Consider the following 72,089-nt stretch of genomic DNA (forward strand, 5'->3'; position numbering starts at 1 on the left):
TCCATTTACCGCTTCTTAATTTATATTTTTATTTTTACTTCGTTCATTTGATAAGTTCTTTTACTATGTTTTAAATATACTTAATTAGTTTAACATATAGCTTACTATTTTTGTTAACTTTTACTTGTAAGTATTCAAATGTTGTATATTTATCTTTTAACACAATTTGCAACTAAATTTGCTTATGCTGAAGTTTTCGCGGAGCAACAGTTTTAAAGCAACTTTGTAGCGTGTGTACTAAAATTTATCTTCTAATTTTCTTAATTTTGCAGCACAATGCGCAAAATTTTTGACCACATAGGTCTTTTATTGTTTGTTTTTTTCTACTTTATTTTAAATTATATATATATATATATATTCTCCCTCCTTCCAGCATGTCTTCAAGTTGTAACGGTAACACACTCGGAGAGTATTCGAGAGGTCAAGGTTCGAGTATCGGCGAGGGCATTGCTCATTTTTCACGGCTCCAGCATAAAAAGAAACCTAATGATTCTACAAAGTCCTCCACGAAAATATCCTCTCCCATAGGTAGATAACCCTATAGTTCCTTTAGTTTTTTCAATTAACCTAACCTTATTTAAATGTAAGGGATTAATATAAACACTAAGCAATTATAAAAAACTGAAAACTATAAGCTATGAGATACTGATTTTTCTGAAGATATTAAATGATTTAAAAGTATTAATAAGTAAATTCAAGTAAATTTTCGTTTTACTTTTGATTAGAAAATTGAGACAAAGCACATGAGAGCAGTCTGGCTAAGGACAAGAACAGCATTGTAGGAAAGTTTTTAAAGAAACCTGTCTTGACATTTATGCTTACAATTGCAAAAGGGGGAAGAAAAGTTCCCATGCAGTACGCCTATTCTCTAAAATTTAAGCCTGTATAAAACTACCAGTGTTCAGTAGAATTAACACCTAGGTTACTTATGCTGTAATAAATGTTTGGTTTCAGTTATTTTTCTAAAACCTTTGGCTGTTGTCAAATATTATCGACCATGTTCGTAATAATTTATATTTTAATAAAATTTGTAATAAAGAAAAACTTATTTTTATTATTTACTCCTATTTTATTTTTCATTATAATAATATTAATAGAATTACGTTTATTTACTAGGTTTATTACTCGTAATAAAGCGCTTTTTAAATCATTATAGACGTCGGCAAATAACGGTGATTTTTAGTATGCGTTGGTTGAAGGAAGAACAATATGGAACAGATTAATCTGAAGTAAAAGAAAAACGTTTAATTTGCGCGATAATAATATTGATGAGCTTTTTTATACTGTAGAATTCTTCTTCTTCCTATGTACTGGTTGACTGAAGCAACAGCAACACGAACAGGCCAGTAATAATAATAATTTTAATTTAAAACAACTCTAATTCACGTAATAATAATAAGGAGCTTTTTTATGTTATAGATTTTCTTCTTCTTTTCACTTAGTGTAAGTTCGTTGAAGCAACGGCAATACGGAACATATCAATAGTATTAATAATTTAAATTAAAAACGACTTTGGTGCTACTTTGGTAGACGGTTGCACGGATTTTGGCGACTTTTTGGCGATTTGCCTTTTGGTGAGTAATACAATTTATGGTAAACCCATTGCTGGATAAGTTATTTATGGTAACCGATACTTTGTTGTCATTTTATTAAAAAAATAATGCGTTTTATTATGCATAACTTCCGTGTTTTAAATATTATTTATGGCTTCTAAATATTAAAAATCAATTTAATTTTACATTTTTATTTGAAATAAAAATTTTGTTGTTTATAATATTTTATGTTGTGGATGATGTAATCAATGACGTCACCTTACTTAAAAAGTAATTGGTTTTATTAATATCTATAAATTTAATCTAATGTTTTAAACATTATTTATGGCTGTTAAATATTAAAATAAAATTTAATTTTGCATTTGTTTTAAAAATGATTTTATTATAAATGGTTATTTAAATAATTTTAATTCTATGCGTGATGTAATCAGCTCCCTGATTGGTTACTGTATATTTGTGCATTACCGCGCCATTTTAAAATTTTATTATTCATCTCTTCGAATTCCTCGGATTTCAAATGGAATGGATATCTCCGTTTCGAAGACGAATGTTGTTATTGGTAATTACCAAGAATTATTGGTATTGGAATAAAAAAATTACCCTTTGAGACTTTATTTTGGCCAACCTGTCTTTCCTAATCAAACATTTATTTATAAATTGTTAATAGCGTTCAGAGGAAATTTTGGAGGAAACCTCGCTAATTGCTTCTTCAATGAAGTGCGAGATATTTGGATAACAGATGAAGATGGTTAAAAGATCCGATTCAATTATGATTTCGATTTTTTTTTGTGGTACTTATCAATAAACAAGAGATTAAATTACTCAAAAAAATTTAAGTACATATTTTTCTTTTATTTTATAATTGTATACTTCAATTTTTGCTAAAAAATTAATACACTATTTTCAAAAATTGCTGAGATAATTATTGTCACATATGTTTTAATGTTAATTATATTTTATATAACGTATTTTAAAGTATCTGAATTTAATAATATTCTAATTCTTTTAAATGTTGGTAGGATGGTTTTTAATTCGATATTCAATTTCAGTAATATTTTAATCTAATTTAACGTTGGCACAATGTTTTTATAGCGGTGTTTTTATTCTCTTTTTTGCTATATGAAAGTAATAATAGCCTTACTTTAGTACTTTATACTCATAGTAAATGTATTTATTTACACTTGCTTGCCATCTTAAAAAACGACATTTTCAACAAAAAATTAATCCATTACTTTTAACGATATTTATTTATTTTTTTTTTTTTTAAGTTTCGAATACTTTACTATACGTAAAAACAGCGTTTTTCAAAATGGCTGACGATTGTAAAAATCACGCCAACAATTGCGCCAACGTAAATCGCCAAAAATCCGTGCAACCGTCTACCAAAGTAGCACCACGACTTTAATTTACGTAATAATATTCATGAGGAACTATTCCATATTGTAGATTTATTGTTTTTCTTCCTAGGTATGAACTAGAAGCAACAGCAATAGGAAACAGGATAAAATAATAATAATTTTAATTTTAAACACCTTTAATTCCTGTACAGTAAAACTCCAATTATCTGAACTCCGATTATCGGAATCGCTGATGAGCCTAACTGCTTTCAGACTTTTTCAGAATCAACTGAAGAAGAAAAGGAAAAGGAGAAAAATGCAAAAGAAGCTCAAGAAAAGTAAAGAGAAGAGAGAGGAAAAGATGAGGATGAAGTGTTGTAGGATGTTCTCGGTTTCTCCACATAAACTAAATTATATCCTACAATGAACCTGGCGAATTCTTGCACAGGCATGAATAAATACCAGCACAGAAGAAAGGTGTAAATAACCATTTATTAATTCAAAATAGTTAACAGAAAGGCACTATCTTCGTGCGCTACAATGGCACCGTCATACTTGCGGTGAAATTAAAAACGTAGACTGAAATTCAAGTCAAAATCTAAAATAAGTAATGCTCGATAGCATACCTAACAAGCGTAATGATAAATCCGAAATGATCAAGAGTCTTACTAGCTAAACAACAACGAAATGTGCACTGGCTAGCGAAAACAAGCTCTGAATAAACTCAGAGATTCACCCGTTTAAATACGTACTTCACTTAACTTTAAATTTACATCCTGGCGAGAAAATGTGAGGGGAAGTTGAGAAGTTCAGTAAAGGTACCAAACATAAAATAAATTTATTATGCAAAGTAAAGGAAACCCTACAGTGTCACTTGAAGAATTAAGAAACGTTCTTTTGAAAATTCCTGGATGTTCAGAAGATAGTACTGAGGATACAACAGAATGGATGGTGTGTGATTCGTCAGGCCCTGGGTTTCAAATTCTAAATGATAATGAACTTATTGAGAGTGTGAGAGAAGATGACCTGGTGACCTTAATGTCGGAGTTGAAGTAGACAACGGGGCCATCAGCTAGTGAAAAGTTTTCCGCCTTCAAATCTGCTTTGAATTGGATGGAGCATCAGTCCGAGATACTTTGACCGAGATATTCAGCAAGCAATGACTTTCAGCACTTGTAAGTACTGAACAGTGTGCTATATAACATGTACGTAAAAGTGTTATCTTTTCATTTTAATTAAGTAAAACCTCTTTTTCTTTAAAAATAGTTTTTTTCTCCCATTTTCATCATACAGTGTATACAGTAGTTAATTAAAGTGTACATAGACCCCTTCTTCGGAAAAAATCCAATTACCCGAATTTTTGATTATCCGAGTGGGGTTCGCTTCCAATTGATTCAGATAATTTGAGTTGCACTGTAATAATAATAATACTAATAATAATGAGCTGTTTTATATTGCAGATTTCTTCTTTTTACTTCCTTGTACGAAGTAAAAAGGAAGTATTGTAATCGCGAAAAGCTTCAGGCAACATATTTCAACGAAAATATCCATTTTGACTGCTATCGAATGCAATTTAACGATGTTTCTGCGTGATATCTGTGCGTAAGGAAAGAATAAAAGACACCTTTCCTCCAAAAATATTATAAAACTGCTTTAAATTCTGAAGAGAATTTTTCGTGTCGTATGTACGTATCTTGCATAACTCAAAAATGAATAGCCTCAGAACGCTGAAATTTTGTATATAGGACCGCTATAACATGTAGATGTGCACATCGTATTTTGGTTGCAATCGGCCGCACCAAACGTATATAAATATATATCCACTCTGTTACCCGGCTCAGTGATCTCAGTATCTTTACTCTTATATATTTGTAAATTGTACATTTTTTCCTTTAAAAATGATTGAATTATGTTGTTTTTATCTTCCGGTTAAGGTTTTTATGCCTTTCGTAATTCTGGAAGAAATATTTGTACAATTATCAACAATTTAAAAGCTGTTTAAGTGCAGTTAAGTTTTAAATAGCATGGCGGACATATTTGTATACATTTGAAACAGCAGAATTGTAGATTTGTTGCCAATCTAGAGAGACTAAGCTTTGCAACAAAAAAATAGCGTCTTCATTTATTATTGCGAATTAAATCATGCTTAATCCTTTCTGGAATTTTTTCGAGGAAATAAGTGTTTAAGATTTACTTCGTAATTTTTAATGCAGATATTTTGAGTTTTTATGTATTTTTGCCTTGTCGCGAAGAGAGAGCTGAATTAATTGAATGAGAAATACTCAATCGTCTGTGAAAAACTGTTTCTTTTCTGTTTTGTTTGCTTAATTTCTTTCATACATCGTTTTAACTTTATTATAGTATTTGAATAGAACATGTGGCAACGATAATTCTTCAAATGATATAAATTTTGTGCATTCAGAGTGTCGTTATAGTAAACAAATATAGTGAATTTTAAAGAGTGCATTTATTCTGTTGTGGTTTATGCGCTGTCGACGAAGTAGATTTAATTCAGTCGAATCAATTTAAATGAAATTCAAGAAAAAATGCATATAATTTAATATTCAGTACAAGGAAGTCATGTGGTGTGCACATCAGATTTTTTTAATTTAGTATGAGCTGGTTGAAGCAAGAGCAATACGGAACACGCCAATAATGATATAATAATTTTAATTTTAAACACCTTTAATTCCCGTAATAATAATAATAATAATGAGATTTTCATATTTCAGATTTCTTCTTCTTCTCTCTTAGTGTGACTGGTTGAAGCAACAGCAATAAAGTACAGATCAGTACAAGTACTTCTTAGCAATAATAATGTAAATAAAAAACGTCTTTAATTTACGTAATAATTACGCATGCTGAACTTTTCCATATTGTGAATTTATTGTTTTTCTTTCTAAGTATTAGCTGGAAACAACAGCAATATCAAAAAGGTCAATAATAATGACAATTTTAATTTTAAACACCTTTAATTCACGCAATAATAATAATAATAATAATGAGCTTTTCATATTGCAGATTTCTTCTTCTTCTGTCTTAGTGTGACTGGTTGAAGCAACAGCAATAAGGTACAGATCAATACAAGTACTTCTTAGCAATAAATAAAAAAGTAATAGTAAATAAAAAAGTTTTTAATTTACGTAATAATTAGGCTTGCTGAACTTTTCCATATTGTAAATTTATTGTTTTTCTTTCTAATTATGAGCTGGAAACAACAGCAATATCGAAAAGGTCAATAATAATGACAATTTTAATTTTAAGTATTCACGTAATAATAATAATGATAGTAGTAAAAATAATGAGCTTTTTTTTATTGCAGATTTCTTCTTCTTCTCTTTTAGTATGAACTGGTTGAAGCAACAGCAATAATAGTAACGTAAATTAAAAACGCCTTTCATTCACGTAATAATAATGATGATGAGCTTTTTTAGATTATAAATTTCTACTTCTTCTCTCTTAGTATGGGTTGGTTGAAGTAACAGCAACACGGAACAGATCAGTACTAATAATAATAATTTAAACTAAAACGCCTTTAATTCATGTAATAATAATTATAGTAAGCATTCTAGTACTTTGCCTCTTGGATCCTCTTTATCTTTATCTCTTTATCTTTGCATTCTTTTTTGTTATTTTTCAATGACAAACAGCACCAGAAGATTTGCGGTTTCTAGCCAAAGTTTAATGACCAAAACCACCTTGTAGCAGTAAATAAATCTCACTATCGTAAATGATTATTTTTACGATACTTTGATTGTTTCTTATTCTACATCGCCTCGGGATTATTAGGTGGTAGCTAGTTAGAATTTTCTTCCTATGACTTCTGCGGTTTGCGATTATGTCTTCATATCTCCTAATCTCCTGACCTCGATCGCTAGATTCTCACCTTCCTAGTAACTGTTATCCGTTTGGAATGCAGTTATCAATCATCTGGAAGGTTTCTCGAGCTCCGATTTTTATGAGCTTCAGATTGAAATACTCTTCGGATGGAATTTATTCCCATGGGAATGAATGGGAATCGCTTATTCGAATGCACTTATGACTCCGTAAAGTGGTTTAGCTTGATAATTCTAAGGATTATTATCTTTGAAAACCTTATGAATATTTTACTAAAAGGGCATTATAGATAATTAGTTCCGTATACTGGTGAGACAAAAACAGGTAAATTTATAAATATTCCTCGCATTTCCTCCTAAACGCAGCTGTGATGTATGTGGATAGCATATTTATCGTACTGAAGTTAACATGGCTCGAATCTCTGCGACAAACACAGCTGATTTTTTTATTTTTCTGGTTCCTAAAAGCTAATAGTTTAAACACTGGTGCTGGAATTAAATCTGGACCATATGTCATCATCACATATGTTTGGTCGGCTGTGTCTCAAGCCTCGGTACTTACGTATTATCGCAACCACCTTAGTAGTAATCTCCAAATTTTCAGAAGTCGCCAAACTCTGGCAACCATGCGCATAGCAGTTCTTTAGGTTACCATTTTCACTGTAAGTAACAGTCCAAATATTCACCGAATCACCTTTTTCTTATCTAAAAAACGCCAAACTGCGCCAAAGTGGTTGCGCTAATACGTTAAGTACACAGGCCTCTTCGCAGCTGTCCATCAAGTAAGGCGAATAAAAGTTGGTTGGTTTATTTGATTATAGCAAAGCACACGAGGACTATCTGCCTAAAGGGAGGGATACATTTGCGGAGGACTTTCTAAGGGGAACTGGCTCGTATATACGTTACACATGGGAAAACTGCAAAAACAACCACCCAGCTAGCTCGTTCTCGGGATTTGAATTGAATCTCGGACCGAATTACCAGCATTCAGCGACTTTACCGCTCGGCCGCTGGTACACCAAAACGAATATAAGGAGTTATCTCATTTTCATACAGTGTAAGTGGTAAGTTACATATTTGTCTATATCTAAAAATTCGTGCGTCATTCCAGGCAAGGACACAATTAATTTCGTGTGCTTTCTAGTTCCAAGACGACTGACAGATAATAAAAAAATTGTGCATTAAAGACTTATAAACTATGTATTTGGATTATTGTGAGTTATTTGGATTATTATGCATAGTATTTGCAATGGTATACTGCGTTTAGCATTTAATAATATGAAAAAATATTAAGAAAAGTTTAAAAGAAGCATCTTCTTGGAATTACATTAATTCAAATATAAATTAATGACAGTACAGGTTTTTCGAAATTAAACGTTGATTCGTTACATCAAAGAGAATTTAAGTTTATCAAAGTTGCATACAGTAAATTCAATTTCTATTTTTTTTAAACATACAGTCTCTCCGTGCACCACAGAGGTACAACACGGTGCTTAAGAAGTAAGTTGACTAAAATATTAAATAAAACGAAGAACAGCAGTCTGGACTTCATGAAAACACATAAGTTCACTGGCCAAGTCACGCCTAACATTTTCAAATATTTATTATTCTCCCATCAATACAATTCCGAGTTCCATACTCAAGGACCCCATTCCTGATATGAATCCTCGGGGTATTTATAGGATTCCTTGCCAGTGTGGTCTTATTTACATTGGCCAAACTAAGAGAGCCTTAAAATTTCGCGTTAAGGAACATGAGGCATATGTTAGAAAAAAGGAAACACAGAAATCTTCTGTTGTCCAACATTGTTGGTCCGAAAATCACACTTTCAATTTTCCTGCTGCCAAAATTATTCAAAACACATCTTCCATTGGTGAATTGGATTTTCTAGAGGCACTTCGCATTCAAAAAAATCTTTCTGTTATAGTTAACGACAATAATTCCAATCCATCTTTGCCTTCAGCCTCTAAAAAATTATGTTTTAGTTCTGGCTTCATCAACAGATGACGCCAGTAGCTTATCTCCTGTTCAGGTTTTCTTATCTTATCTAATTATTATATCTTAGCTCGTTCATTTGCGCTTTTGCAGCTGAGGATGATGGTTCGGTAAAACCATCGAAACTAGTCCGGTGAAAATTTAAAATATAACGCTGATTTTTGTTGCTTGGCTTAAGTTAATATTTGTTCGGCGTGTTATTGTATCTTAATTTTCAAATCGTTCTGCAAGCATAATCTAGTGCCATCAAATGTAGGGCATGAAAAATCAAATATTTCACATCCTGAGGTACTCTTTTTGAATATTCGCATATATTGTTTGATCTTAGATTGAAACGAAACAGGTAACTTACAAATATACCGTGACCAGATAAAAACTGAGAAATTTTAAAATTAATAGAAAGGAAAGATTGGGAAAGCAGTCTATGGTGAATAGAAGGAAAGAACCTTTTGGTGATCTCAGCATCACAAGATGAAATATATTCCTCGTTCCCCTTAACTAAAAGATTCTTATAATGAAAGGACTTCCAATAGCTCTTCGGAATGTTAATATTGGTATCCAAGGGTAAATTTAAGGCATCTTAGCTAAGAAACCAGCTATCCGTAGAATTTCCATAGAATCTATTTGCAGGAATTTTTATTACTGTAATCATTATTTCTTATTGATTTCTCTAGTTCTAAATGTTAAGATGCTATAAAACTGTAAATTTGTAAGGTTTTAATTTAAACTATCCAAATTTCTTTTTATTTTAAGTTACCCTTTCCTGTAAACTCTTATTTCAACTTCCCTTCAGAATGAGCGTGCAATTCAGCTTTATGCTAATTTGTGATGGACCTAAGTTTTTGTATGTAAAGGTTAGTGAGAAACTTCTCAAGTGTGAGAGAGCTTTTAGTCTCAGACCACTTCGGCTCGGTGGATGTTCGCCAGACTAGTTAGTATTTAAATTCTTACGCCTTAGCGCTATTACTCTAATACTTATTGAAGTGATTTAAGTGCGCTAGTACTTAGCTAAGGCTTGCGACGCACCATAGATAAGCCAAATCTCGCGTTTAAGCTCTGAGAACAGCGACTATTTAAATTTCTACTTAAGCTTTACTTTAATTTGTTTGATTGTTCAGTTTAGACCCAAGCGCGGTCGTTATTTCTCGTTATCACTCCCGAGCTGGGAGTTGCTGTAAATAGTGATTTAAATAAAAGGGATATTTTACACTCTTCTTACGTTGTAGTTCTTCTAGCGCTCACAAGAACATAGCTGCCTTCAGTTCAGTGTTCGAGATCAGGACCTCGATACTGTCACCAATATGTTTGCCAAGAGTATGCATAGGACACATAGTCCTGACAAGTTGTTATTTTAAAATACATCAAATACAAAAAAAAAAAAAAAAAAAAAAAGTGTTTAACAAAATTTGGCGTTATTATTGCTTACAGCAAATATGCCAAATTTCGAAACGCGCCAATATATAAATTCATATATATTTTTAGAAATTTTCAATAACGAACTCTAATCTTTTTGGTGGTATGCCTAGAAATGCATGTACTTTAAGGTGGTAGTAAAAATTTTATAGTTTATAATTAAAAAAAAAAAAAAAAAAAAAATCTGAAATGTTTCAGATTTTAAATTACGTCCAAAGGGGCGTTTTTTAACATTTTGTGTGTTGCCTTTCTTTATTAAATATCATGTTCCTCGCACTTAAACCATAAGATCCAGTGCAACAGCAATATCGCAAAATAGTTTTAAAACGAGCATATCTTTAGAATTTCCGATACAGAGACTCACGCGCTGGAGATAAAAATGTTTTTTCTGCACAACGTTGCCATTGCTCGCTTTGAAATCCTTGAGTTTGTTAATCAAAAATTCGTCAAAGTTTTAAAAAATAGGAAATCGATCATAAAACAAATTTCAAATTTCAAATTTGGTCTTCCACATGCTCATATTCGTTGGAGGATTACGTTATTCAAAATTCGATGACTCTATGTACCGTTGTTTTATCACAATACGAGAAATATACATACATTTATGCAGATTTTTCATTATTTAATTTCTTCAAATATAATGCAGGACTCTAACATTTTGTGGCAACAGTTTGAAAAGTGAACCGACATTTATCCGTCCGACGCAAAATGCCAAAACGAAACTAATAGTCCTTCGGGATTCAAATCCCTTTGGACTAAAAATACTTGTTCTATTCCTTTTACTTCTTCATTTTAAAATTTAATGTAAATTTCTTATCTTATCTAATCATTATATCTTAGCTCGTTCATTCGCGCTTTTGCAGCTGAGGATAAGTCGTATTGTAATGGCCATAACCCGAGAAGGAGAAGGAAAAGCCTAGCCAGCGGAATAATTAGTCCGACGGAACAGGTGGTTTGTTGGACGGAAGGAGAAAGGAGGAACAAGAAGACGAAGGGGGTGAAGAGAACTTTGCACCCTGCTTGTCAAACGGGACGATCCGATATTTTTTTGGCGGAAGGGAGTCGCGATTTTCTTTCGTTAGGCAGAGATTGTTTTTTCTCATCCGGCGGTGACAATGCCGGACTTACCTATTCATGCTTGTACCTACAATGTATAATATTCAAGAATTGTTTTCTTATTAAAGTTTATTGTTAAACAAACTAAAAATGGATGTCATCTATGCGTCGATAGACAGAGACATGTGGGAAGCAACTGAACCCCACGCTGCGGTATAATACAACGATGCTTACCTGTCTCGGCACGACTACGACAGTCAACTACACGTATTTGAAAGTTATTGAAGTTAGGTTGAATTAATTCATTTAAGGAAAAGCTATAGTCGCTCAAATGGCACAGTGGTTACGGGTTACCACGGTACTACGGCACCAAAGGGCTCGGATTCGAATCCTCAAAAAGACATGGATGTTTGTAAATGTATAGTGTCGGTGTGGCATGGCGCCAATCCAAATATGCAGCGATCCGAAAGTCCTCTCGTATGGGAGAGGAGAGTGGTGGGAGACCCCCGGATCCCTTCCCGGGATGCTCTTCCTCAAAACTGGGGGTGAAAAATAGAAGTCCAACTTCTCTTCGAGTAGGTTCTGGCAACCATTGCTCCATGCAATATGGACACGACAACAACAAGTTAAAGCTAGGAATGCTTTCATGAAGGATTTCCCAAAAAACAACTGGCTCGCATTTATATTACGCGTAAGAACAATTCATGAAAACCGTACGCACCCAGCCTACTCACCAGAATTTTAATCTGAGTCAAACTACCAGTATTCAGCGGTTTTATTCCCTTGGTCACTGATGGGTATTTAACAGTGTGGAAACAAATTGAAAACAAATTGAACATAAAGAAGCAAAATAACAGCTTTAAAAGTCCGCTTTTAAGGGAAAATATTCTGCAAATTATCTATATCAAGCTCTTCACCATCTCTCAGTGAATTTCTTCTCTTTGTAAGTGTTGGAGTTCAAGTGAAAAATATTAAACATTCTGTAATTAAGAGATGATAACTTAGCCTGATCATCCTTAATCTGGGTCGCTGCAAACTATTTTAAAAATAATATATCATAGCGACATCAGGAATTTTGAAAATTTTTTATATTTTTTTTTCTGTGTCATCTGAAAAGATTGATACGTATTTGTAAAACAACCGACCCCCTGCTTCTACGAGGGCATGGCAAAACCTTGCACTTTGTCTTATATGTATATCAACATTCGTCAACATCCAGAAATAAACACGATTTCTTTCCCGTGATCAATCAGTTAAGTAATGTCCATCTTCTCAACAAGGATACTTTTGCAATGATGATGACTTCATCCTGGTTCTTGATCCGGCCAGAGATCCGGTACCGTGTGTACATCCTTGACACCCATCCCTATTTATTTTTAAATAAAAAAAAAAAAAAAAAAAAAAAAGTTGGAGAATCGAACATACTCAACTCCTATTGAGGAAGAAATTGTACATCCAGTGCTGCGATAAGCATGCTGTCCAGAGAGGCAAATATATTTTGAGATCAAAGGTTTTTGACGTTTGCGGAATCTTAATAGCGTTTACGGTAGCGTTTGCAGTTTTATTTTCTTCTTGCGTTTTGACTGCAGAATTCTCGTAGAAGAGAACTTGATACTATTAAGAAAGCCTTTATGAGGTGGTCTTTGTTTACAACTTTGATGTCATGTGATTCATTTTAATTGGTGGCGCAGATGTGTAATAATTACTGTTAATTGGTGGCGCAGGTGTGTAATAATTACTATTAATTGGTGGCGCAGATGTGTAATAATTACTGTTAATTGGTGGCGCAGGTGTGTAATAATTACTGTTAATTGGTGGCGCAGATGTCTAATAATTACTATTAATTGGTGGCGCAGATGTGTAATAATTACTATTAATTGGTGGCGCAGATGTCTAATAATTACTATTAATTGGTGGCGCAGATGTCTAATAATTACTATTAATTGGTGGCGCAGATGTATAATAATTACTAGTTAATTCAAATGTATTGTTGCGTGGGAATGGGTTCGCAATAGATTGAATGCATAAGTCCGATAAAAAGTTAACAAAATTTATTTTATCAAGAGAAATGTTACAAAACGCTAGAATTTTCCTCAGAGATATTCGTACAGTAACTAAGCAACTAATTAAACAACAACTGAACTGAAATTTTTCTCCCTGGCTTTTTATAGATTTCTACCAGTCACGAGATATTTCTAGCAATTTCTGCTTCTCGAGATTTCTGGAAAGCAATAAAAAGATAGAATTACGGTTACAGGCAGCATAGTGGTCACTTACATTTATTCAATTTCAATACATGTTACCGAGATATTTATTTATGCAATGTTAAATGCACGTGCTCCTATATTTTTACCCTTCTGACATAGTTTTCTATTAAAATATGCCTCCTGCTACATTGCAAGGAGAAATACAACAATTTTTAACCCGCGGGCACACGCGGCGGGTATGTCATACCCATGTGCATTTTTCTTTTTGTATATTTCTCGCCCATTATTTCATAAAAGGACGAAACTTGGTGTAGCTGAGTTCAAGATCACGTACTTAAATGGGGGAAATTCCTGAGGTGGCAAGTTCAACGGTTTTTTAGGAACAGCATTGTTCGGGCATGTCATACCCATGCGTGTACTCGCGTTTCTCAGTGAGTCACTTCTTCTCATTTTCAAGCTTTTAGTATAGGTTTTTCTTGAGTTGTAAGCATGGCGCCGTATATTCCTTACGATGAAGAGATGAAAAGATTGAGAAATCTCCTTGAAACAGTTTCTTCTGATGAGGATTCATTTAGTTAAGAAGAGGAATATGTTGATGACGAAGAATATAATAGTAATCATGATTCGCCCATAGAGAGTAGTGATTCAGATACAGAAACAGAAAATGAAACTCTAGAATGTAGCAATGAGTTTTTATGTTGGAAAAAAATGGAACAAAAATAAATTTCGGACTAATGTTAGAATTGGAGCCAAAAATATTATAACTAAACTCCCTGGAAATACAAAGTATTCTAAAAACTTCTCAACACCTTTAGATTCCTTGTCATTGCTTATCGATGAAGATATGTTAAAACATGTAGTTGACAATAAAAATATTTATATTTATTCAATACGAGAAAATTTCACTGTGAACGGGATGAGTATTTTTCTCAAAGCCTTAGGGATGCAGCTAATAGAAAATGTTTAAAATGAACGACGGCGAGCATCTGTGGTTCCTGATTCTGGACAAACACTGACCACCGATGAACATGTTAACAATGAACTGTCCCCCAAAAAACCTAAAATGATTTACAAGAGGTGTACAGAGTGCCCCAAGAAAAAGGATAGAAAGACTACTTCACAACTTCATTTGTGAAAATTGTACCAAAATATATGTATGGAACATATGACCTCATTTTGTAAACAATGTTCAAAAAATTGTAAGTAAATAATTTTTCCTCGACTTATTGTTTCCTATTTTGTCTAAAATGAAGTATTAACTTGGTTTTACATTTAATTTCTTTTAAAAAAACGATTAATTTTTTTGACAAATTTTTAATTAAAATTTTTTTTATTCGGGTATGACATACCCGGCGCGTGTTCTCGTTTTCGTCGGATCGGTGCGTGTGCTCGCGCGTTAATTGTAATTTTACTAAATTTAGCTATCTAAATACAAAATTCGTAAGAATATTAAAAGGATTTAACTCTGTCAAAAATTTAACCACAGGTTTTCAAAACTACATCAAAAAACCTTGTTTTCGAGTGAAATTGAAAGTAAACTAGCAGCATGATAAATAACAGATCACAATAAGTAAAATATTAAAAATTTGAAAAAAATAAGTAAAAGCATAAATAATTTGGAAGCAGAAAAGATCCCTTTAATTTTAAAAGTTAAGTGATTTCTCATAATACTAGCGAAACGGGATTTCATTCTAGCAACTAAAGTATTAACTTAAGTTTGGGATAGTCATTTCCACGTTTCGATTAAATCAGTTTTTAAGTTACCCTGCTCCTAGGAGGATTTGATGTCTAGCAATGTCTAGCAAGGATTTGATGTCTTATCCCAAAGATTTATAATAGAAAATTCCTTTACGTTGTAAGAGCTTTCAAAGCAGAAAACAGCAGACATCAACTACCCGCCCAGACAGTATATAGTGGCTAGGGGAAGTAAACTTCTGAGTTGGCTTCCGACACAGGTATACTTGATATATCCATGCAGAATTGGTTACCGACCAGCGGGAGTTAATGACTAGCTGCCAGGTCGCAGCCCCGGGCCGCCCCGGCAGAGCAGACGACATTTATTAAATGCAAAAAAGAAATATACATCTGCATACAAGGCACTTGAAGAAGAGTACAATCAATATATATATATATATATATATATAATTTATATATATATGTATATATATATATACCCACTACCATAAATTACTTCACCCAAGTCTTACGACTGATATTATTCAAAGCCCCCGCTGCCGCTAAGAATTTTTCGGAAACACTACACTTCTGAGTCAAACGCGAAGAAAACACTTTGCCGACTCATCAGTAGAAAGAACGTAAGTTAATTAATACTTTTTCTGGCCTTTATATCTTCATGTACATTCACTTTTCTAATTATATTTTTTATTTTTATATTATTTTTGATTTGTTTTTACAAAGTTTGTATTATTTATCTTATATTTTGTAATCTTCTAATGTTTATTTCAACTTTATACTTTGAATTCTATTTCATAATGACAATTTCCAATGTTTAATTTTTACAAATAATATTGAACTCAAATGCATAAACACGAGGGTGTCGGGGGACGGTTACTCGAGTTTTTTCGAAATTCACTGCAGAAATTGCTTTTCTCTCAAAATTGAATTGACTAAAATGCTTCATAGGAATAAGTTCTTTGACTATCAGCATTGGTTCATAATCCCTTCTATTAACGGAAGTATTTGTCCTGACTTGAATTGCCGGTTTGGCTTAGCCTTTAATGCTCGAGTAAAGACGAAACACCTTCGTATTTATTTCTTAATTATTGTTCATTGAACGGGAGTTGGTTTGTTCCCCTTGAAAAGTCAACTAATTTCCGATCAATGACAGTGATTACATGCATTTAATTTAATTCTTGCCTTTAATTTATTCCTTTTACAATTGAAATGTTGTTCTTCATGATGATTTAATTCCAGTCCCCGTTAAAACATTATTAACATTTTACTTTCAAGTTACTTCAAAACATCTTTCAAAATATAACTTACTATGGATTCACTCTTTTAAGATAATTCTACTTTTATTAAACTTAGGAGATAATATAAGCAATTAATCAATATTATTTAGTAAATAAATTATTATTAACTTACTTTGCAGCAATTGCGCAAGTAGTAGTAACTTGTTTTCGCACTAAATGAATTTAAGATCATACAACATATGTATATATATATATATATATATATATATATATATATATATATATACATATATATATATACTAAAGAAATATTGATTATATTATCTCCTAATATAAATTTAGTAGAAGTATAAAAAAACAGGGAACTCATACGTAGGAAGTTTAATTACAAAACTTGTGTTTTAAAGTAACTTGGATGTAAATTATGAAAAAACGTCTTACGAGGACTTGAATTTAAATCATGAATAACAAAATTTCAAACTTTGAAAAAGAAATTAATAATTAAAAACAAGTAATTATCGCTACTGATCGGAAATTAGTTAATTAGTTGACTTTTCATTCAGTTTCAAAGGGACATTTACTCAAGTATCTTGTAAATTTTACTACATAAATTGCTTTTCCTTCAAAATTTATAAAGAACCTTGTATTAGCGAAAATGCTTCATTCAGAATGAGTTTAGTACTCTACTTTGGTTACAAATCCCATCACTTCATGGAACTAAAATTTTGACCTAATTTAACGCTGATTTTTGTTGTTTGACTTCTAAATTAATATTTGTTGGTGAATTATTACACGCCTAATGGTGGTTCAGTGGCATCGGAAAAGAACTTGGGAATAGTTCATCGCTTTGGATTTATAGATTAAAATCTATTTGCGTGGGGGGGGGCTAACGTTGCTCCTATTCCATATGCTACTGAAGCTAATTTACAAAGTGGTAATTTGAAATTAGTGATGGAATTTTAAAAGAATTGAATATATCTACACCTCTATTCCTTTCTTCAAAGAAATCATACCTAAGAATTCTGCTTTACTTGCATAGTCTTAGAAAAGACATAGGAATAAAAATAAGCAATTATTTCTTACTCATATCCGTTGATTTATCAATCCGAAGGGAAACAAAACATGTATCTGTTAATGTCGTTATATATCTATTCTCTTATATTTTCCTTCTTTTGTTTAATCTGCGGTATTACGATGTTTCGAGATAGACGTGGATTTTTAATTGAAGAAATAATTTCAGTCTTGTTCTTAAAATTATTAAAAAATGAATTTTGCATTATCAAGTACGTTTCTTTCATAAATTCTAGATCATAAAAAGTACTTTCGTCGTTGTTGTTATTAAAATATGGCTTGTTTTGAATAATGCAGTACTCTCTGCATGTAATTTCAACATATTAAAAACATTTTTTGAGCTCTTATTGGAGTCTTAAGACCTGTAATATTTTCCCTTGTGGTGGATAATCTGGTATTTATTATGTGAAGTTAAAAACTGCCTGTCGAGATTACCCTTTTTAGGTTACCTTTTTTTAGGCTACGGAGATACTGCATATTAGCTAACAACGTTTTTCATTCATCACCAGCGGCCGAGCGGTAAAGTCGCTGAACACTGGTAGTTCGGTCCGAGGTTCGAATCCCGCGAACGGGCTGGCTTCATGGGCATTTTCGTGGTTTTCCCCATGTGTAACGTGTATACGAGCCAGTTTCCCTTAGAAAGTCCTCCACGAAGGCATCCCTCCCCTTAGGCAGATAGCCTTCGAGGCTTTGCCATAATCACACACACACACATTCATCATTGTGATATAACAATCAAGTTTCTATTCTTAGTGAAAATGATATACCTTTTTACTTCCTTGTACGAAGTAATAGAAATATTGTAATCACGAAAAATTCCGGGTACGATATTTCAACGAAAATATCCATTTTGACTGTTATCGAATGCAATTTAATGATGGTTTTGCATGACATATGTAAGTAAGGCTATAATAAAGAACTCTTTTCCACCAAACGAATAATAAAAATGATTTAAAATGGATTCAAAAGAGATTTTTTCGCAACGTCTATACGTACGTACGTACATACGTGTGTATGTATCTACCTCGCATAACTCAAAAGCGAGTAGCCTCAGAACATTGAAATTTTGTATATAGGACAGCTATATGACATAGTTGTGCACCTACCTTTTTGGTGGCAATCGGCAGCACCAAAAGTAAATAAATATACGTATATATATGTACCCATTCTGTTACTCGACTCCGGGAGCTCTTCTTTAATCTTGCACGTTGGTAGATTGCGTTTGTTGCTTCAAAAATGATTGAATTATGTTGTTTTTATCTTCTGGTTAAAGTTTTTATGCCTTTAGTTAACCTGCAATCAATATTTGTAGAATTATCAACAATTTAAGTGCGGCTAAGCCTAATTTTTTTACCATAGCAGCCGTATTTTTTTTACATTTGAAACTAAGCGGAATAGTGGATTTGTTGCCAATTTAAAGAAACTAAGCAACAACTGCTTCTTTTTTGTTTAATTTCTTTTATGCATCATTTTAGATTTATTATTTGAATAGAGGATGTGGCAACGATTAGATAATTCTTCAGATGATATAATTTTTGTGCATTCTGAGTTATAAAATGAATGAGATGTAACGCTGTTAAGTGAACCTAGCGCCAGAGTGTCGCTATGGTAAATAAATATAGTGGATTTTAAAGAGTGTATTTATTCTGTTGTGGTTTATGCGCTATCGACGAAGTAGATTTAATTCAGTTCAATAAGTTCAAGTTAAATGCATGAAAAAATACATGTAAGTTAATATTCCGTTGAAGGAAGTCATGTGATGTACAGATCAGATTTTTTTTTATTTTGTTCACTGTTGATTTTAACTGGTAATGTAGAAAAAGTATACAAGTAGTCAATTTTAATTTAAAATATAGAAAGAAGGCACTTGAACTTTGCACATTAATACCATTAAGGAAAATTAACCTTTTTTACAGAAACATTAACATGATGTAACTTCTATGATGAATATTAAACAAGGAACGTAGAAATACCAACTTATGCATTGTTACACCAAGGATTAAACGAGGATACTGTATGAAGCCAGCTAAGCAGCAAACAGGTGATAAATAAATAAAAGTTTTCTCCTCTTATTTTCTTTTGTGTTGCCTTTACCTGGGAAATTTTTGGCATATATGTGTCGTTTCAATTACGTTTATGGCTATCTAGTGCTTTTACCAATTTGTGCAGGAATGAAGTAAATGCTGCCATTCAAAAATTTCGAAACGTTTTCACTGTAACCGTAACCATGAGAGCTCTATTCCTTTAAATCATCACAATCTCGAGGCATACTTTCAAATAGCAATATCTGAAATTTCATTCCGATTTATTAAGATAGACCTCTAGGGGTTCATATATCGGAGAAGACTTTTATAACCACCCTGTATATTAGGTCGAAAACGTTTGGATGCTAACTATTTGAAATAGTGGTTTGTTCATTCACAGCCATCTACATCTGGTGTGTGATCTCTCGTGTGCTTAGGAGTCAACGTTGTTGAAATCTAATATGTCACTGATCTCGGCTCTCAATTCTGAACACCGATGACAGGTTAAGAAAATCAGCCAGTAATCTTACTTCTGTAAATCTTCCTCCAATCAAAATCTGATACTTGATCTATCGTTGTCCTGTCTTTGCTGCAGAGCGTATTAGAACTTCCCTCAAGCTAAAGCCATGACTGAATATTATTCCACTGCTTTCAGACAACTCTGCGTTAAGCCTTTTTACAACACTCGTGGATGACGCCTTACCATCGCTAATCTTGTATTAATTAACCATACTGACATTTGTGACAAATATATATTTAGGTATATTTCTTTCAAATATTTTCTCTTGCAAATAATTTGATGTCTTGAGCACTCATTTGTTGATTTACTGTTCTTCTCAATAACGCTCAAGAAAATTCTTTCAATTTGATTCAAAAAGCAATCAACTGTAAGTTTTCACTGTTGTTCGCTTTTTTGAATGCATGAACTTTAACTCAGTATAAGAATGATTAACGCTTTAATTATCACCTTTATTCAATTCTTTTATTACTTTTTATCTTATGATATCTTTATTACATTTATCTTATTCTTTTATTACTCTTTATCTTATGTTGGCTTATTCTTATTACATTTACTTATTGTTTATCTTATTCTTTTATTACTTTTATCTTGCGTTACATTATCTTTATTATATTTATCTTATTGTTTATCTTGTACTTTTATTACTTTTTAACTTAGTTAAAATAAAAAGTGATGGCAAGTGGGAAGCACTATCCTGCGTTTCTGATAGACAAATTCAAGTGGCTTTGAGATATGATTGACTTCGAGCAATCCAGTTGACTTTGAGACATTTGGTAAAGATATACAAAATTAAATTAGATTCACAAAACTTCAAAGGTTTATATGCATGCTGTTAATCTATGAAATACGTTAAGATTTTAATTAAATAGCTTTACTAGATTTCAGTTGCTGAATCAGATTAAAGTCTAGTTTTTCGAATGCACGGAATATTTTAGCATTCAATTTTGAAAATTATTGCTGGTTATAAATTTTAAAGGTATGACTATATTAACTAATAACTGAATTCATTCAAATGTATTTTGTATTTCGTATCCAAACTGCACTAAACTAATGTTGCTTTTATTTCATTCTTATCAAAGAATTCTTCTTACTTTTTTGGTTAAAATGTGTATACAAAGTTTTTATCTACAAAATATATAAACTGTTATTACAGCCAGGTCTAATGTTAACAATACCTCGCTTTTAATAACAAATTTTAAAATGAATTTATTTGCCCTGAACCATGAAAGACGTTGCTCAGTTGTAAATTATAGACTCAGGAAATTATAACGACAAATAAAAGAAGTTATTTTATTCAAATTATATTACAAAAGATAAAATATTCATAAGTAACGTTTGTTTCAAATTTAAGACATTTTTAAGACATATTTGTAACACGTGTCTCTAATATGCCTGAGATTCATTTACAAAATGATAGCTATAGACAAGAAATGAAAAAATGTTGCTTATGTTAATAAGAAGAAAATGAATACACTTTTCTTGTAAGAAACATAAAATATAAGATTGTTTTCAGAACAGAAAATGAACAAATATTCTGAAACGCAAGAAATAAAAGAACTAACATTACTATAGTTATTAAAAGAAGAACAAGTTTTGTTGGCAACAAATAAAAGACTGATCGAAAGATGTGCAGGACTTGGTACGTACTTCTTAATAATATAATTTAACATAGCACTACTAGTTAGTGATACACTACTAACCAAAATATCTTAACTATTTGAGCTCAGATTTAATTGAAAGGTGCTTGCAGAAAGTAAACATTAAATTTTTGTTCATGATCAATGTAAGTGCTTTACAAAACGTCCTGTAACTATTTACATTTCCTGTAAAAAGAACAAAGCAATCAAATTGGGAAATAAATACTTAGTAACTAAAGAGCGGTTGAATATGTACATAAAAATGTCAACTACGCTACAAAAATATGACGCTTAACAAGATGAACAAACAAGCAACAAATACAGTAACTATATACATATTACAAGTAATCCCAAAGTATTGGAAGATATTTACATTATAAAACTTATTTAACAACTGAAAAATCGAGCTTCTCCATTTGTATGTGAGAAAAAGATGGCGAAATTAATTAATAAAATCTCGTCTCATATTTGCTGGATTTAAATTCAATCGTTAAAAATTACGAAATATTAATAGACTAGAACTGAAAGAGTAATTTAAAAAGTCCTGAAGGAAGATAGTTAAAAATGGAAATTTAAAAAAATAATTATAATAAAAAATAGCTAATTTAGCAGTTATCGATTTCTTATTAAAACATTCACTTGATTTTCAAGTGAAGATACTTAAAAAATAATGTGAAATTAACGAAACCAATGCAATAACGAATTTCTTCAGCAAAAATGCACTGTAAAAAATAAGAATTAGGTACTCGAGAAATGTGAGATAGACAGAAACCATGCTTTCTCACTGCATTAAATGAGAAAGTAATTCATTTCGCTCATTATTCTCACGCACTTAAGATCTTCATAAAATTCTCTTGATGGAATATTGTCTCATTTATTAGCCCAAAGGGACAATTCGCTCAGAAGGGCTATTAACTTCGTTTTGGCGTTTTACGTTGGTTCACTATGCTATTAAAAATTTCGCTTGATTTTTCAAGTGAAGATACTTAAAAAATAATGTGAAATTAACAAAAGCAATGCAATAACTGTTTTCTTCAGCAAAAATGCACTGTAAAAGATAAGAATTAGGTACTCGAGAAATGTAAGATAGACAGAAACCATGCTATCTCATTGCATTAAATGAGAAAGTAATTCATTTCGCTCTTTATTCTCACGCACTTAAGATCTCCATAAAATTCTCTTGATGGAATATTGTCTCATTTATTAGCCCAAAGGGACAATTTGCTCAGAAGGGCTATTAACTTCGTTTTGGCGTTTTACGTTGGTTCACTATGTTGCGTTGGTCACTTTTCAAATGGTTGCTACCAAATGTTAGAGTTCTTCATTACATTTAAGTAAATTAAATAATGAAGAATTTACATAAATGTACGCATGTTTCTCCCACTATGAAAACGAACGGTACCCTCAGACATCAAATTCTGAATAACGTAGGCCTCCGCTTGAATATGGACATCTGAAAGCCCAGATTTGGAATTTGAAATTTGCATTATTATCTCTTTCATATTTTGTGAAACTCTTTTTTTTTTTTTTTTTTTTTTTTTTTTTTTTGTGTGTGTGTGTGTGTTAAGAACGAATTTTTGGTTAAGACGAATTTTTGGTTAAGAAACTCAAAGATTTCAAAGCGAGGAATGGCAACCTGTACAGAACAAAAAAAAAATTTTATCTCCAGTGGACGAGACACTGTATCGGAAACTTCAAAGATATGCTCTTTGTAAATTATTTTCTGATATTGCTGTTGAATTGAGTTTTATGATTTAAGTGCGAAGAACATGATATTTAATAAATAAAAGTAACACACAAAACGTTAAAAAAAGAAAAACAAAATCTGAAATGTTTCAGATTTTAAATTACGTCCAAAGGGGCGTTTTTTAACATTTTGTGTGTTACCTTTCTTTATTAAATATCATGTTCCTCGCACTTAAACCATAAGATTCAGTGCAACAGCAATATCGCAAAATAGTTTTAAAACGAGCATATCTTTAGAATTTCCGATACAGAGACTCAGGCGCTGGAGATAAAAATGTTTTTTCTGCACAACGTTGCCATTGCTCGCTTTGAAATCCTTGAGTTTGTTAATCAAAAATTCGTCAAAGTTTTAAAAAATAGGAAATCGATCATAAAACAAATTTCAAATTTCAAATTTGGTTTTCCACATGCTCATATTCGTTGGAGGATTACGTTATTCAAAATTCGATGACTCTATGTACCGTTGTTTTATCACAATACGAGAAATATACATACATTTATGCAGATTTTTCATTATTTAATTTCTTCAAATGTAATGCAGGACTCTAACATTTTGTGGCAACAGTTTGAAAAGTGAACCGACATTTATGAGTTCGACGCAAAATGCCAAAACGAAACTAATAGTCCTTCGGGATTCAAATCCCTTTGGACTAAAAAGTCCCTTTGCGCGTAATAAAAAATCTGAAAGCTTTCCGATTTTTTTTTTTTATTCTATTAATTTAAAATTGTTCTAATATTACTTTTTAAACCTTGTATTTTCTAAATTGGTGGTATAATTTGATTAAAGTTAGATTTATTAATTTAGTATAGCAAAGGTTTTAAACTTTTTGAAATATTTATGACTATATTATTTAAAAAATATATTATTTCATAAGCTAATCGATATTAAAGTTAAGAATTGTGTGAATGGAAATTTCAATAAGTTTATCTAAATTGAAAAAAAAATGTATTTTTGTCTTATAACATTATAAGAAAAATTAAATTTACTCAGTTTTTGAAGAAAACTTCAAAAGTTGAAATATTCACAAATTTCAAATTCGTTGTTTTTTGGCTGTTTGTATACTTTTAAAAGATTTTTTTTAACTTTCTTAATTAACCTATAAAACGCATTGTAAATCATTAGAAATATTTATAAATTGAATCTTTTCTGAAGTGAGTGGAAACGATGAAAATTTTTACTTGATTTATATATTTTATTCTAAAGATTTACTTGTTTGAATTCATAATGCCAAAGATATAAATGCTGAACAGCGTAACAATACTTAATAAAAACTTAATGCAGAATTATTAATTTCTAACGTATTTTAAATTTTCTAAGAATGGTTACGTAAGAATCTTACTTAAGTACTTTTCTAAGAATGCTGTACTATTTTAATAGCTTGAAGATCTCCAGTATTTGGAAATGAATTTCTTTGCTTCATTTCTGAATTCTCATATATAATCACTTCAAACAGAAACAAAATTTTAAGTAAATTTAGAATTAGAATAATTCGTTAAATTGTGTTGGTATCACAGACATTAATTACTTAATTACTAATTACTAATTAAGTTTCGTCAGGTCTCACTTATAAATAATAAACATTATTTTTTTAAGATTTAATAAGTGAATGCAATGTAAATCGTTGCATACAGATAGAGTTAATTAAGATTATAATTAGATTAATTCTTTGCTACATTTTGTTTGCTTCAGATACAAAATTTTAAAATATTTTTGAAATGACGTTACAGAATTAAATCAATCTATAAGCATTTAAGAGGCCCGGTGGCGCAGTGGCTAGCGCATCGCGCAGCAGCACCCCAAGTCCGGGGTTCGATTCCCGGGCTGGGCAAGGTCGACTCAGCCTTCATTCCTTGATTTCTATCACTTGGGACGATAAAATGAGTACCAAGTTCGCTTGGGGACTAAACACTGGTGGTCCTGCGACCCAAGCTGACCACTTGCTCAGGGCATATGCTTACGCACCCCGGGGGCCACGGTCAAGAAAGCAGATTTCGGGCACTGCAGGCCTTCGCCCATTAGGGCTGTTACGCCACTGAGTTTAGTTTTTATAAGTATTTAAACACCTTAAAAGATACAAATCAGTACTTAAGTTTTAAAAAGTAGTAATAGAAGCAAAACCAAAATTATTTCTGAACATTAGTGAACTTTAATACTAATATCGGGTTTTAACGAAAGTTTCCCACCACCGCCAAATATCGTCTGCGCAAGAAGAAAGAGACTTGCTGTAGAACACTGTATTGTGATACTTATAAAAGCATGTCGTTATCATTAAGGTGCCTGAAATGGAACCATTACGTTACCAAATTAGGACCCTCATTTTACTTCTAGATCTGCTGCAAAAAGTCAGCTACAGAATGTCCCCAAATCATGCTTACGGGTTAAGGTACGAATGTTGTATCACATGACCTTGTGAATGTTTGGTAGCGAAAGTTCAAAAACCAGAACTTATTCAGTAAGCATAGCGCTCAGGCCGGCCTATTGATGTTGATGAGGCCCGCCTGCGAGAACTTGTAAGAGAAGGTCAGTACGCAACCACTCAAGAGCTTGCTAAGGAGTCCATGGCCATTAATCGTGCTATGCATCGCATAAAACTTGAAGTACAAGTTCAATCGCTGGGTGCCGCATGAGCTGAGTCCAGCAGATAAGGACAAAAGTGTTCGTGCCTGCACTAATCTGCTGGAAAGCAACGCAAGGAAAAATTTCTGAACCGGATCGTCACGTGTGATGAAACGTGAATTTTCTTTCACAACACCGGCCGAAATAAGGGTTGGTCAGCCCCCGGTGAGCCCGTCGGTAGCGTCGTAAAGCGCAAGTTCACTAACAAAGAAACATGCTTTTTATCTGGTGAGATAGCCGTGGTGTTATCCACAAAGCGAAGCTAGAAAAAGGTAAAAACCATCGGCAGTAAGAGACGTTGCTATCAAGGAAAAGCGTCGAACTGAGTTCCGTCTCAAAAAGGTTATGTTCCATCAGGATAATGCAAGACTAAATGGATCTGCACTCACCGGCTGAGTTCTGTACGGAATCGAATGGGATCTTTTGCCACACCCACCATACAATCGCGACATCGCTCCTTCGGACTTCTATCTTTCTTTCACACCTGCAGCTACGTCTTGCTGGTGCTATCTTCCATTCTGCGCAGGCCACCCGAAATGAGGTTGATCTGTTTCGGGACTCGCGGCCCGAAACATATCCGCACTAAAGGTACTTCTTTCACATTTTTTTTTCTAACTTTAAAAACATTTTTTGGCGGATAACTTTCGTTGCAACCAGATATTTATATGTATACTCAAAAAAGAATAGTTTGAAGTATTTTATATAACTAAATAAAAACTGAGATAAATTGCACATAAAAGCATTTTAAAATACAATATTCCTAAATTTTGGATTAAACATTATTCTTAATCCTCTTTCTTTTTCCTAAACATATGAAAGTAATAATCAGATATTCTTCAGTATATTGTTGCAGTTTATAAATACGTAAGTGTTTATAAACTATAAACTTCATAAGTGTTTTGAATGCTTCATCGATGTTTACAAAATTCTTTGTTTGCAATATACAGCTTTTGTTCAGCAGATTTTAAACTCAGAGTTTAAGGAACACGCAATCCGTTTCGGAAGACAGGGAAAACACTTCTCGCTTCTCAGCCAGTTTTATTTAAAATTCACCAGTTTTCTTTACTCATATACCTTCCATGCAATAGTCAGCTGCAGCATGCTGCAATAATTTTTATCATTTGATTCAAAAGTGTTTTTGATAAACACAATCTTTCCTTTCAACTTTTTAACACACTACAGTAAAAGCTGGCATTGACTGGCGAGAATGGTATGAAAGTCCAGTAAGATATGAGTTAGGAATCGGCAGTAGCAAAATGACGTAGAATTGAAACCGGTGGGAATGCAATTGTTGACTAAATATCAGAAATTATAATCGACCTCAAAGTCATCCAGCCAAATTAACCACGTAACTGGTTGGGATGAAAGGCGGAAGGGGTCCGACGAAAGGTGTTCTAACTTTCATTGCAGCTTTTGGCTTCATATCCGGCACCATAGTCCGTGTCTTGATTATGTGAAATCCTGAAGAATCTGCCATGTATTCAACAACGCGCAAGGCTCCAGAAGGTTCAACGTAACCGTACCTGCCCTTCACTTTACCATCCGGACCTCGCTCCTCCTGCCGGAAAGACTGATTAGGGCCTGATCCGGTGTCATAACCGAATTTGTATGTCCCAGGTCCGGCAAAGTTCTGGATATTGTAATGGGCTTTTGTACCAGCTGGTATTGGTACAACCCGGCCATATACACCGGCGGTTGCGCTTCGTCTGGTGACAGGAGAACAGCTGGCGGACAACACAACGCACAGTACACACAACAGGAAAAAACCCTGTAAAAGAAAACAAAATAAAGTTAATAATGTCAAAAAATGTAATATAATATACATGTAACATGTGTAAATGTCTGCAGTGATATGCATGGGAATCATACACATTAAGACCCTTAAGATCTTCGAATATGTGACTTTTGCAAGAATTGGGATATTTTATTTGTTTTAAAAGCAATTACTTCCAACTTCTTACAGATGACTACATAATATAGCTGCTTTGGGAACTAATAACCAGAAAATTTGTGTTGCTATAAATATTTTTACAATTTAATCTGGTTTGTGACAAAATATTTTATGCGTTTACGTCACGTTTTCACCTTGCGCAGTCAGTTAAAAACATTCTGTTGTATAATTTAATTCCATATTTAATATATAGCTTTTATAACATTTCTAAACTACTGTGAACTAAAAATCCTAAGAATTGCATGTTAAATTTTTATTTTATTTAGAGTTGAGTTTATAAAATGAATTTTACTAAAAAAAATCTGTAATGTTTTCGTGCCTAACATTTTTTAATATTAAAATATTCATTAGATTTTTAATTCAGTTAGAAGATAATGCCCATATAAAGAATTCCATCAAATTACAAGTATGTGTCATTAGCCATTTTTAAAATATCATGCGCGCAATGTGGAAACAAGCCGTGAACGCATCAAAATTTTGTCACAAAGCAGATTAAATTATAAAAATATTTGTGGCAACACAAAATTTCTGGTTACTAGTACCCAAAGCAGCAATAGTATGTAGTCAGCTGTGAAAAGTTGGAAGTAATTGCTTTTAAAATAAATAAAATATCCCAATTCTTGCAATAGCCACATATTCGAAGATCTTAGTGATCTTAGTGTGATCTTAGTAGTAGTGATTCGAAGATCTTAGTAGAGTCCGCTTAAGCTTCATATGAAAACAGTAATAGTTATAAAATCCTCCAAAACTGTACAAAATTATACTGGAATTTCTGTTTTCTTGAGAATGTCATCGAATATATGGAAAGCAATGTATACCAGGAGAGGTCTGGAAAATGAAACTGAAAGAAAATGTAATATTTTTTAACAAGGCTTAGGTCTTTTTTGGAGTTCAGAGATAAAGTGATTCTTCTTGGAAATGACAGTTACAAGCTTTGTTCACTCATTAAATGCACTTCTACACATTTGTTTTTCTTTAAAAAATGGTCATGTCACTTCATTATGACAGAGGAAGAAATCATTTTTCGACACTGTTTTCAAACATACTCCAGGTGGACTTAAGCATTTTGAGATCAGGGCACTGAACATTTACCATATAACTGGTTGGGATGACTGGTCCTAGAAAATAAAAGGTGTTCTAATTTTTATAAAGTAAGTGAAAAGTGATAATAATTTTATCTTAATGCTGCCTCAGTGTCTTACTTTATTTCAAGGGATTGTTTTCAAATATACTCCAGGTGAACTTAAGTATTTTGAGATCAGGGCACTGAACATTTACCATATAACTGGTTGGGATGACTGGTCCTAGAAAATAAAAGGTGTTCTAATTTTTACAAAGTAAGTGAAAAGCGATAATAACTTTATCTTAATGCTGCCTATCAGTGTCTTACTTTATTTCAAGGGATTGTTTTCAAATATACTCCAGGTGAACTTAAGCATTTTGAGATCAGGGCACTGAACATTTATCACATAATTGGTTGGGATGAATGGTCCTCTAAAATAAAAAGTGTCCTAACTTTCACAAAGTAAGTGAAAAGCGATAATAACTTTATCTTAATGCTGCCTATCAGTGTCTTACTTTATTTCAAGGGATTGTTTTCAAATATACTCCAGGTGAACTTAAGCATTTTGAGATCAGGGCACTGAACATTTATCACATAATTGGTTGGGATGAATGGTCCTCTAAAATAAAAAGTGTCCTAACTTTCACAAAGTAAGTGAAAAGCGATAATAACTTTATCTTAATGCTGCCTATCAGTGTCTTACTTTATTTCAAGGGATTGTTTTCAAATATACTCCAGGTGAACTTAAGCATTTTGAGATCAGGGCACTGAACATTTATCACATAATTGGTTGGGATGAATGGTCCTCTAAAATAAAAAGTGTCCTAACTTTCACAAAGTAAGTGAAAAGTGATAATAACTTTATCTTAATGCTGCCTCAGTGTCTTACTTTATTTCAAGGGATTGTTTTCAAATATACTCCAGGTGAACTTAAGCATTTTGAGATCAGGGCACTGAACATTTATCACATAATTGGTTGGGATGAATGGTCCTCTAAATTAAAAGGTGTCCTAACTTTCACAAAGTAAGTGAAAAGTGATAATAATTTATCTTAATGCTGCCTCAGTGTCTTACTTTATTTGAAGGGATTTTACTTAGAGTATGGTGTAAAGTACTCGAGGGCTTGCTGCTTAAGGCAAATATGCTTTTGTGGAAGACCTTTTAATTGTAAATGGCTCATACTCACATTACACATGTGGAAAATTTTGAAATCTCCTATACAGCCAACCCGTTTGCCAGGAATTCAGGCTAGGTCGAACTACCATTGCTCGATATTTTTAACGCTCGGCCACTGGTAGGCCTGTGGAAAGGGACATTTTTAAAAGGAGATAAATTAACATTAATTGGGGTATGGTAATGGCAGTGCTGAATGAGACTGAGTAAGTTTTAAAGTAACAGAATTTGATTCACTCTGAAAAATGGCCTTAAGAGACTTGCAAAAGAAAGCTTAAGCCCTCTGACCAGCAAGGCCGTATATATATACGGCCTAGAATATTTTTTGTGATGTCTGCAAGAACGTACATATACGTGCATCTTAAAATATATCCAAGAAATTACGTCAGTGTAGTATTAAAAGTGTATAAATCCACGTATAAAGTATCAGAGACATTTTGAAGTTAAAATTAAGAAAACAATTCTTTCTCGTGTTAGTTTTGTGTGTTTTCTTAACGTGTTAGTTTGTGTGTGTGTTTTCTGGATGTTTGTGTTTTTTTAACGAAAACACGCGACAGTCAGAGGGTTAAGATGTATCTGATGCTGTGCGTAAACGACTCTATGAGTAGACAGCTCTACATTAGTTTCTAGCGTAAAGATCCAACATCAAAACGAAATGCTTAAGCGATGCAATGATGCAAGTTTACTTACACGTAAGGGAAAACATTACTAGATCCAGAGTTCTTAATTTAACTATATTCATATGAGTGAATCCTGGGAACGGACAGAAACGGAATTGCAGACGGCCCGATTACAGGTTTCCGTACTTAAGAACTATTAAGTACGGAATCCTATAATCGGGTCGTCTGCTATTCGTGGTCTTTTTGTATGTAAAAATGTCTGCCAAAATTTTTTAAGAATAGGAAATTTAATTCCTTTCTCTTCAATGCGTTTATGATAGGCAGTATTATCAGGAATTGAAATTATTTATTTTTATGAAAGGAAAGCAGACTATCTGTTAAAAATTCTGCAAAAGATTAATTTTGAAAAGAATGTTATAAAATTACTTTAAAAGTATGGCAACGAAAATCATATGCGTATTTTGAAAAGTATTGGAACTTTACTCATAATGTTGAGCTAGAAACTCAAAAGATTTTCTGACATTATTGAAAAAATACGAAAAACTATCTTAAAAAATTTGTCTTCGTTGCAAAATATTTTAATATGCATTCCAAAGACTTACTGAATTTTGTTTTTGTTATTTTATTATGAGATATAATTATAAATTTACCATTAATGCCTTGTTTCGAAAAATGTAAGGATATTAATTGTATTAAAAATAGATAAGTATGTGTTGTACTTCACTTTAAAACACATTCCTTCACAGCAGTGAAATATTTACTATTCCCTCAAGTTATAATTTTAATTTCATACAAACATTCATATATTTGATGAAAGCTATTTAAAATTTGAGAAATACAAATACGATATTAATTTCAAATCAAATGTCTTAGTGCATTTAGAGAGATGATATATATACAGCAGTTTTACATCTTCAAAAACTAATTTCATCATTAGCTGCAAATCTCTTTCTACTGCCTTAGTCAGAGCGTTGGGACAGCTTTGTTCTATAGATTTTAAATTAAGAAAAGCTAAAATCCACTACATTACTGTGATGCGAAAGCTCACTTGCAGTTATATCTTGTGGCAGATATTTTGATCGAGTTCGCAGAGCTGAGAAATACAGTGTTGTTGGTTAAAAAATTTTAATGCGAATACATTTCAATTTTCGTTATTTTTTTACGCCTCTATACATGATCTAAAACAGTGCTATAAATTAAAAACACTGAGATGATCACATATAGTTATATTTTTAAAAAACTAAACTAACTTTCAACAAACTAACTTTTATATGGTTTATATTTTTCTATATTTTTCTTCTTTTTATATGGTTTACAAACCATATAAAGCTTCGTGGTTTTAGTTACAGTTTCTGAAACTCAAGCACTCGTTGTGCATAGAATTTTAACCTTACTTATAGGGTAGTGATTTTGGAACTGCACTCCATGAAACCTAAGAGTTCCATGGAATTTCTATAGAAGTTCCGATTTGCTAATCGGAACGAATTCGAGGGCCAAAAAATTAATCATTCAAAATAATTAAATGAAAAAAATAATTTAAAAAAAAATCCGAAAGTTTTCAGATTTTATATTACGCCCAAAGGTTCATTTTTTTAAAACTTTTTGTGTGTTAACTTTGTTCAGTAAATATCGTATTCTTCACACTTAAACCACAAAATTCAACAGCAATATCACAAAATATTTAAAAGAGCATATCTTTTGAATTTCCTATCACAGTCTCGCGCGCTGGAGATAAAAACGTTTTTTTATTTTCCGTAAAAAGTTTGTTAATCAATAATTCATTAAAGTTTTACAAAATATGAAATCGATAATAAAACAAATTCCAAATTTCAAATTTGGGCTTTCAGACGCCCATATTCGCAGTAGGATTACCTCATTCAAAATGTGATGGCTCTATGTACCGTTGTTTTATCACAATGCGAGAAACATACATACATTTATGCAGATTCGCAGATTCTTCATTATTTAATTTCTTTAAATATAATACAGGACTCTAAAATTTGGTGGCAACAATTTAAAAAGTGATTCGCCGTTTATAATGAATCGAAGCAAAATGCCAAAACGAAATTAATAGCCCTTCTGGAAAAATTGCCCCTTTGAACTAAAAATTCTTTAAACATAGCAATCAAATTATTTTTGATGCAGAAATTATCGCATTTTTTTTTTTTTTTTTTTCTTAATTTTTATTCCTGGAGGCCTAGCACATTTACTAATTGATTCCTAAATTGAACTGTTCCTTTATCTTTAACAGTCTGTTCTTTTATTGAATCAATGGAAGAATTTAGTTATAAATTTTAGGCTTTTTAATAAACTTGCTCGATTGTATTTTCTATTTTTACTCCATATACGTCTTTAATATACTTATTTCATTATTTCAGAGCTTCAATGCACTCGGAAGCAGAAATTTTTTTCTGGATTGTCTCTGCAACGTTGTATCAATTGGCATGCAGAACCAATATTTTGCATTTTTGCACTTAACAAAACAAGCATATCTTAAGAATTTCCGATACATAGTCTCGCGCGCTGGAGATAATTTTTTTTTTTTTTTCTGCACAAAGTTGCCATTTCTCGCTTTGATATCATTACGCTTGTCAATCAAAAAATCGTTAAAGTTTTACAGAATATAAAATAGATAATAAAACAAATTCCAATTTCCAAATCTGGGCTTCCAGATGCCCATATTCGAATGGAGAACTAAAATTCGGTCATTCAAAATTTGGTGTCTCTAGGTAGCGTTGTTTTCTTACAGTACGAGAAATATACATACATTCATGCAGATTCTTCATTATTTAATTTCTGTTAATATAATGAATTTCTCTCTCTTTTCAAATTGTTGGCAACAATTTGAAAAGTGAAACACCGTTTTATAGTGGACGAAACAAAATGCCAAAACGAAATAAATAGCCCTTCGGGCTAATAATACTTTTATTTCGATTCATACGAAAAGATGAAGTAGATATTTTTTAATGAAAATAAAACAATTTTTTTTTTTTTTTTACTTTTTCCTTGTAACGTGTATGAAACATTACTGTATTTCCAATGTTTTTTAACATTTATTTACTAAAGATGAATGAGCTTCACAACAAATAATATTATTTTAAGAATTTCAACCTGAAGAAAGAAAGCTTTTTGTTTGTTGCCAGAATCAATAAAGTTTTATAAAAGCTGTCATAGGTAAAAAAACGAATTTATAGTTTTGAAATGCATTCTAAAATTTTTTAGTGCTAGAAATCAACTATTTAGTAATACGTAGTCTTAGTTATAAATAGCCTCAAAAGGATTATTATTTTAAATATTAAACAGTCTTTACAATGCTTAACTAAGGTTCCGAATTTATTGTTAAACAGGTTCCGAATTTATTGTTAAATTTAGTATTGTTAAATTTATTGTTTTATAGTCAGTTATTACGTTTTTTAAAAATAAAATACAATATTTTTTTTTAATTTTGTAGAGACATTAGATATTTTATGGAAACAGGCAAGATAAAAAATTAGCACGCTAGGAAGGCGGGAGAAATACCTTAGAATTTAATTAGGAAATTTTTACTAAGCTCTAATAAATACATAGCAGCACTTGTTGATAAATTTTATTTGTAAATAAGAGCCATTCGTGCTAAAATTATCACAGTCCTTTCTGCATTCACAGGAAATGAAAGTATTGTTTCATAATTAAAAGCTTCCAGTTAAAATTTATTAGAAGAAAATTTTTATTTAAATTTATTAAAATGTCTCGTCTATTTTTATAAATTAATTTCAATGATCAAAATTATTTCTTTTAAAATTAATTTGAGTCGTTTTCTCCCTTTCTGTTGACAGTTTTCTCAGATTTTGAGAAGGGCTAACAGGAAGGAATAACTTTAATGTAATGACGGAATATTACATGAATCACATATATTTCCTAATCTGGTTTTTGAACAAGTCTTACTTGGAGTGAGATATTTATCTGCACTCTTTATCAAATTAAAAAAATAAAATTAAAATGCCTGTTAAATTAAAAATATATATTTCCAAATAATATCACTTAAAATAAAATAGCTGCGAAACACTGCCTTTATCAATTTTTTGAGTTGTAAAGCTTGAGAGAATTTTTAACGCAAACGATTTGTACGTACATTTTTTAGGCGATTTTCATTGTAATTATAGAAATATTTTACCTCAAATTTTTGTATTTTAAATATTAGATTTGGTAACTCTTATTCGTCATTATCTTTCTACAGCGTTATTTCGAAGATAATAAAGCCTTTTTAGTACCAGAACAGGTATTTTATACCATTCCTTTTGCTTTCTAAAGTCCAAGGAGTGTTGTTGTAGGTTGAAATTAGGACAGTCCACTTTTTGAAAGTTCCAAAAGAGCAAAAATCCATGAGGCAATTATGAGGTGAATTAGTAGGAATATAAGCGAAAGGTACGGATCTTGATACCCGTTTCTTGCACCATTTTTCCAGAAAATAAACATTGAATTTTGACGTGTGGCTGCTTCTTTTGTCTTGACCTGTTGAACTGATTGATGGAATTGCGGATAAACAGAAATAATTTCATATTTGAAACTTCTGTATAAAATATGTTACTGATAACATATGCAATTGATTTTAGCATTTCTATCCACTATTTTTAATTTTCCTTTATATACCGGCAACAATCATAAATTCCATTGAGAAGCAATCACTTCAAATTAATTGCTCTTTTGTCAGAACAAATGATATTTTATATTCTGAATAGAATTTTTCTTTAATGTTTCTGCATTTATGTATTGTTTTTCGTATTGTATAGTAGTTTGCAAGCTCACCACTTTTCGGATTCTACAAACCTCTTCAAGCGTCAGTACTCTCAGCTAAGTGCATCCGAAAAATCTAAAGAAAAACCAGCCGGAAATCTTTTCAGCGAAAAAGTACAATCAGGAAAGAACACAGACCCAGAAGAATTTAATGAAGCAGTCGCCTGGCTCCGTGATGCAAAAGTTCAAAAATTCCACCGAACTATCATTCAACACATCGATAAAATTAAAAAAGCGAAGTGAACCTTTGAAAAATTAACTGCAGGATTTCAAGCAGCTATGTACCCTGTACAGATCGCAGAAAATGAAGATTAGATCTTATTCCCCCTTCCCAATTCACGCAGAAAATTGCTGGACTTTTATTTTCTAAAATTCCTTCAATCCTCGCTTAAAACAGCTCCTGCTTTCAAGCAGCTTCTCGAAGGGTTAGTTCTTGGGAGGGTGACCTCTCACGTCACTGGCCCTGACCAATCACTTTCAACTGAGGACTACTGCAACTACTTTCTACATTTCACTTTCTACTACTACTGCAACTACAGAGAGGACTTTCTTATTTTTACATTGCAGTATCAGAATGCTCGACCTCGTGACTTCGTTTTTTCGCCTTCGGGTGAGGTGCTCATGCACCGCTGATCTAAGAAACTACAAGCGAATGGCCTACGCCGCATGTAGCTTAAAACTACCGCAAATGTAGATTAAAACCCGTGGTGATTGTCACCTACAGTGAGAACGATGACTCTGATTCTTCCACCTCCTTATACTTCTGAAGCTGTCCTGATCACCGAAGCTCAGGACTTCACTTCTCTTTTTCTTTTACAAAGCTATCTCAACTGAAGAAGCTTCATTTTTGGACTTTTTGCACCCTAAGGGGACTGAATCAGGAATCTAGGAAGAGCAGGAGTAGTGCATCTTCCGCTGGTGTAATAGCAAACCGCACATTGAGTTGATCAATGTTAACGAATTTCGCTTAGTGCGCATGCTCATTGGCGTGGTAGGAAATAAATACTGGCGACTAAGCATAAGCATAAGCAACCCTGCACAAGTCTGTTCGTCATGTAGAACTTATCGACTGTTTACAATACTATGGAAATTTGTTTCTGTTTATTTCATTTGCTTCTGTTTCATTTCAGTTTGGTTTATTTTGTGCATAAACATTACATTTAATATCAGTTATTTATAATAATTTCTTTGACTTTAATTTAGTGATTTAAACTGGATTTATTCCTTAATTTGTTAAAATATATACGAATGAAACGTATGTCAAATACTCTATCGCTTTTATTCACCAAAAGTATAATCAATAAATATTCAGCTAATTATATTTTGCAATGTTTCCCGTTTTGTAATCCTTCTTAAACCAAAATTTGCTAATTTACAATCGGTATTTACACGCTAAGTAACGAAACAACTTACAAACTAACAAGTTTTAAAAATCCGAACTGTTTACGCTCAGATAACAGAAAATCAACAATATTCCGTATTTATCCTGTTTTAAAATTGCGCCAAATTCACCTCTGGGCATGCGCAGAGTGCGAAATTCGTTTAACATTGATCAACTAAATGTGCAGTTTGCATTTACGCCTCCCTCTGCATGCCAGAATAAAAGCTAATGAACTGACGTCTTTTCATTGCAGTCATTTAAACAGATTCAAGATCCATCTGTTGTGGCAACATTTTTCCGTTTTTTTTCTTTTGTCTGTATAAATAGTTCTCATAAAGAATTCTGCAGCGCGTTCTGCGTTTCGTGATAAGTTATGGCGAAAGAAAATGTATATTATTTTTTTTCGGCATTTCTGATATTCAAATAGGCATTCATTACTTTGTTTTCAGTTGGCATTGAGCAGTTTAACGATTTTGCAACTCTTCCTTGACTTTTTTTTTATTATTTTCTTTTAATATTAAGAATTTTACCTTCTACAAACATTAGGTATTTTTTGAAATGGGAAGAGTGAGAAATTAGCATGGGCATTTTCGTGGTTTTACCCATGTGCAGCGTGTAGAGTAGAGAGGTGCAGCGTTTAGAGGCAATGCGAACCAGGTTTATTGGAATGTCCTCCGCGAAGGCACCCCCTACCTTAGTCAGATAGCCCTCGAATGTTTTGCCCCAATCAAATAAACCAAACTTTGCTCCTATCCATTGATTGAAAACCTTTAGTTTAGACTTTCAGAATTCAGATAATTTTCATTACTTACACTAGACCAGGCATGATCAAGCTTCAGATTAATCGGAGACGCGAGCTGGAAAGCAGAAATTTCCTCAGCCATCATAAATTCGGTATATATTGGCTTCCCTGCTCCGCGAGACTTCACCGCAATACAGATTCTCTCTTCTCTCAGAACCAGGCACAGAGGTTCAACATTCGCCCTCGCACCTCGGAGAGAGAGAGACGCACCGCCTGGGACACGTCGCCCTGACGGCACTGGCCGTCGGTTTGCTACCCAAGAGCCCTACTTCCCGGGCTACTAGAACCACACCGCTGTAGGACTTGCCAGACCACGGGGCCGGCCAATAAGTGACCTTTCCGGGGCCTTTAGAACCACCAAGTTCATAAATTTTATACCCCCGTGGCCGAGACTGCTGCAGTACAGATCCTAGCCGTAGCTCCGCAGAATTCTCTACGTCAACCTCCGGGAGGATTCGGCATATATATATGTGTGTGTGTATGTGTCAGATAAAAAATATGTGAATCAACATTATAATTTAAACTAACGGTAAAACATTAATTCTCCCTCTCTAGTCTAAAAATCGCAATAACTTCTCTGAATTGCGTCATTTCTAGTTCATTCTATGGCCTGCGCAGCTCTGATGACATAATAATTGGGAACTGAAACGACCATTGTAAACCAAAACTTTTCTCTTCGCGTACTTCTATCTTTCATAACTACGCACTTCAGCTTCTGTCTGTGCTGTGCTTGCACGCAATTTTGCTATGCTGTTTCCTATTGCGAAAATATCAATAATGTAAATGTTCTTGAACAGAGACGACTAGGGTGTAAGGTAATCTGTGGCCACATAATATCAGTTGGAAATAAAAGTGGAATTAAAATCGCCTCAACTGAACTCAGCACAATAGCAGACGACGCAATCAGAATACATCCTCTTTAATATAGGATAACTACGCATCAACAGTGCTCCGTCTTTTCTTTGCTTTTATTATGATATATATCTATATCTATATATAATTGAAAAGCTAGTAAGTACTGTGCAGTAAGACCTATTTGGTCTTAAAATTTTTTTGCGCTGTATGCTGCAGAAATAATGAAACAATAAGAAGAAGAATTGTAGTGAGCTCCCCCAAAAATTACCAGGAGCTGTGGTTCCAAGAAATAGTACAACACAGTATTTTTTAAAAAAACAATGACATTGAAGGGTGAAAAATTAGGCTACACGCGAAATAAAATGTCGAATATAAAACACAGTTAAAATCAATCGTTGGAAACATGTGAACGGCAAAAAATACAGTAAAAACCTATCAATGTGATAAGTGAAAAGTTAACACATATAAAAAACCGATCGACGGAACAAGTTAAAACAAAATTAAAACATATGAAAAACATAAAATTACAAGAATTATAAAAAATTATAAAGCGGAAAATGGTAAATTAGCCTAATTCGATCTCCAACCTGGCTTTTCAAGGGAAATTTCAGTTGGACGTCAAACCAAGCTAACACCATTACGCGTTTCGCCGAAACAGACGATTGAAACTCTTGTGCGACGAAAATTTTTTTTAAATAATATGAATTGTCCCAAAAAATCTTTTGGAGCTTCAATTCTCTGTTCCAATTTCCCGATGCGTCCGCAAAAAAATGACACTTTAAGGTGTAAAAAATGTAAATGCAACTCCGATGTACAACTAAAATAAAAATAAAAATAATATAAATAGCGGTCTGCTATTAGTCAAACTATACAATAACGTACGGGCTGGACCTGCTAGCTTAAAAAATTAAACCCTTATGAATTTTATAGAACTGAAATTAAATTTAAATGAAAACAAACGCGGTAGATATATATATATATATAGAGAGAGAGAGAGATACATACCGAATCCCCCTCATCATTTTCTTTCCCAAATTGAACGACTTTTTATTTGAAACCAATACTGTTTTGTTTCGTTTGGCAGGAGCCATTATTTACTATTAAAAGGAACACTAGATCAACCGTACTTCAGCTAAAGCAAATGCTGTTTACTAAACTCTTCGATATTCAGTTCAAAATCACGGCTTCAAATAACTGCAGAAAGAGATACCATTGACCATTACTCCTAATCCCGGGATTTCATTCGTGTCGGATGCGTATTCGTATCCCAAATTATGTTCCTCTTTTCTCGAAACCCTAGAATAACATTCTTGTGCGCATTTGCTGTGAATACAACCCACTGTCTTTACAGAATTATTTACTCCCTCGCATCCCCCCCCCCACATATCAGTGGACCAATGCTAGAAAGCCTCTGGAAAATCTCCGAATGAACGACTTCAGGAGATAATAGCATCAAGGGCGCGTGTTATATCGCAAATATACTGTTACGAGTTTGAAATATTTCTTTCTTTGAACTTTTGTGGCAACGCTGCCCAAGCGCGAGTAGAGATCGTCTAGGCAACGAGGAAGAGAGTTTCACTCTCGACCTATGCCGTCATTAAGCAAAGATACTTTTGTTCTCGGTACGAAACAATGTAACTGTAATATCTGTAATTGTAAATAATTCTGTTCATTAAAGTTTGTGTTGCAAAACTAACTTACAGTCTACTAATTCGACGGATACACGTAACATATACCTTAATATAAAAAACATGCATTTTGAAATTACAGGTACGCTTTATACACCAGTCAGCGTTATACGCCAGAATATGCAGTATATGTATATACACATTTGATCCTGACGATTACAGAAAAAATGTTAGGTCCACAGCTAGGTGTTATAACAGTTTGCATATTCATAATTTCGTAGTTCCACTTCTACTTGCTTTTTTAGTTATGCTGGGTACATACCTACGTACATGCATACAAACGTTACGAAAAATATCCCTTTAGAATCCCTTTCAAATCCATTTGTTAATAGATTTTTGGGAAAAGAGTACTTTAATTACGACTGTACGTACAGACGTTGAGCAAAAAAATTGTCGAAATTGATTCGAGACTGATCCATCCGCTGAGATGATGTAAGGTTTATCATAAGTTTATAACAGTTATTTTTAAGTTAAAGCTCCTTTCCTATCTCTCCTAAATTCAGCTTACAATCTTCTTACCAGAATATGCTTTTAGAATTGCGTTTAATACAAATGAGACTGAGTAGTGTTTAAGTTCCTCTGACTTCGGAGAGAGCCGCTGACTGAGTTCTGCTGATTTCGGTTCCGCCGGGAGAGGTTAGGTTATTTAATTACGGCAAAGCCTCGAGGGCTATCTGCCTAAGGGGAGGGATGCCTTCGTGGAGGACTTTCTAACGGAAACTGGCTCGTATACACGTTACACATGGGGAAAACCACGAAAACACCCATGCAGCCAACCCGTTCGCTGGATTCGAACCTCGGACCGAACTACCAGTGTTCAGCGACTTTACCGCTCGGCCGCTGGTGGGCCTCCGCCGGGAGTGAGAAGCAGAGTTTCTGACTAGCGCGCGTTTGCTTTTTTGGCCACATCTCTCTAAGCTGTTAAAACGCAGGGCTGTATTAGCGGCCTTTGATAGCTTCGCTAGGTAATTCGATATTTAGGGACCACCTACTTAGAACTGTCCCCCCGGGGGTCGACGTAGAGAACTCTGCGAAGCTACTGGCTAGGATCTGTACCTAGGCAGTCTCGGCCACGGGGGATAAAATTTATGAATTTGGTGGTTCTGAAGCCCCTGGGAAAGGTCACTTATTGGCCGGCCTCGGGGACTGGCATGTCCTGAGCGGTGTGGAACCGTAGCCGGACGGCTTGTTCCCCTCGGTTTGCTGGGTAACGGCCCACTGCGACGGGCTCGCCCAAGCGACTGGCAGGAGCAACTTGACGACCGGTGCTGCCTGGTGTCTTATCTAGGTGGTGCGCTGCTCCCTTGGATGGGTAATAGTGGAGGTTGAACCTCCACAAAGTGCCCGAAGTGGGAGTGGACCCGTAATGTGATTGAGTTCCAAGAGGCGGGACAGCCAATATTGTTGGTGTTGGTGTTGTTACTTAGAATTGTGTTAGCTTCGGCTAAATCTTCTCAGCTAGTCATTTGTTAAGTTCTCATTCCTTATCATTTTGAGTTTAAGCCAAAGTGTGCTTAACTCAAAATGATGCCAAGCCAAGGCTTTGTGTAGGTCCTGAGAAAGTTCCATCTGTTATTCCTTATTTTGAGCAATAAAGGGTAATTAAACCTTTGTGAGTTTTACGTTTCTGTTACTGAACTTAAACGATTATTCGCTTAGCTGTTCACGAGGTTCCTCCATACTTAGTTATCAGATAAAAGGGGAGGAACACCACAATACGATACCCGAAATTATTCACGATTGCAATATTTTCCTTATTTTCTTGAAGGAGGAAAAACGTACTAGCAAATTACATTCTTATGCATTTCTTATGTTGCAAGTTTCAATAAACTGCAGAGAATTCGATAAACGTTATTAAAATTACGAGTAGAATTTGATACGAAATCGATTTGTCCGAAAGTTACGTTAGAGCTAAATTAAAACGGCCACTTTTAATTCTTTCAAAAGAGCATTTTTTTTTTTTTTTTTTTTTTTTTTTTTTTTTTTTTTTCCATGCTTCCGTCCTTTAAAAATCGCTTATTTCAAATATAAAAGAATAACTTTGTAGAGACAATAGGTTATTTGGAAGCAGGAGAGATGAAAAATAAGCAACATGTAGCATCTAAGGTCTTGATAAGTTTATCAACCAGTTATTTTATGTTAAACTGTTTTCCAGTCTTCTTCATTTGCCATTTTCCTGCCAGAAAGTAAATTTCTAATTCGCGCGACATTCAAATGAAGTAGAGAGGAGAGAGTATTTAAAGGAAGGTTTCAGAAAGTAGAATCAGAGCGAAGGTTGTAAAGACATTAGGTTATTTTGAAGCAGGAGAAATGAAAAATGATCAATGCTCTCGCTGGGACACGAACCACGCACTTCTCGAATACTCGCCGAGCGTGCTGCCCACTACACCACGAAGGCCTGTTAAGAAGGTGGGAGAAATACCTTATATACTCCGCCTTTTAACTGGCGACTGGGGATTAGAGGACGCAGTCGCCAAATCCTGGTGGTGGGAAATCATCATCTACCACCTGTTTAGTTCGGACTCCACCGCACATTCATTACAGAATTTTTTGAAACAAGGAAATCAAAGAATTGAGCAATGCCCTGGCCGGGACTCGAACCAGGGACCTCTCGAATACGCACCGAGCGTGCTTACCACTACCCTCGAAGGCATTCTAAAAACGCGGACGCAGAAGAATACGAAACTTTAAAACATAATTTTTTTTCAAGAACACCCTATGTCCAGGAGGTGAGTTTAAAGTATTTAAATTTATGTCAACTATAAGAGAAATCTTTTTAAAAGTGATTAAAGGATGAAAATGAATGCATTTGTGTAATTGACTCCAATAATTGAAACTAATAATTTGAAAACATTAAAAAAATTCTAAAGAAGCGAACTTTTATAAAGTCATAAAAACTTTATAAAAGTTCGCTTCTGACAGAGTTTCTGACAACATTTCAGAAAAGGACTTCGGAAAAGTAAAGTTCCTATTACTTATGAATAGACGTAAGTAAGGACACATTACTCAAAAGTGATAATATAACTCAAATTACAAAAAATAAGCATTATTATTACTTTTGAATACTGCGTTAAGTAACAAATTATTATTGGATATGAACATAACTTATTTCTTGACTTAGGAAGTTGCAGGCATAATAATTTTTTTTGAGGGGATGAAAAATGAGCAATGCCCTCGCCGGGACACGAACCACGGACCTACCTCTCGAAACGCGTCGAGCGTGCTGACCACTACACCACGAAGGCATGCTAAGAAGGTGAGAGAAATACCTTGTATACTCCCCCTCTTATAGGGCGACTGGGGATAACGGGACCCAATCGCCGAATCCTGGTGTTGGAGAATCATCATCCACCACCTTTTTTAGTTCGGGCGCCACTGTAGAGACATTAAGATTTTTTTAAAGAGATGAAAAATGAGCATTGCCCTCGCCGGAAACTAGAACCACGAACCTCTCGAATACGTGTACTGACCACCACGAAGGCATGCTATGAAGGCGGAAAAATATTCTATAAAGTATCTAAAATTACTTTACATTTCATGTTTGTTATATGTATCACAAACACTGCAAATATTTATGCTTTTAATTAACAATACTGCGGGTCTTCAGTAGTTTCATATATAAGATATTGATTTAGTAATCTAAAGATTAAAACTTTTATTTTCTGCTTAGAGATGATTCTCATTTTTCTTGTTGTTTTCAGTTAAAATTAATTTTTTAAAAAATGGGAATTTTTTAATTTATTTATCGCGAAGTACGCAATTACTAAACTTTCTTGCTACTACTGGAAAATTAAATTTTTTGAATATCTCTTGCAAGAATAATTTCGGAAAGAAATGAGAGACTTTTATGACAATAGATACATTTGCGTACACGCAATAAATGTCTATTACATTATAAATAACTAAATCATTTCCATTACTACTGGCATAATTAAACACTTTTTGGATTGCATCATATAAATTCAAAAGCATTTTCAACAACAGAGTTTCCAATTAGAAGTGCTTTCTAATTTCAGATCAATGTTTTCTTTAAGCTGCACATGTCCGATGTCAACACTTCTTTTTAAAGCTGCTCACGAGTGCTTTTGCATTCTGGGTATTCAGTTTCCTGTAGGATATCGAAATATAAATATTTCATGATTAACCAGTTACGTGCAGCTGTTTTGTTTCTACAGCATGCATTTAAAAAAATTATTAATTAAAGGAAATATCTATTTAAGATGAAAGGATACCTAAAGCCATCAGATTTTGAATAAATTAATTCTCTACCCAAACATGTGTACTTGGAAGCCCGAATATTGAATTTCAAATTTGTTTTATTACCTATTTCTTATTTTGTAAAACTTCAAAGAATTTTTGATTAACAAACTCAACGATTTCCAAACGAGCAAAGGCAACATTGTACAGGAAAAAAAAAAAAAAAAAATTATGTCCAGCGCGCCAGACTGTCTATCGGAAATGTCTGTGCTGTTCTTAAATATTTTGTGATATTGCTGTTGAATTGAATCTTATGTATTTTAAATGCGTAGATCGTTATATTTAATAAATAAAAGGTAACTCACAAAACGTTAAAAAAACGCTCTTTTGGGCGTAATACAAAATCTAAAAGCTTTCAGATTTCTTAAAGGATTTCTTTCTTCTAAAAGGGGCTACATTAGTCTCAAAATGGGATTTTGCGCTGGTTACCGATAAATGGCGTATTGCTTTTCAAATTGTTGTCACCAAATATTATCACCCCGTACTATTTTTAATAAAATTAAATAATAAAGAAGTTGCATGTATGTATATTCCTCGGAATGTGAAAAAACGAAAGCAGAGCCATCTAATTTTAAATAACGTAATCTTCCCCCACCACCACCTTCCACCACACTTGGCAGACGGAATTTTGAGTATATCCCTCGGAATGTGAAAAAACGAAAGCAGAGCCATCTAATTTTAAATAACGTAATCTTCCCCCCACCACCTTCCACCACACTTGGCAGACGGAATTTTGAGTATATTCCTCGGAATGTGAAAAAACGAAAGCAGAGCCATCTAATTTTAAATAACGTAATCTCCCCCCACCACCTTCCACCACACTTGGCAGACGGAATTTTGAGTATATCCCTCGGAATGTGAAAAAACGAAAGCAGAGCCATCTAATTTTAAATAACGTAATCTTCCCCCCACCACCTTCCACCACACTTGGCAGACGGAATTTTGAGTATATTCCTCGGAATGTGAAAAAACGAAAGCAGAGCCATCTAATTTTAAATAACGTAATCTTCCCCCCACCACCTTCCACCACACTTGGCAGACGGAATTTTGAGTATATTCCTCGGAATGTGAAAAAACGAAAGCAGAGCCATCTAATTTTAAATAACGTAATCTCCCCCCCACCACCTTCCACCACACTTGGCAGACGGAATTTTGAGTATATCCCTCGGAATGTGAAAAAACGAAAGCAGAGCCATCTAATTTTAAATAACGTAATCTTCCCCCCACCACCTTCCACCACACTTGGCAGACGGAATTTTGAGTATATTCCTCGGAATGTGAAAAAACGAAAGCAGAGCCATCTAATTTTAAATAACGTAATCTTCCCCCCACCACCTTCCACCACACTTGGCAGACGGAATTTTGAGTATATTCCTCGGAATGTGAAAAAACGAATGAAGAGCCATCTAATTTTAAATAACGTAATCTCCCCCCCCACCACCTTCCACCACACTTGGCAGACGGAATTTTGAGTATATCCCTCGGAATGTGAAAAAACGAAAGCAGAGCCATCTAATTTTAAATAACGTAATCTTCCCCCCACCACCTTCCACCACACTTGGCAGACGGAATTTTGAGTATATCCCTCGGAATGTGAAAAAACGAAAGCAGAGCCATGTAATTTTAAATAACGTAATCTTCCCCCCACCACCTTCCACCACACTTGGCAGACGGAATTTTGAGTATATTCCTCGGAATGTGAAAAAACGAAAGCAGAGCCATCTAATTTTAAATAACGTAATCTTCCCCCCACCACCTTCCACCACACTTGGCAGACGGAATTTTGAGTATATTCCTCGGAATGTGAAAAAACGAAAGCAGAGCCATCTAATTTTAAATAACGTAATCTCCCCCCCACCACCTTCCACCACACTTGGCAGACGGAATTTTGAGTATATCCCTCGGAATGTGAAAAAACGAAAGCAGAGCCATCTAATTTTAAATAACGTAATCTTCCCCCCACCACCTTCCACCACACTTGGCAGACGGAATTTTGAGTATATTCCTCGGAATGTGAAAAAACGAAAGCAGAGCCATCTAATTTTAAATAACGTAATCTTCCCCCCACCACCTTCCACCACACTTGGCAGACGGAATTTTGAGTATATTCCTCGGAATGTGAAAAAACGAAAGCAGAGCCATCTAATTTTAAATAACGTAATCTCCCCCCCCCCACCTTCCACCACACTTGGCAGACGGAATTTTGAGTATATCCCTCGGAATGTGAAAAAACGAAAGCAGAGCCATCTAATTTTAAATAACGTAATCTTCCCCCCCACCACCTTCCACCACACTTGGCAGACGGAATTTTGAGTATATTCCTCGGAATGTGAAAAAACGAAAGCAGAGCCATCTAATTTTAAATAACGTAATCTTCCCCCACCACCTTCCACCACACTTGGCAGACGGAATTTTGAGTATATTCCTCGGAATGTGAAAAAACGAAAGCAGAGCCATCTAATTTTAAATAACGTAATCTTCCCCCCACCACCTTCCACCACACTTGGCAGACGGAATTTTGAGTATATTCCTCGGAATGTGAAAAAACGAAAGCAGAGCCATCTAATTTTAAATAACGTAATCTTCCCCCCACCACCTTCCACCACACTTGGCAGACGGAATTTTGAGTATATTCCTCGGAATGTGAAAAAACGAAAGCAGAGCCATCTAATTTTAAATAACGTAATCTTCCCCCCCACCACCTTCCACCACACTTGGCAGACGGAATTTTGAGTATGAAACTTGTTTTATTATTCATTTCATATTTTGTAAGATTTTAATTAATTTTTGATGAACAAACTCAATAATCTGAAAGCGAGCGATGGAAGGGAAAAGTTTTTATCTCCAGCTCGCGGAACTTTTGCCATTCGGAAAAGTGTAACATATTTATCTTCCAATTCTTATCATATTTTATTACAACATCTTTCAATTTTAATTAACAAATTCGGCGCTGTGAGTGCAATGTGTTGCTGCAGCCGAAAAATAAAATAGTTTTATCTTCCATTATTTAGAATGTTGTCTTTCAGTCCTAAGATAATTTGAAATTTAATCTGGAAGTTTATTGAGTAATAAACTAAGCGCTTTGAAAGCAATAAACACAGTTCTTAAGAATATTTTTCTACTTTTTAATGTGATTGATAAAATGAACATATATCAAAACAATCATATGTCTATGTTTCAAATTTTTTAACTAAACTCACTAGCTGGATTAATAACACTAAATATATGGCAACACTCAACACTGCATTTGGAATTAAATTTTGTGATTTTGCTGTTGAACTGTATGTGGCGTTAGTGCATAAAAATTGATATTTAATAATAAAGCTAAAAAGACAAAAAAAAATGTTTTATTTGGAATGAAGGCAGGAGCAGACTTGCAGACTACGAGCTTAGCAAGATTATAAAAAACTAAACAAAACTTATCTGAACGACCGTTAAATCAGAAGAATTTCAAATTTTTAGAATTTTATACATATTTATTCTTGAGTAACGAAATAAAGGATTTTTTTTTAATTCGAGTTCTTTGATTTTTCGTAAACAGTATAATTTCTGATGATCTTTTATTTTTAAATATGCTGCTATGTAAAATTATGTAATTAATGAATGTAAATATTGAATGTAAATATTTCATGATTAACCAGTTAAGTGATTTAATTTTTCCGCACACATATAATTTCTGAAGCTCTTCCCTATTTTGTTCTGTGATTTCGTGAGCCAGAATTTTAAACATCAATTTATAAAAGTTTCTCAATATTAAATATAAACTCATAAAACATTTTGGAACATTTTTCGATAATTTTATGCAGTCTCAAACTTAATGGATGCTTTACTAATTTTTAATACATTAATTTTCATCTTTTCTGCAGCCTATTCTTTTCTTAAATAATTAGTACTGCTTCGATTCGCCGATATAAAACCCACAGTTCTAATTATTAAACTTAAAAAAGGCAAACAATTTTACAGAAGCAAAGTTACAGAAACATTTCATTTTATGTATTTGTCACTATGAAATCTTCCTAATGCAGAGAATTTCTAAATTTCTCTCCCATGTAGAATTAACTTTACATTCTATGAGATTTAAAATGAAATAAATGTAATTACTTTTTCTTAATGTTTCGATTTCAGTAAAAATACCCTATTTTGAAACTTTCTTTCTTTTTTTTCTTGTTAAGAATATTTCAAGGTAAACGGAATTTGTAAATTGTGTGTTCCCACGTGAATATATACAAATATAACTTTTTATGAATAATTGGTGCTTGAATTAAATACAGTTTTTATTTCAAGCTAATATAAGCAATAATAGCATTATATGTTCTAAATTTTAATTCAGTGATAACGTAAGTATAATAATGCAATTTTAAATAAAGCAAATTAAAACTCTAATTTTTTTATGTGTTAGAGTTTCTCGAAGAAATGGTCATTTGAACATGTCCATTTTATATATCTTTTGAAGACATTAATTAGAGATATAGTATTGCATTCATAGAGGATTTTTAGTCCAAAGGGATTTCAGTCCCGAAGGACTATTGCTTTCGTTTTGGCATTTTGCGTCGGACTCATAAACGTCGGTTCACTTTTCAAACTGTTGCCACAAAATGTTAGAGTCCTGCATTATATTTGAAGAAATTAAATAATGAAAAATCTGCATAAATGATTGTCTATTTCTCGCATTGTGATAAAACAATGGTACATAGAGCCCTCCAATTTTGAATGACGAAATCCTACTGCGAATATGGGCATCTGAAATCCCAAATTTGGAATTTGTTTTATTATAGATTTTATATTTTGTAAAACTTTAACGAATTTTTGATTTACAAACTCAATGCTTTAAAAGCGAGAAATGGCAACGTTATATAGAAAAAAAATACTTTTATCTCCAGCTCGCGAGACTGTGTATATCGGAAATTCTAAAGATATGCTTAATTTAACATTATTTTGCGATATTGCTTATGAACTGAATTTTATGGTTTAAGTGCAAAGAACATTATATTTAATAAATAAAGGTAACACTCAAAACGTTAAAAAAACGCCCCTTCGGACGTAATTTAAAATCTGAAAAATTTCAGTTTTTTTTTTTTTTTTTTTTTTTTTTCTGAGCCCGAAAGGAAAGTTAGTCCGGAATGGGATATTAGACTGGAATCACTACAAATGGTATATCACTTTTCAAATTGCTGCCATCAAATATCATAGCCTTTTTTATACTTAAAGGAACTAAGTAACGGAAAATTTTCATGAATGTAAGCATGTTTCTAGCATTGAGAAAAAACAACGGTACCTAGACCCATCAAAATTTGAATATCGTAGCCCTCCCACCCGAATATGGGCACCGTGTGGCCCGAATTTTGAATTTCGAATTTGTTTTATCACCTATTCCATATTTTGCAAAACTTAAACGAATGTTTGATTAAAAAACTCAACGATTTCAGAACGAGCAATGGCAACACTGTACGGAAGAAAACATTTTTCTCCCCAGCGCGGGAGACTGTCTATTGGAGATTCTAAAGATATGCTGTTTTTAAATATTTTGTGATTTGATGTTGAAGCAAAATTTATGTGACGTAAGCGTCAAGAATATAATATTTAATAAATAAAGTAAATGCACAAAACGTTAATAATATAAAAACAAATGTATTGTAAACCAATCTTAGTAAGAGAAAGGAATATTGATATGATAAACTGAGAAAATGCTGAAAAAAAAAACAGAAAAATGTATGCCAACACTTGCTGCATCTGAATTCTAAACGTATATTGCTATGCTGCTTTAAAAATTTGTTGTAATTTTGATTTTGAATTCTATATGGCTTAAGTGCAAAAAAATATAATGCTTAATAATAAAGCTAAAACAAACAAACAAAAAAATGGGTTAGTAAAGAAGAGCAGACTGGTAGACTGCAAGCTCAGCGAAAGCGTATAAAACCTTAATAAACCCTTTTAAGTCAGAAAGGAATTCTAAACGTATATTGCTATGCTGCTTTAAAAATTTGTTGTAATTTTGATGTTGAATTCTATGTGGCTTAAGTGCGAAGAATATGATGCTTAATAATAAAGCTAAAAAAAAGGGGGGGTTAGTAGAAAAGCGGACTGGTAAACTGCTAGCTCAGCGAAAGCATATAAAACCTTAATAAACCCTTTTAAGTGACTTTTAAACTCAGAAAAAAACCTTTCAGACTTTTTTCCTTTAACTATTAATTCATTCTCAATTTCCACATTTTATAGTAATTAATTTTATTACCTGAATTTTATTTCCATGTTCCTATCATCAGAAGTTTTCATAAAATATGTCTACTGCACATTTCATGCAATAAGAGTAATTAAAATATTGTAATTATACCCACATTGTAAGTTATCTGTTCTTTAAATTAAATACATGAATTTTTTTTTTATTTTTGAATTTACAAATATTAATTAAAGGCATAATTTTACAAATAAAGGATTTTTTATTAAATAATTTTAATTAAAGTAATTTAATAAATAAAGGTTTAATAGAGATATTTAGGGTAGAAATATTAATCGATAGCGAAATTATTGACTTACTGAAATTATTGATTTACCACTAAAGCCATGACGTTTATTAATTTACAAATATTAATTAAAGCCATAATTTTCAAATAAAGGATTTTTTATTAAATAATTTTAATTAAAGTAATTTAATAAATAAAGGTTTAATAGAGATATTTAGGGTAGAAATGTTAATCAATGGCGAAATTATTGACTTACCACTAAAGCCATGACGTTTATTCTATGGTACACTATATTCCAAGAGATATGTGGCTCACCAATTCAGCCGCATTCATCATTTACAAGATATAGGTTGCGTAACACTGGTCAGTACCGTAATGCGGTAACCATATGCAAATGCCTGCGCGAACTCACGTTGCATACTTAAAAGTCCAACCTTCTGTAAAGACAAGCCCTCTATATTAGGGTCTGCTTTGTGCCTTACTGATCTTCACTTCAAGGGAGACCATAGCTTTTATACATGAACCCGCGGTTTGTGAGGTCACGGCATTAACGTGAGAAGTTTTTTTCCGAGACTTTTCTTCTATTCCTGCCCTCCCCTTTGCTTGTGACTCCCCCGTCGATCGTGAGGCTTTGTTTCCCCTGCACCACCCCCTCTACATTTCGGTGTTTAAAGCTCACCGCTGTTGGCCAGATTGGAACACGGGACGGTATATAAATAAAATATTTCATGGCTATTTAGATTGCATCATTACATAGAAGCTGACTTAGAAGGAGCATCGGATCCAAAGGTATCGAGAAATACCAGGAACAAGTGTGCCATCTTCAAAGCAGCAGGGGAAAATAAAGGTTGTTTATTAAATTATTCTTTTTTTCCCTTTATATTCTCCACCTTTTTGTCTTCCTTTACTTTTTTTAATTCTCCATTATTAATTGAAATTTAATCTCCAACAAGGTTCAGTTGAGCTCTCCTTCAGTGACTTCTCTCCAATCAGGAAACTAGAAGATTTTAAAAAGTAGATTTTAAATAGAATATATAGTAAGAATTGGTTATTAAATTATCTTTTCTTTCATTTTTCTACATTTTGGCCTTTATTTACTTATTTAAAATTTTTCATAATTAATTAGAATTAAAATTCCAATCAGTTGAATTCTTCTTTAGTGAATTTCCTCTAATTAGAAGATTTCGAGATATTTTTTAACGAGGAGATTATAAAATTCTAACTAGCAGAAATTAGAAATTAAATAGAATATCTAGTAGAGTTGTTTAGTAAATTCTTTCTTTATTTATCTTCACTTTACATTATCCAGGTTTTCTCCTTTATTTACATTTTTTAATTCTTTCTTACTAACAAGAATTTAATCACCAACAAGTTTCAGTTGAGTTCCCCTTGAGTAAACATTCTCTAATTAGATGATTACCAGAGTTTCTCTAATTAGGAGATCGGAATATTCTAAATCGCAGGAACTTGATAGAATATCTACTCAGACATGTTTATTAAATTATTCTTTTTTTCCTTTTTATTTTCAACTTTTTCGCCTGCATTTACTTTTTTAATTGCTCATTATTAATTAGAATTTAATCTCCAACAAGTTCCAGTTGAGTTCTCCTTCACTGAACTCTCTGCAATCATAGGATTTCGATATCGCCTCTTATCAGGAGAATAGAAGATTCTAAAGAGCAGAATTTAAACGGAATAACTAGTAAGATTTGTTTATTAAATTATTTTTTCCTTTACTTTCTCCATCTTTTTGACTTTATTTACTTTTCTAATTCTTCATTATTAATTAGAATTTAATCTCCAACAAGTTTCAGTTGAGTTCTCCATCACTGAACTCTCTCCAATCAGAAGATTTCGATATCGCCTCTTATCAGGAGAATAGAAGATTCTAAAGAGCAGAAAGTAAATAGAATAACTAGCAAGATTTGTTTATTAAATTATTTTTTCCTTTACTTTCTCCATCTTTTCGCCTTTATTTACTTTTTTAATTTTTCAGTATTAATTAGAATTTAATCTCCAACAAGTTTCAGTTGAGTTCTCCTTCACTGAACTCTCTCCAATCAGAAGATTTCGATATCGCCTCTTATCAGGAGAATAGAAGATTCTAAAGAGAAGAAATTAAATAGAATAACTAGTAAGATTTGTTTATTAAATTATTTTTTCCTTTACTTTCTCCATCTTTTCGCCTATATTTACGTTTTTAATTCTTCATTATTAATTAGAATTTAATCTCCAACAAGCTGCAGTTGAATTCTCCTTCTACGAACTTTCTCTAATTACATAATTCCGAGATCTTCTCTAATTAAGAAATTAAAAGATTCTAAAGAGCAGAAATTAAATGTAATATACGGTGCAGCTGTTTATTAAATTACTTCTTTCTTTACTTATTTTTACTTTATATTCTCCAACTTTTCTCCTTCATTCACTTTTTAATTCATCTTCAATATAAACTAGAATTTAATCTACAAGTTTTAGTTGAGTTTCCTTACAGTAAACTTTCTTTTAGTTATAAGATTCTGAGATGTCTCTAATTAGGTGAGAAGATTCAAAAAGCTGAAATAAAACAGAATATATAGTATGAGTTGTTTATTAAATTTCTTTTTCACATACTTTCCCTATTTTTTCTCCTTTATTTACTTTTATTTATTTTTCATTATTAATTGGAATTAATCTCCAACATATTTCAGTTGAGTTCTTCAGTAAACATTTGCTTATAGCAAGATATCCACACGTACTCTAATCTGGACGTTGAAAGATTCTAAAGAGCAGAAATTAAAAGGATATTTAGTGAGATTAATTAATTCTAATTAGCTAATTAATTCTTCATTTACTTATTTATTTATTTTTATTTTGCATTCACCAGTTCTTTTTCGTTCAGTTTCTAACTCTTCTTCCGTATTAATTGAAATTTAATCTCCAACAAATTTCAACTGTGTTCTCCGTCAGTGAACGTTCTATGGTTGGAGGTTTCCGAGATCTTCTCTAATTAGGAGCTTGGAAGATTCTAAAGAGCAGAAATTTGGTATAATATCTAGTAAAAGTTGTTAATTAAATTCTTTAGTTATTTTTAGCTTACATTCCCCAGTTTTCACCCTCCATTCACTTTTAAATTACTCTTCCATATTAACTGGAATTTAATCTCAAACAAATTTCAACTGAGTTCTCCTTTAGTAAACTTTCTCTGACTGAAAGATTCCAAAATCTTCTCTAATTAGGAGCTTGGAAGATTCTAAAGAGCAGAAATTAGGTATAATATCTAGTAAGAGTTGTTAATTAAATTCTTTAGTTATTTTTAGCTTACATTCCCCAGTTTTCACCCTCCATTCACTTTTAAATTACTCTTCCATATTAACTGGAATTTAATCTCAAACAAGCTTCAACTGAATTCTCCTTCAGTGAACTTTCTCTGATTGAAAGATTCCAAAATCTTCTCTAATTAGGAGCTTGGAAGATTCTAAAGAGCAGAAATTAGGTATAATATATAGTAAGAGTTGTTAATTAAATTCTTTAGTTATTTTTAGCTTACAATCCCCAGTTTTTACCCTCCATTCACTTTTAAATTACTCTTCCATATTAACTGGAATTTAATCTCAAACAAGCTTCAACTGAGTTCTCCTTCAGTGAACTTTCTCTGATTGAAAGATTCCAAAATCTTCTCTAATTAGGAGATTGGAAGATTTTAAAGAGCATAAATTTAATACGATATCTACTAATTAACTCAATTATTTCTTTCTTTCTCTGTTTATTTTTTACTTTACATTCTGCAGCTTATCTAGTTTATTCATTTTTAATGCATCTGCCATATTAAATGGAATGTAATCTCCAACAAGTTTTAGTTGAGGTCTCCTTCAGTGAAATTTCTCTAAGATGATTTCAACATCTCCTCTAGCAGGAAGATTAGAAAATTATAAAGAGAGAAAAATAAATAGAATATCTATTAAGAGCTCTTTTTCAAATTATTTTTTTCCTTTACGTTTCGCAATTTTTTTCCTTCATTTACGTTTTTTCATTCTTCATTATTAACTGTAATTTAATCCCCAGAAGGTTTGAGTTCTCTATCAGTGAAAATTCTCTAATGAGAAGATTCCGAGATATTTTCTAATCAAGAGTTTAGAAGATTATAAAGAGCAGAAATAAAATATCTAATATGACGATTTCATTAAATTATTATTCCTCCTTTATTTACTTTTACTTTAAAATCTCCAGTTTTTCTCTTCAGTTCATTTTTTAATTCCTGTGCCATATTAACTGAAATTTAATCTCCAAGAAGTTTCAGTGAGTTGTCCTTCAGTGAACATTCTTTGCTTAGTAGATTCTAAAGAGTAGAAATTAGGTATAATATCTAGTAAGAGTTGTTAATTAAATTTTTTATTTATTTTTAACTTACATTTACCAGTTTTTCTCCTCCATTCACTTTTAAATTTCTCTTCTATATTAACTGGAATTTAATCTCAAACAAGTTTCAACTTAGTTCTCCTTCAGTGAACTTTCTCTGATTGAAAGATTCCAAGGACTTCTCTAATTAGGAGATTGGAAGATTCTAAAGAGCAGAAATTTAATAGAATATCTAGTAAGAGTTATTAAATCAATTATTTCTTTCTTTCTCGGTTTATTTTTTACTTTACATTCTGCAGCTTTTCTAGTTTATTCATTTTTAATGCCTCTGACATATTAACTGGAATGTAATCTCCAACAAGTTTTAGTTGAGGTTTCCTTCAGTGAAATTTTTCTAATAAGATGATTTCAACATCTCCTCTTTCGCATCTATCAGATTCTTATCTCGCAGCTATTTCTATCTCTTTGTCGCATCTATTAGACAGATTAGAAAATTCTATAGAGCAGAAAATAAATAGAATATCTAGTAAGAGCTCTTTGTCTTTACGTTTCGCAATTTTTTGTTTTCATCTACTCTTTTTCATTCTTCGTTATTAACTGTAATTTAATCTTCAGACACTTTCAGTTGAGCTCTCTATCAGCGAACATTTTCTAATTAGAAGATTCCAAGATATTCTCTAATCAAGATATTAGAAGATTATAAAGAGCAGAAAGAATATATCTAATATGACTTTTTCATTAAATTATTCCTCCTTTATTTATTTTTACTTTAGAATCTCCAGGTTTTCTTCTGTGTTCATTTGTTCATTTTTTAATTCCTATGCCATATTAACTGAACTGTTAATAACTGAAACTGTTAACAACTAAACTGTTAACAACTGAAATTTAATCTCCAATAAGTTTCAGCGAGTTCTCCTTCAGTGAACTTTCTCTGCTTAAAAGATTCTAAAGAGCAGAAATTAGATAAAATGTCTAGTAAAAGCTGTTTAGTGGAGTCTATTTTATTTTATTTTATTTTATTTTATATTTTCCAATTTTTCTCCCTCACTCAGTTTTTAATTCATCTTCAAAACTGATGATTTCAAAGTCTCCTCTAGCAGGCAGATTAGAAAATTCTAAAGAGTAGAAAATAAATAGAATATCCAGTAAGAACCCTTCGTCAAATTATTTGTTTCCTTTACGCTTCGCATTTTTTTCTCTTGATTTACTTTTTTTCATTCTTCATTATTTAATTTAATCTCCAGAAAGCTTCAGTTGAGTTCTCCATCAGTTAACTTTTTCTAATTAGAAGATTCCGAGATATTTTCTAATCAAGAGATTAGAAGATTATAAAGAGCAGAAACAAAATATCTAATATGATTTTTTCATTAAATTATTCCTCCTTTATTTATTTTTACTTTAAATCTCCAGTTTTTCTCCTCTGTTGATTTTTTAATTCCTGTGCCATATTAACTGAACTGTTAACAACTGAAATTTAATATCCAACAAGTTTCAGCGAGTTCTCCTTCAGTGAACTTTCTCTGCTTAGAAGATTCTAAAGAACAGAAATTAGATATAATGTCTAGTAAGAGCTGTTAAGTGGAGTCTATTATATTTGTTTTTTTATATTTTCTACTTTTTCTCCCTCACCCAGTTTTTTAATTCATTTTCAAAACTGGAATTCAGCTGAGTTCTCCTTCAATGAACGTTCTCTATTTTAACGATTCTGTCATGTCTAATCTCACCTGTCTGACAGTAACATCATAACAAATCAATGTTTCCAATGTTCTCTCGTTTCACTTTTCTCACCACCAAACTACTCGAGAGGGCTTCCAGGTCGCTGTGTATTTAAGTGCCTCGATGCCACAACGACGCTAAACACTCAAAAGCATTCGGGCCAGGGTACCGATCAGGGGGGCTATTTAGAAAATCCTAAATAAGAAATATTCAAAATTGTATCATCGCAGTCACGGAAATAAAACCAAAACAAGCTATCAATCATACCCCTCATATGGAATTTCCAGTTTTCAAGAAGAATAAATTCATTACATAGTTTGGAACCATTTCCTATAAACGAAATACAGTAGTTGTTGAAACGGCAGCTTTACAGATATGCATGTAAAAATTTTAAAAAGTTTCACGAAAGAGCGTTAAAAATATTTATTATTTTTTTAATAAATGTGTATCTACGATAATGATAACAATTTTGAGTGTGTTCTAACTTATGATGATGATAATGATAGGTAGATGTTACAAAGATGATACAGTTATTGCCTGTTGATTCACTTATTTATTCTTAGAATAACATTCTTGAAAATATATATAGCTATACTGACTCTAAACAAGCATTCAATACTTCATTATAATAATACAGTAAGACCCCGCTTAACGCGGGGGATATGTTCCATCAAAGTAGAGAGTAATGCGAAACAGACTAAACGAAGCTATCTTTACATGTAAATATTGGGGTTAGGGGAAGATGGCTAGGAAATTGGTTAGGAATTAAATTTAAAAAGTATGTTTTTTTAATAAAAATAAAACCAAACATTTATTTCTTAAAGCCCAAATTAATACCCCATTATTATTTCTTGCAAAAATAAAAACAAAATATAAATAACAAAACGAATATTCTTAAAAAAAAAACAAATAAAATTCTAAGTCAGTCATATTTAGTTAGCCTTCCGCGTTTTCAGTGTTCTGCCTTTTTGTGACAAAAGCATCTAATGTTGTTTGCCTTTTTCTTTTGCGTTGTTCTCTTAAAAGTTCTTCATAAACGGATAGAGCATCTCTAACACCACGCCTTACTTTTGATCTCCTGTCAAAATTCGGATCATTTTCAATGAATTGATCCATTATTTCAGTTATGGTAGACAAACTCCTTTTTACAAACGCCATCGAAAGTTCTTTTTGCTCTTCTTCTGAATCACTGCTGTCAACATTTTTGTTTTCTTCTTGTTCAGTTAATTCCTTGAGCTCATCATTAGAAAGACTAGCCGCTGTTTCTTGAATCATTTCTTCGACATCTTCCACATTTACCCCTTCAAAATATGTCTGTACAATACCGCACCAAACAAGAAATACAAGTACACTCTTTCGGATATGTATTTGAAACCTATCGCTGCATAATATTTCGGGGAATCCCCGTACGCTGCGAGAGATTTCGTGGAATCTCCGGGTTGAAATAAAAGAGCGCTAAACCGAAACAGCGCTAAACGAAACAGCGTTAAGCGGGGTCTTACTGTACCTACATTCACATATTCACAGGCATTACAAAGATTTTGAAATGCAGCGGGAGATAAGATATTGTTTGCATTGGAGCAAGCGTGACAAGAAACAAAAATTATTCTGTTCACATTCAAATAAGAATGATGAAGTTTAAGACACAATAACACGCCGAACAAATACCAATTCAGAAGTCAAACAACAAAAATCAGCGTTATATTTTCAAAATTTTCACAGGACTAGTTTCGATGGTTTTACCGAACCACCATCCTCAGCTGCAAAACCGCAAATGAACAAGATAGGAAATAACGATTAGATAAAATAAGAAAGCCTGGACAAGAATAAGCAAGTGGCGCCATCTGTTGATGAAACCAGAACTAAAACATTATTTCTTTAAAGGCCGAAGGCAAAGATGGATTAGGATCGTTAACTAGAACAGAAAGATTTTTTTGACTAACACAGAACTAGAACAGAAAGATTTTTAAATACTTTCAAGACGGCATTTACAAAACTCTGCACTATTTTTTTCTTTTTTTTTTATGTAGTAGACGTGAAAAGTGTGCAGTACCCTCGCCGAGATTATGGAATACATTTCGAGTATACTTCAATTAGTACTTCAATTACACCACGAAAGTATGTGGAAAGAAGGGAGAAAGTACATCTTAATGTTACAGCTTCGAAAATTTCATAATTAAAATGAATTGACACGTTCAGGAAGAAAACTAAAATAAAAGGAAACTAGCTTGTTTAAACTCACTACATTTAGTGATCGTATCAAATGAGGCGTTAATGCAGCACTTAAAATTTCAGACCAAAGTGTGAATTCTCTTGTAAACTATCACGGGATAATTAAATCCAAACTAAATAGTGAAATTTCATAAAAAAAAACTGCTAATCATTTTCTAAGCGCGACTCTTAAAATTTACATTGAGATACATTAACAGCAACTGTCTTACTCTCTATCCATCAGGTGAAGGTTATGTGGTTATGGTTCTATATGGTTAGGTGAAGATTAAACTATATTAAATATAAATACTGAAAGTTGACTCTGTTTTTTTATATCACTATCAAAGTTTTCTCCAAGCAGGTCTAGCACTCTATCCATCAGGTGAAGGTTAAACTATGTGGTTATGGTCTGCATGGTCAAGAGAAAGTTAAACTATGTGGTTATGGTTCTTTATGGTTAGGTGAAGGTTAAACTATATTAAATATGAATACTGAAAGTGGACTCTGTTTTTTTTATATCATATATATCAAAGTTTTCTCCAAGCTGCGTCTAGGTCTTACTCTCTATCCATCAGGTGAAGGTTAAACTATGCAATTTTGGTTCTGTATGGTAAGGTGAAGGTTTAAACTATATCAAACATGAATACTGAAAGTTGACTCTGTTTCCTTATATCATATGTATCAAAGTTTTCTCCAGGCTGCGTCTTGGTTTTTCTCCAAGCAGGTCTAGTACTCTATCCATCAGGTGAAGGTTAAACTATGTGGTTATGGTTCTGCATGGTCAAGTGAAGGTTAAACTATGTGATTATAGTTCTATCACCATTAGGTGAACCACCAGGTGAAGGTTAAACTATGCAGTTATGGTTCTGTATGGTAAGGGTTAAACTATATCAAATATGAATACTGAAAGTTGACTCTGTTTTTTATATCATATGTATCAAGGTTTTCTCCAGGCTAGTCGTCTAGGTCTTACTCTCTATCCATCAGTTAAAGGTTAAACTATGTGATTATGTTTCTGTATGGTTAGATGAAGGTTAAACTATATTAAATTTGAATACTGAAAGTTGACTCAGTTTTTTAAATCACATATATCAAAGTTTTTTCCAAACTGCGTCTATGTGCGAACATGCACTAATTTTTATGAAGCTCGAAGCGTCTTTCTACTTTCTTTCCATTTTATGAAGCTGAACATTTTTTTTCCGGAAGTGTGGTAAGTATTTGCATAATTAGCTGAAATAAATAAGCATACTTATAATTAAAGAAAAAAATGGTAAGTGATTATCTAAACAATGTAACCTTTTTTTTGTAAGTATTCTAAGTAACTTTTTCTGGCGCCCACTTGCATTGATGTCCTAAGCACGTGCTTATTGTTTAATGGTTATTCCTCCTCTGCAAGCAGGCAAAACTTGAGAATAAACAATAAAAAACGAAGTGTCTTTCTTTTATTTATTAGATTTTTCAAAATACATGTTTGTATGTAAATAGACTTCTTTGTCTCTTACTGCACCTTTCAAATACAACATTTCATAGCGTTTCGATTTTCGTAAAAGTTTATAACCTTGGAGGAAAATTACTAGAAAGCACCTTCATCATGAACCGTAGATATACATCCACAATCTGGTTCTTTTCATAGGTATATTAATTGTCAAATACGGAAAAAAAAAAAAAAAAAATCTGAAAATTTTTGCATTTTATATTACGCGTTTTTTAACCTTTCGTGTGTTACCTTTATTTATTAAATATCATGCTCTTCGCACTTAAACCATAAAATTCAATTGAACAGGAATATCGCAAAAAATTTTAAAAACAGCATAGCTTTAGAATTTCCGATGCACAATCTCGCGCGCTGGATAAAACTACTTGACAGACGCCATTTTGAACTTTTTCCACGTCTTTCGCCCCCCTTTGGCTTTAGGCGGGTTCCCGCAAACGGACAGTCTTTTGATATTGGCTATTGCCCAGTGACCTTGGATCCCCCTTCCTACGTCACACGACAAGTTGGGGAGCGATGAAAAGCGCGGAGGGGAATTACAACCCCTTTTTGTTTTCCTCCACGCAAGAGAAGACAGCATAGCCACAGGTCTGTTTTTTTAATATTTCTTTTAAAAATTTTTTCTCGGTCTTAGCAAGACCCACGCTGTTGGTTGTTTTATTTCTTCCTTATTCCTTTAAATTTAATTTCAGATTCCTTTATAAAGTTTTAATTCTTTAAGCTTGCAGGTCCAGCCCGTACGTTATTGTATATTTTGACTAATAGCATACCGCTATTTATTTTTATTTTTATTATTGCTGTACATCGGAATTGCATTTACATGTTTTACACCTTAATGTGTCAATTTGTGCGGACGCGTCGGGAAATTGGAACAGAGAATTGAGGCTAAAAACATTTTTAGAACAGTTTATTTAATTAATTCAAAAATTTTGTAAAGCAAAGTTTCAATTGTCTGTTTCGGCGAAACGCGTAATGGAGTTAGCTTGGTTCGATGTTCACTCAGAAATTTCCCTTGAAAATCCAGAGTGGACCTCGAATTGAGCTAATTTACCATTTTCCGCTTTTTAATTTTAATTTTAATATGTGTTTTAACTTGTTCCATCGATTGTTTTTTTTACTGTGTTTTAATTTTTGCCTCTAACTTGTTCCATCGATTAGTATTTTACTGTGTTTTATAATTTACATTTTATTTCGCATGTAGCGTAATTTATCACCTCATTCAATTTAATTAGTTTTTTAAAACTGTGTTAAAATTTCCGAAATTATTTTACACATAGTTTTTTATTCAAACTTGTAAAAACTACTGAATATGCATATGTTGGATTTTTCTTGGAGCCACAGCTTTTGGTAACTTTTTGGAGAGCTAACTACAATTTCTCTTCTCATTTCCTTAATTTTGCAGCAGATTGCGCAAAAAATTTTGACTAAAGTTGGTCTCTTTTGTATACTTCTTACAACTTTGCTTATAATATATATATATATATATGTATATTCCCGTGCAGTGTTGCCATTGATCCCTTTGAAATCATTGAGTTTGCTAATCAAAAATTAGGAAATAGATAATAAAACAAATTCCAAATTTAGGCTTCCAGATGCCCACATTCGTGTGGAGAACTGCGTTATTCAAAATTTGATTTCTCTCTGTGATGTTGTTTTTCATAATATGAGAAGAATACATACATTCTTGCTGGGTCCCCATTATTTAATTTCTTTAAATGTAGTGCTGGGCTCTAATATTTAATAGCAGCAAGTTGAAAAGTCAAACGCCTATTATAGTGAACCAAAGTAAAATGCCAAAGCTAAATTAAAAGCCCTTCTGCTTAAATTACCCCTTTGAGGTAAAAAAAATTAAAACATTCTTCACATGTAAAGGCAATTCCAAACGAATCTATTATTTTCTCATTGGAAGGATTCGTAACTGGGGATATTTATGTTTCGAACAGTACTAATATAAGTTAATCAAATTTGTGTCTTCAAATTTTTGAATAAAGTTTATGCAATAGTTCAAATCAATTAGCACCAATGTTAGATTTCCCGAAACGTTACTGACGCTCGTTTTTGAGAGTGAAAATAATGTAAAACTGGGCTCCAAGCCTTTAAAATGTTAAACTTTTTTTTTAAATTCTTGTCGTAATGTTTTTGTTATTGTTGTCTTGTCCGTGCATTTCATGGAAGAATGGTTGCCAGAGCCTCAAGTAGGTTGGACTTTTTACCCCAATTATGAGGCAGAGCATCCCAGGGGAGTGGTTTCACCTCTCTCCCCTATCACCAAACCACACGAGAGGATTTCAGCTCTCCATATACTTAGAGTGCCTCCATGCCGCAAAGACATTTACAAACATCCATGGCTTCTCCGGGATCCGAACCGGGGTTCTTAGGCACTGGAATAGGCTTCCCCAACCACTACATCGTCTGGGAGGCTTTTGTCATAATAATAAATTAGTTAGTATTATTCTAATTAATTTACTAGAAATGCATCGTGGCTGTACAAAATTAATTCGGGGGCCACATTCAGCCTGTGAGCCGTCAGTTTGAGACTACTGTCTTAGATAACATACTGCAAGTGCGAAGATGTGCAGATCTGCCATTGAGCATCACCGTACTTCCTTATGAAACTCAGTTTTGTGGATGAAAATTCGCATGCTTGTTCAGTTTGTAATAAATTTACCCCATGTACGTAAACCTGCAAAACAATAGGGTACTTACGTATTATCGCAACCAGGTTGGCGCGATTTGTAAGTTTGAGTAAAAAAGTATGAATAGAAAGAAAATGTACATTTATTAATTACAGATAATTTTTAATACAGTTTTTTATATTATTTTGTTTTAAAATATAAAATAGCAATTAAACCCTTCCGGTTTCGAATTTGAATAAGTTGCAGAATTATTTTTTCGGCGGAAATCTTTCGGCTATTGCTTTTAGCACTGATTGAAAACCGTCTTCGCCATTAACAGCTTGAGCTTGGCGCCATATAAATTCGATAAGGTATGAGTCAAGATGATGACGGGTTGTTCCTCTCTGTTTTTTGTTGCGCCATTTGGCTGAGCCCCACATGCGCTCTACATGTTGTGTGGGAACGCCCGTGTTGGGATCCACAAAGTTATATTTGTGATTAACAGTTCCATGCAGAAATCCAGCATTTTCGAACTCACTTGTATTGTATCCTTTCCAGCAATCCGAATAAATGATGCTTCCTTCCTTGATATTTTCGCAAGTTTTTTCCATGAGGGTAATGGCGCTTCTGTTAGGTACAGTAACCAAAAAAGTCTCTTTCTTTTCTCGGAAAATTCCGCCGAAAACCCATTGCTGTGGTAGTACACGCCCAGTGTTATTTTTTCTTTTTACAAATAAACTTTCGTCTATTTCCACACACGTAGGGTTGCCGTAAGTAGGGTCGCCAAATTTGGCGATTAATGCGAATTTTGGCCTGGTTGTGTTAATACGTAAGTACCAACAATAGTATAGATCTAGTCTAAGGACTGTATAGAAATGTTTAAAACATCAAAAGAAAGACTGGAAAGCTTCCGCATCATTTCTCCAGAAGTGTGCAATCAAAAATCACCTTAGCACTTGATGTTATGAATATTCATAAGTGAATGTTGCAATGAATGACGCTATGAAACGCGGCTATGAAAATTGATCCTGTAATGCAGCTGTGACAAGATTATAGTGTGAGAAGTAGAGAAGATGGAGTAGCCTTTTGTTTCAAATGTAAACAAAAGGCTACTCCATTATGCACAAAATACACTGCTTGACATTGAAAATGCAGCACCAAGAAGGAGTGGTCAGAAATTTATGCAAATTTTAGAGTAGACGCACGTAACTGAGTCATGCGAATGATGTGAAATGCGCAGCTTTCCGACGAACGTGAAGTAAGATATACGGGAAGGAATGTGAAGAATGGGCTATATTCGTGTCGTTATTTCTGCCAGACGAATTATCGAAGAAACCTGGTTTTTGTCCCGGAGGATACGTGTAATAGGAGAGAATGCCAGGCCGTCGTCAACGAAGGCACTTCCACCAGATAGACGATTTTACGAAGAGTATGGTGATTGGACTGAGAAGGGCGGGTTGGTCCTTACGTCAAATCGCAGCTGATACCCACAGGGATGCGAGCACGATGCATCGGCTATGGCGAACGTGGTTGGAACAAGGAAATGTGGAAAGAAGGAGGGGTGCAGGTGCAGCCAGAGTGATGTCAGCAAGCGTGGATCGACGCATCCGCCGACAAGCTGTGGAGGTCCGCAAGTCACTTGTACCGCGATTCTGCAGCATGTGCAAGATACCCTGGATATTCCCGTGTCGACCAGAACCATTTCCCGTCGATTGGATGAACGTGGCCTGCACTCACGGCATCCGTTAAGATGACTGCCATTGACTCCACAGGATAGACGCCAACGTTTCGAATGGTGCCGGACTGGAGCGATGTGGATGACAGAATGTCGAAACATCGGGTTCTCAGATGAGTCACGCTTCTGTTTATCCAGTGACAATCGCCGCATAAGTATGTGGCGTCGACGTGGAGACAGACCTAATCGGGCAGTAACAGTGGAATGCCCCACCGCGCGACAATGTGGCATACTGGTTTGAGGGGCGCTATTGCCTACGATTCCAGATCACCTCTAGTTCGTATTCAGGGCACTATGACGGCCCAACGATACTTGGATAATGTACTGCGGCCGGTGGCAATCCCCTACCTTCAGGGGCTGCCTAATGCAATTTTTCAGCAGGATAACGCCCGACCACAGTGCTCGCATCTGCCAACATGTTCTGCAAGGTATACAAATGCTTCCCTGGCCACCGTGCTCTCCTGACCTGTCACCAATCGAACATGTGTGGGATGTGATTGGACGCCGTTTGCAGACTCTGCTCCTGCTTCGTTCAGAAGACAAACTGTAGCAAATGGTTGAAAGGGAATGGAAAGCCATCCCTCAGGACACCATCCGCATTCTTATTGACTCTATGCCTAGACGTGTTTCTTCGTGCATCGCTGTCCGCTGTGGTCCTACATCCTACTGAGCCGACGCCGTTCTCGCTCTGTATTCTGACTATCAATTTGAAATAAAGATCACTTATTACTGTTTACTGTCTTATTATTATTGCACTTATTGCCTCTGTCTTTCTTCCAAATTTCATCACTTTCTGACCACTCCTTCTTGGTGTTGCATTTTCAATGTCGAGCAATGTATTATACCCGCACTTAAACAACTCAAAAACCTATTTATCGTTCGTGTTCTGTAAAAACTTCGTAACTTGTTGATATCAAAAATGAATATGTCTTATCAAAACACAAAAGTGTTTTTTTGAATAGAATGAGGGATATAAAATTAATCGACAGTTTCTTAGGTTATGATCTGTTATTTGAAATATCATTTAACAGATAGCAACCTGATAAAATAATTTGATATGATTTGATCATAAAAGGTAGCCAAAAATTCATGGTTGCTTCGAGTAAAAAACTTCAAATCACATTATTAAAAAAAAAAAAAAAAAAACTGATGTAGATCCCGCATGTCTTTCTCGTACGCCCTGTTAAATTATACACATAATTTGCTTCATTTCATTTAAACCAATTTCCACGGATTTCATTAGAGGTGTATTTCTCATTAAATTACTTCAGTTCTTTCTTCGCAGCAAGGGAAAAATACATAAAATCTCAAAACATCTTTATTAAAAGTTGTAAAATGCAGAAAAAACATAAAACACCAAATACAGTTGAAGCAGTTTAAAAAACAATTCTTACAATTAAAATTAGTATTTCTACGCAAAAACAAGCAAGAAGTGCCGCTAGTGGGCAAGAAGGCAGATTTTTCGGTGCACAAAACTAAAAGTTTACTTTTGGACCCACTCGGCAAAAAGACATTAAAAGTGCAGAAAGTGACTTAATTCACTACTGAGTTTCAAAATGTAAACAAATGGCTGCTAAATTATGCACAAAATATTATACCCGCACTTAAACAACTCAAAAGCCATTTGAGTCAACATTTTGCGTATCGTGCGTGTTCAATAAAAAGAGATTTGGCTAGTATAGTCCTACGCCTAGTCTATGTATCAATCAGAAACTATTTGCAAACTGTTTGAGCGAACTTTATCCAAGAAAGACAGATATTTTTAATCTTTTATTTACAGAAGTAAATGCAAATCTGTAGAGACCTTGAAAATGAATAAGTGTTCTTTTTTGTAAAGTTAGCTGATAGGGGGATAGAAGTGCATCCCATCTTTTAAGGTTCTAGTGTTCAGAGTCTTCCCGTCGGGATTCGTAAAGTATGTTCGTAAGAAGTTCTCGGAAAACTCTATAAAATGCTTCCTAGAATTACAGTGCATTATCCGTCTTTGAATGAAAAAGGAGTGGTCGCTGAAGGCTGAAGAAGAAGCAAAGAGACCATTGGTCAGGCCTATAATTCATAAAGTAGGCTTAACAAATAAGGCAGAGTTATTTTTATTTTATTTTCATTTTTAGTCCAAAGGGGCTTTGTCGCTGAAGGACTATTGTTTTCGTTTTGCGATTTTGCGTTGAATCACTATAAATGTCCGTTTCACTTTTCGAACTGTTGCCACCAAATTTTAGAGTCCTGCATTATATTTGAAGAAATTAAATAATGAAAAATCTGCATAAATATATGTATATTTCTCGCATTGTGATAAAACAACGGTACATAGAGCCATCGAATTTTGAAAGGCGTAATCCTACTGCGAATATGGGCATGTGGAAGACCAAATTTGAAATTTGGAATTTATTTTATAATCGGTTTCATATTTTGTAAAATTTTAACGAATTTCTGAGTAACAAACTCAACGATTTAAATGCGAACAATGGCAACACTCTACGGGGGGGGGGGCTTTTTATTTCCTGCGGGCGCGGAACTGTGTATCGGAAATTCTAAAGATAGGCTCATTTTAAAATTATTTTGCGACATTGCTACTGAACTGAATTTTATGGCTTAAGTGCAAAGAACATGATATTTAATAAATAAAAGTAACACACAAAACGTTAAAAAAACGCCCCTTTGGTTGGACTGCTGCATGGTCGATTGGATGCAGCCAGACTGGCTGCATGGTCGTTTTTGTAGTTTTCCTCATATGTAAGTCGCATACCACCAGTTTCCCTTAGAAAAATCTTCCATGAAGGTATCCCTTCCTTTAGGCATGTAGCCCTATCAAAAATAACTAAACATTTGTCTTACAAAGGCTGATTGGATTATTTAAATGACATCAAAACATTTGAGGATTATTTGCTTACAGGAAGAGATATCTTCGTGGAGGATTTTATAAGGGAAAGTGTTTCCTATTCACATTATAAACAGAGAGAAAACCACTTCAGCTAGGCAAGGGTATTATAAAAGCTTTTAAATGTCTTTATAGAAATGATTCCGTTCAAAAAAGAAAAAAGGACCTGAAACTTACAAAACTGCAATCACTTTAAAGGAGATAACTATATCGGTATCATTATTAGACGATATGCATATTATGCTACCCATGCATGCAGGACCAGTCATTCTAAACACATGTGAAACACTTTCGAAAATTTCGCTTTTACTTAAAAAAAAAAAAACCTCAGAGAAATTACAAGCTTGTTTCTGATATTAATGAAGAAAGTTAACGAAAATTCATTTTTCGAATAGACGACAAAATTGAGTCATCACATGGAAAACTGATTAAAATATCAGAGAAAGTGTTAAAACATCTGCAAAAACGAAGACAGTCAGTATTTCGTGAGGTTTAATTAAGCTATAAGGTGTGTGTATTTAATTATGGCAAAGCACACTAGGGCTATCTGCCTAAGGGGAGGGATGCCTTCGTGGAGGACTTTCAAAGGGAAATTGGCTCTCATACACGTTACACATGGGGAAAACCACGAAAACACCCGTCCAGCCAGCCTGTTCGCGTGAATCGAACCTCGGACCGAACTACCAGTGTTCAGCGACTTTACCGCTCGGCCGCTGGTGGGCCTAAGCTATAAGGTATTTCTCCCACTTTCTTGGCGAACCTTCGTGCTGTAGTGGTTCTGCACGCTGGGCCGGTATTCCAGAGGTCCGTGGTTCGATTCCCGGCGAAGGAGTTGCTAGTTTTTCATCTTACATGCTTCCAAAAAAATCCTAATGTCTGTATAGTGGCGCTCGAACTAAAAGGATTTCTCCCCACCCAGGATTTGGCGATTGGGTCCCTTAAAAACCCCAGTCGACCTTTAAAAGGGGGAGTATATAAGGTATTTCTCCCACCTTCTCGGCGTGCCTTCGTGGTGTAGTGGTTCTGCATGCTGGGCCGGTATTCCAGAGTTCCTGGTTCGATTCCAGGCGAAGGCGTTGCTAATCTTGCATGCTTCCTAATCCTAATGCTAAATCCTAATGTCTAATTTAAATATGACCGTCAGTCTAAAACTATATGAGTTCCTAATGTCTAATTTAAATATGACCGTCAGTCTAAAATTATATGAGTTCCTAATGTCTTTACAAAGCTATTTAAAAAACTCTAATGTCTCTACAAATCTATTTAAATGTGGCAGTTAGTCTTTCGTTACGTTATTTGAATATGACAAAGCATACCAGAACTATCTGCCTAAAATAATGGACGCCTTCATGTAGAACTTTCTAAGAAGAATTGAATCATATTCATTTACGCAAAAAGAAAATTCACGAAAACTACCAATATTCAATGGTTTTAACCACTCAACATCTCGAGCTATCTTTTGTGAAAAGTTCTATCATTGTTTTGCCTGTTTTAAATTTATAAGGCAAGACGACAAAAAAAATTTCTCCCAGAGGAACAAATACGGTGAGACACTGCACTGTTGATAGCGAAAGAACGAAGAAAGGATATACCAGCCTCAATTGAATTTAGAAAAACAATGCAAATGCTAAGAACTCTTGAATTGAAATGTCGCAATCAGAAATCTACCTGCAATTTTTCGAACTTCAGATTACAATTGAAAACTCTGATGATGAACAATAAATACCAAATGAAAACAACTATATGAGTTCGGAAATACATCAGTTTATATTTGATATACAGTTGTTTGATTTCATATATATAAACAACTGTATCAGTTTATATTTCTGTATAAGTTGTAAATATACTGTATAAGTTGTAAAGTTTAAATGTTCAGCAGGTACCTAATTATAAAACTACTTCTATAAAAAAATTAAAAGATTAAATTCAAATTTGTGCTTAGTATTAAAATTTTAATAGCTTAATTGTAGAATTAAGTTTTAACTTATTTTAATTCCTAATTTATTTCTATTTTTAATAGCTTAATTTATGAGTATTATTTTTAATAGCTTAATTTATTAATGTTACTTTTTATTTTCAATAGTTTAATATATTCGTGTTATTTTTGCTTATTTTTAAGAACTTAATTTATTAATTTTAATGGCTTAATGCTTAATTTTAGCATTATGCTTTAATTAATTTTAATAGCTGAATTTTAGCTTTGAGTTTTAATAAATATTAATTGCTCCGCATTTTAATAGCTTTTAATTTTAGCATTAAGTTTTAATTAATTTTAATAGCTTAGCATTTTAATAGCCAATTTTTAGCATTATTTTAGTTATTTATTATTAAATTAGTTGCTAGCTTTTGTCTTACAAGATAAGTTTAATGCTGATACAGTTTTCAGTATATAAACTACTGTCTGTTAAATTCAGCTGCTTAAGAATTCCGAGATAATGAGAAAGAATAAGGAATTATAATAGATGATAATACATGATGTGTACTGTATACTATTATCTGTATACTATTACACTGTCTGTTAAATTCAGCTGCTTAAGAATTCCAAGAAAGAATAAGGAATTATAATACATGATAATACATGATGGGTACTGTATACTATTATGCCCAGTTTTACAACATTGTTTTAGTTCAAATTTTCTATCAAGTTGCGTGTATATATATCATTACAAGTTCTTGTGTAAATTCTCATCAAGTCTCTTCAAACTTATCTAACATTTTGCATTTAGAGAACTTTTAGTATGGATTTACTTTCCTCCATGGCGTGGCGGTCAGTGGAAAAGGCAAATTATGACGTTTTAGTGGGTTGAGGATGCGCTTAGGTTTGCGCAACTACGAAACATAGAAAGTTTGATAGACGAAGGTATGAAGTACAAAATGCAAAAGGAATTTTAGAATTTGGAATTCTGATTCAGCCACAGCTCATAAGGTATTTCTCCCGCCTTCTTAGCAATCTTTCATGGTGCAAAGGTCAGCACACTCGAAGCGTATTCGAGAAGAGTTCCGAGGTTCGAGTCCCGGTGACGGCACTGCTCATTTTTCATCTTTTCATGCTTTCAAAAATACCTAATGTCTCTACAGTAGCGCCTGAACTAAAAAAAGGTGGTGGATGATGATTCTTCACCACTAGATTTGGCGATTGGGTCCATTAATCCCACAGTCGCCTTTCAAAAGAGGGAGTATATAAGCTATTTCTCCAGCCTTCTTAGCATGCCTTCGAAGTGTAATGGCCAACACACTTGGCACGCATTCGAGAGGTCCGTGCTTCGAATCGGCGAGGGCATTGCTCATTTTTCATGCCTCTTGCTTCCAAATAACCTAATATCTCTACAAGCTGAGTGACAAATGTAGCAGATATCACAAAAATTTCGATGACGTCATACTCTGGCCCATCCAAAGTAGCCGTGCATCCGCACTCCCGCAAAGTTTCGTCTGGAGGGCGGCTCTGGCTTAGTTGCATGTTGGATGCGATCGTGAATGGTTGTAATTTTGTTTCACTGAAATTAATAAAGTTTTAAAATTAGCGCCAACGAAAAAATTTGTTGAAACGGAGAAGCGAATGAGCAGCTGTTCAGATAAATGAAGAAAAGTGCGAGGGAGCAAATAAGTTGCACAAACAGCGAGCAAAACGCTGCAAAAGAATTTCAACCTCAACGCAAACCATTTTCAAATAAATGAATGAAGGAGCCTGAACTTCAAATTCATACAGTATATTATCATCAGATTTAAGCAAACTTCAGATCGATCACAAATCCTCAAAAACTAATATTTCAGATACCTTGTTAAAAAAGTAAAGGAAGTTCTGTTACTTAAAAAAGTAAAGGAAGTACTGTTACTTAAAAAAGTAAAGGAAGTTCTGTTACTTAAAAAAGTAAAGGAAGTACTGTTACTTAAAAAAATAAAGGAAGTTCTGTTACTTAAAAAAGTAAAGGAAGTACTGAAAAAAATAAAGGAAGTTCTGTTACTTAAAAAAGTAAAGGAAGTACTGTTACTTAAAAAAATAAAGGAAGTTCTGTTACTTAAAAAAGTAAAGGAAGTACTGTTACTTGAAAAAGTAAAGGAAGTTCTGTTACTTAAAAAAGTAAAGGAAGTACTGTTACTAAAAAAAAATAAAGGAAGTTCTGTTACTTAAAAATGTAAA

At 33.4% G+C, this 72,089-nt stretch overlaps 1 protein-coding gene across 1 annotated transcript; it reads right to left on the reverse strand.

Moving 5' to 3' along the window:
* Positions 1-23,139: 23,139 nt before the first annotated feature.
* LOC118182325 (cuticle protein 6-like) lies at positions 23,140-51,496 on the reverse strand. The gene is made up of 2 exons (XM_035351665.2): positions 51,226-51,496; positions 23,140-27,713 (listed from the first exon to the last, which is right to left on the reverse strand). Exons 1-2 carry the CDS (start codon positions 51,235-51,237, stop codon positions 27,273-27,275), a joined length of 453 nt encoding a protein of 150 aa, XP_035207556.1. The 5' UTR covers positions 51,238-51,496; the 3' UTR covers positions 23,140-27,272.
* Positions 51,497-72,089: the final 20,593 nt, after the last annotated feature.

Source organism: Stegodyphus dumicola, chromosome 11 (assembly GCF_044657685.1).
Source record: "Stegodyphus dumicola isolate Sdum_Otavi_A_Nest chromosome 11, ASM4465768v1".
Lineage (NCBI taxonomy): Eukaryota > Metazoa > Arthropoda > Arachnida > Araneae > Eresidae > Stegodyphus > Stegodyphus dumicola.